Source organism: Candoia aspera, chromosome 2 (genome assembly GCF_035149785.1).
Source record: "Candoia aspera isolate rCanAsp1 chromosome 2, rCanAsp1.hap2, whole genome shotgun sequence".
NCBI classification, from domain to species: Eukaryota; Metazoa; Chordata; class Lepidosauria; order Squamata; family Boidae; genus Candoia; species Candoia aspera.
Window position 1 is genome coordinate 51,566,363 of NC_086154.1, and position 57,912 is coordinate 51,624,274.

At 38.6% G+C, this 57,912-nt stretch overlaps 2 protein-coding genes across 3 annotated transcripts; both read left to right on the forward strand.

Annotated features, from left to right (window-relative positions):
- The first annotated feature begins 6,888 nt into the window (after positions 1–6,888).
- On the forward strand, positions 6,889–47,421 carry PTPDC1 (protein tyrosine phosphatase domain containing 1). 2 transcript variants are annotated; one of them, XM_063291809.1, is made up of 10 exons: positions 6,889–6,988; positions 30,747–30,830; positions 36,066–36,237; positions 37,053–37,133; positions 37,323–37,441; positions 38,173–38,310; positions 39,137–40,302; positions 41,372–41,557; positions 44,292–44,402; positions 46,410–47,421. In XM_063291809.1, the coding sequence occupies exons 2-10, from the start codon at positions 30,755–30,757 to the stop codon at positions 46,524–46,526; spliced, it is 2,166 nt and encodes a 721-aa protein (XP_063147879.1). In that variant the 5' UTR covers positions 6,889–6,988; positions 30,747–30,754; the 3' UTR covers positions 46,527–47,421. The 2 variants fall into 2 exon arrangements, with proteins under 2 accessions (XP_063147879.1, XP_063147878.1); XM_063291808.1 differs by lacking the exons at positions 6,889–6,988; positions 30,747–30,830 and adding an exon at positions 35,482–35,695.
- A 3,117-nt stretch (positions 47,422–50,538) lies between these two features.
- On the forward strand, positions 50,539–55,413 carry LOC134489238 (tripartite motif-containing protein 54-like). The gene is made up of 4 exons (XM_063291810.1): positions 50,539–50,777; positions 51,374–51,532; positions 52,262–52,432; positions 54,652–55,413. Exons 1-4 carry the CDS (start codon positions 50,604–50,606, stop codon positions 55,282–55,284), a joined length of 1,137 nt encoding a protein of 378 aa, XP_063147880.1. The 5' UTR covers positions 50,539–50,603; the 3' UTR covers positions 55,285–55,413.
- The last annotated feature ends 2,499 nt before the right edge of the window (positions 55,414–57,912 follow it).

Here is a 57,912-nt window from a genome sequence, read left to right on the forward strand (position 1 = left end):
TAATTCATTGTATATTTTAATTGTGGTTCATTCATTCCTGGTTTATTAGAACCATAACCTTATCTGAGTAAGTAATTGTAGTCTATTCACTAATCTCTTACCAATCAGGATGGATGGATGGATATATATATATATATATATATATATACACACACACAGACACACACAAACATACACACACAGTAGATATATATATAGTCCCAAACCAAATTATGGCTTAGCATGATTTGTAAATGCTATTATCATGGAGGACTAGACAATAATTTGGGGATTCTCAGTGCAGATTTATAGAATGGGGTCCTATTTATATATGAACCTCAGTTCCATTCCTTATATAGAGCACAATCTCATGAGTAATGCAAGAACAATTTTTATTTTGTCAGCTTACATTATTTTATCTTTTACATTTTAAGTAGTACACAGTGGAACTTTTCTATCAAAACCCTTTGATAGAACATTGACTATTTTCGTTGTTGTTCATTATTGTTCAGTCTTATGGACATTTTTATAAAACTTACCAATTATTTCGGAACTTTTTGATTGGCTCTAATAATGCATTTATCTTGCCAATATATTGATACTTCAAAAAAAAATTCTAATAGACAAATGTAGCTACAAATATTTGATAAAATGCTAAGCCACCGTTTATGAGGTAACAGTAGCTGAAATCACACACTGCATGAATTGTGAAGCCAGCTAAAATAGTTGGGTGGCTTAAACTGTCCAGGTCACAATAGAAAAGAATATATGTAGCTCAGGGTTGGACTGTGGAGTCCTTGCTGCTCTCTGAGCTTGGTTGTTTGCTTACATACGTTTCATTACCCAACTAGGCAACATCATCAGTACGAGTACGGAGTTTGCTCCCTGTCTCTATACAGTAGCTTGTCCTGCCGGTGTTGGTGGGGGTGTGGTTTTTCTCCTTGGTGGTTCCTTGATTAGGGTATTGATTTCTGCTTGATTGTTTGCCTAGTGTTAATCCCTGCTTATCTGGGTGTTGGCTGCTGGAGGGGATATGTTCTGGAGTTTTTGTTTCCTTCTTAGCTTTTTGTCTGTTTTGAATGGTGTGTAAATGTGGTTTATCTCTATGTGTCTACTGATGGCTGAAATCAGTTTTTGATGAAGGCTAGGGTGCTGAAACTTCTTTTAACCTGTTCAGTTACTAACGATGTCTAAAAAAAATCTACAGCGCTTCACTGGAATTTAGTTGCAGTGAAAAACAAGTATGAATAGGCTTGCAGCTTTTTAACCTTTTAATTTCTTTTTACAGAAATTCATTTCACAAAGATTTTAGTTTTCAGAAATCTCTGCCTGGTTTCTATTATAGTCTGATATGACTGCATGGTGTGTATCAAGTAGATTCTTATCACCTGTATTTTGTACCTGTAAATCCTACCTACAAGATTTATTCTCACTGTCCCTTGGATCAATGATTCTGCTTATAATGTTAATTTGACATCCAGAATAGAAAAACTCTGGGATTTGAAGTTCTTGTATTTTATAATGAAAAAAGATAACCAGGTATAGGTTAATTATACATTCTCTCTGTTTTAGGTAACAGCTTGGGTTCTGAATGTTGCCTGTCCTGTTCTAAATGTTATGTAAAATTATTTATGTATCACCAAGCGCACTCTTGCCAAAGTTTTTCCTCTTTACAAACAGGCTGCAATTTGGGTTACCCTCTAGGCCCTGGTAAAATGTACCCTTCCTCATCACCCATGCTTGGGTCCTATTAGAATACTATATAATATTTAGTTAGGATATATCCTGGGCCAAGAATTGCTAGAATTCAGAAACATTTGCAAGCAATACAATAAAGAAAACACTGTTCTGTTCTTATCTCTTCTGCAGACTGGCATTGCACTGGAACAATGGAGCAATTCAGAAATCTTACAACATTTTCTGTTGAACTCAGAAATCCAGAAAGGCTAGTATAACCATGCACCCACTCTATTTTGTAGAAATAGTGAAATCTTGGTGCAAACTCAAAGCAGTCGATGGCAGACTTGCAAAGCAAGCAACAGGTCTCAGTAAACTATAAAGCACAGTCAATAAAAGTCCAGTAGAAGTCTTGGTGGCTCAGCTCCCATTGGTGTTCTTTGGAAGCACTCCTTCCTCCTCCTCTGGTCCTGGTCTTGCAACTAGCAGGTGGGAAACAGGCAAACTTTGCAGAGTCCAAGGGGGATTGAGCTTACGAGGAGAGGAGGCGCACAGGAGAAACAACAGGAGAAAGGCTGAAACCAGATGCCAGGATCAGAAGGCTGTCCTTGCAGGGTCTCCTCTCTTTCTAAACACTTTTCTGGAGAGACAGCAACCAGCCAACCACTTACGAGGGACATACTTCAAGTTAGCCAAAAGGACTTCCAAGCTGAGTGAAAGAGAGCTTGCAACTGATTAGTTCACACACTTTCTCAAACATCAAACACCACACCACACAAACAGGGCACACACAAGCCTTTCCCATGACATCCACCAGTTTAATTCATGCTTTACCTGTTGTTTCCCTATATATTCTAATAATAAAAGAAAAGGAAAAAAGAGGATCCCGGTTCAGTCAAAACACACACCCTTTCTTCCAATTCCCATCAAGCACATCCTACCAGGGCGCATACACACTTCAGTTCCTTACTTGCAACTAGGAAATCAGACAAACAGCCCTGATCAGCAAAGGGGAGATTATACAAACCTGCACACACACACACACAAGTGTATCCCAGTTGGAGTAAAAAAACATCATGAAAACCAAACCAGGGGAGACAGAAACACACATAGATAGAAAGAGCTTCTCAGGTATACAAACACAACCTTTCACAGGAAATCAATTTTCTTCCCCCTTTCCCTTTCCAAAGGTGGCAAACATTCAAGATGGCATGTACATGTCATACAATAAAGATTACATGGTAAACAACAAACTACAAACCCAACTTTCTTCTTGAATGTACTCAGCTTACAAAACATATACAAAACTTACACAACTACAGGAAGTGAAAATAACTGGACACGTGGCATGATCAAGTCCCATGTCCAACCATTCACAGTAAATAACAAAGAGTTGCATAGCCAAAAAGTTGGAAGACTTGCAGCCTGGCCAGAGCTATGGATTTCCAAAAATTTGAAGCATTCCCTTACTATGGAGAAATTCAGTTCTGTAAAGGGACAAATTCACATAGCTGTTTTTTTTTTCCAGACTTTCTCTCTTCAGCCCAAGACAGATGTTCATGTTATACACACATACATGGGCACACACAAACACACAACCTGCACCATTTCTCTCAACAAATATACAATACAAATGTACACAGACTAATACTTACAAACAGAAAACATTTTGATTACAGATACTTACATAAAGAAACCTCTCAGCAATGCAAATATTTGGCATGATCATGTTGTAAGTGTTGTTTTAAAAGTTTATCATAGAGGAAAGTACCCAAGCTTGGCCAAGTTACATTACTGCTTGAATCCACATATTTTGTCCATTCCAGACATAGCTGCCATGCATGGCTTTTTCATACCCACTTGGGTAGGCAATTGCCCCAGGTCCCAAGCCAACAAAAGCTTCCCCAAAGGAGAAGTCGATGGGGTCTTTGAATTAGAATTCCCCATCTTACTACTGCCCTAAGAATGACATGTGTGTCCACCAGGTTTGGGGTGCACCTGACCTCCTGGAGACTCCCTAATGAAGTACTAGTCCTCTGCGTGCTTCTCTCTTTTCTGGGCTGGACCCTCTAGCAATTTGGAACAGTAAATTTTGCCCAGTTATGGTTCACTCACACCACCTTTTGCAACCCTGTTGAGGCATGCAGATCAACTGGTCCCACTGGCTATCCAGGCTTCTCTGGTCATAACCCAAAAGAGCTGGCAGAGGCCTAGAGCTGTCTTGAACCAGCAGACACACAGCCTTGGTCAACAGGTGGTTTTATCAACAAAGGGTATCATTCACACACACACACATTCACCAGGCACACAAAAGACAACATTATGGGTACTTACCAACTATGAAGTGAATTAATTCATGCAACCATTTGGCATAAGACCAAAATTCCCTTTACTACCTCCCAGGTCAAGTCACCAGAAAGACACCTTCCTTCAGGCAAATGGCCCGATGCCAGCAGGGTGTGACTATCCCAAGACTCGGCCCATCAGGTGAGCTCAGGGCTCCTGGCTAGCTTGCCAAAGTTGTTAGAATTTTTTATTTCCTTACAAAGTTCATTTTTGAGCCGGGGCCAAAGAAACAGGCAGTTGCATGAAATTAAGTTCTTTATTCTTCACCCAAGAGCAAAAGCAATGACAGCAAGCTGTTAGGTGGGCAACTGTGCAAGACCCCCTGCTTACAACACATTATACACATTCTATTCAACTCCTCCTTTAGCATACCACCCCTTACTCAGTTACCCATACTCTACCTTAACATCATTCCATATTAGGAACTTCCTTCCATCCTTGCTAGGGCCCCTAGACTGTTATTAAACAATACCTTTCCTCTGGAGAAGCTATCTTTGGAATGTACACCTTATCTTTCTATGGGCATAGCTATCTATCAAGGTCCGTTAGAAAGGAAGAGTAAGAAAGCCAACAAAACTCTTCAAGGAAATAAAACATGGTTTCAGAGCCATAATAAAAGTGCAAATGTTTCTAATATATTAATACTAAATATAAAATATATTTGTATATGTTCAATATATGTAAAATCTTCTATCAATACTGTGAACAGGAATAAGGCCTACTGGAATGGCAAAGGGGGAAAAATGCTTCTCCTGGTTTGGTCTACCGAAAGTATTAAATGCTTTTCTGTGTGGTTTAAAATAGTGATTTTAATATAAGGCATTCCTTGTTAAATATTTTAACCTCAAATTTTAGTCAAGTATTTTCCAAGACCACTTAAAACTGTCCAAAAGTTTGATCTTGAGCTTACATACTCAGAAGACAAGGGACAAGAGAAAATTAAAAGTGCCATAAAGAAGCAGTGAACTGAACATAGTTTTAAGGGGCCTTTCCTTTGCTGTCATTTTTATTTGGATAGAAAGAATACATCCGACCTCTGCTAGATTCTTGCTTCTCTGGCCATGGTGAGAAGAGATTGTTTTTGCCTCATTCCTGTAGTCTGTCAACAAGTGAGCTTATTTTCTTGTGCAAGACGAGTGCAGCTTGCTAACATTCCCACAACAGCCACTTTGGTGCAGTGGTTAAGACATCAGGCTAGAAAGCAAGAGGCTGTGAGTTCTACTCCCACTTTAGGCTTGCAGCTAGCCAGCCTTGAGCCAGTCGCTCTCTCTGAGCCCTATGAAGCTTATGAAATCTTGCCAAGAAAACTGCAGGGACTTGGCCAGGAGTCAACGCTGACCAAGACATTAAAAAAAAAAAAATCCTATCACAGCTTTGCTCAAGCTGGTGCTCCCCAGATGGGTTGGCTGCTGGGGATCAGGCAATAAAGCCAAAGCGGGCGGGGGAGGTTAAATATTTAGATTTTAGGTCCTCGACCAGGGAATTTTTCACTGCAAAGCTTGAATAGAGGAGAGCGTTCGGTCCATACCCAAAGCGGAAAGGCTAAGAGCCGTCTTTGCGTACCAAGATACAGTACAAGCCGTTCGCGGAGACAGACTTGCTAGAGCAAACTGTTTCTCACAGTTCTTAACAAGATGCTTCCGGGAAGCTCAAATGAGGCTGAAGGATAGCCGTTCTTACTTGTTCCCAATTGTCACAAGTAAATATACCTCATCCATTGAGGTTACTGTGATTTAATCAGTGTGAATAGGTTACCATCTCTTCCATGTGAATCTCTCTAACCCACTTTCTCCAGCTTGGCAGCTTGAAGATGTGTGGATTTCAACTCCCATGCTGCATGCTGGCTTGGGAATTCTGGGAGTTAAGTTCTTCAAGTTGCCAAGGTTGAGAAACACTGCTCTAACCCCTAACCCCTTACTTTGAAAACTATCTAAGTCCTTCCCCTCTGCTGAGTTGAATTGCTATCAACCCCTCCTTAAGTTGGCAGAAAACTCTCTGACATGGAATTGGATTTCCCAATGTCTGATCCCCATCTTGCTTCTATTACCTGTCTGAAGTCACTACAGTAGACCCCTGACTTCCCTTCATAGCAATGGGTCTCAAAGCCTAATGGGTTTTATACCTACAAGTAATGTTGGAATAAGCATGACTTAAATTTGTCTCCTCCATGGGCTGGGAATGAGATGTGGAGATACAATAGAACAAAGAAATGTTGCTAAGGTATGTTTTTGTCATGCTGGAGAGGATCAACAAGTAAATTAGCAGTGCATGGAACTGTATTTTCTGGTAACAATCATATCTAGCAATCTACCCACAACAGCCACTTTGGTGCAGTGGTTAAGACATCAGGCTAGAAAGCAAGAGGCTGTGAGTTCTACTCCCACTTTAGGCTTGCAGCTAGCCAGCCTTGAGCCAGTCGCTCTCTCTGAGCCCTATGAAGCTTATGAAATCTTGCCAAGAAAACTGCAGGGACTTGGCCAGGAGTCAACGCTGACCAAGACATTAAAAAAAAAAAAATCCTATCACAGCTTTGCTCAAGCTGGTGCTCCCCAGATGGGTTGGCTGCTGGGGATCAGGCAATAAAGCCAAAGCGGGCGGGGGAGGTTAAATATTTAGATTTTAGGTCCTCGACCAGGGAATTTTTCACTGCAAAGCTTGAATAGAGGAGAGCGTTCGGTCCATACCCAAAGCGGAAAGGCTAAGAGCCGTCTTTGCGTACCAAGATACAGTACAAGCCGTTCGCGGAGCATCTCGGCGAAGGCTTTCGAACTCCCGCCTCATCAGCCCGGGTAGCAAAGCCGGCCTCCCGCGCCACGCAGGCGCGGTGGCAGCGCCTCCCTTCCCCGGCCGCCGGTGCTCTTCCCTCGCCGCGCCCGCCTGTCCCCCCCCCCCACCCCGTGGGCCTTCTCCAATGCCGGCCGGGCCCGGCGCCGGGAGGAGGTGCAGGAGCGCCAGATGGGGCTCTCCGGACGCCGGCCCTGATCAGGTGGGTTCGCTGTCGACGCGGTGCGTTCGGGGGTCGCATGTCGATCTTCCTCGGCGGCGCAGCTTCGTCGCGGCTGCGTCTTCTCCTTCTGCCGCTTGCAGCTCCTTGCGGTTCCAGGCTCGGTTTCCACGCGCGGCTCAGCCCCTCCGTGCTGTGGCTTGCCAGGGCCCTGTGGCCTTTCTCCTCCTCCCGCCCCCAATATTCCCATGGCAGGCCCTACCTCCATGACTCTCGAACCAGTCCTCCTCCTTTTCCTCCTCCTTGCAAACGAAGGTAGTCTGTGTTGAGATCTGGGTGCTCGTTTTCTTAGCAATATGCAGGCTTGAGCATCCTATATCGTCTTCGGCGGAGAGGTTTGCGGGTTCTTGCGGGAAGAAGCTCCAAATAGGAGCAAGCAGGTGTGAGGGAGTGGAAGACTCCGGGAAGCTTCCTAGACTGTTTTACATTCGTATTTTGGCTAACAGTAATCCAAATGAACCGTAACTGTTTTCAGTTTCTAAATAAATATTTTTAGCAAAGATGCCTCTGAATGCTTGATAGCTCATAGCTTTATTTGTACTAGTGTCAGAAGTCTGTGTCCAGAGGGCTACAAGAGTGTGTTCTACTCTGTTCAAAACATTCTTTACTAAAGCATCCAGTGGTTTAGCATGTTTTTACAAACAATTTGCTTTTGGCTGATGCCAGCCAGTAATATTTTATTTACTCTAGCAGTGACAGCATAACTTTGGTATTGATTCTTAGGACATTAAGTATGCTAAAGTCCCTTTATTGATTTTTATGTGAGACAATTAAGCATGCATTTTATATTCCCATTACCATACATTTTATATTCCCATTAACCATGCATTTTATATTCCTATTTTATATTCCCATTAAGTTAGAAATAATGGTGCTGTATAAATTGCATGTCATTTCTTGAGTTTAGTGGTGAAGGCAACTGGCTAGAAACCAGGAGACTGTGAGTTCTAGTCCCGCCTTAGGCATGAAAGCTGGCTGGGTGACCTTGGGCCAGTCACTCACTCTCAGCCCAACTCACCTCACAGGGTTGCTGTTGTGGGGAAAATAGGAGAAGGAAGAAGGATTAGGTATGTTTGCCACCTTGAGTTATTTATAAAAATAATAAAGGTGGGATAGAAAATCAATCAATCAGTCAACCTTTTAAGAATCTAAGACGCCCAGGCTGAGCGGAATGATCACTGAGCTTTTTCCCACATTTTTTTGAGTGCATCCTGTGTCAGTGTAACATTTGGTTTCTCCATTGAATTTAGTGGCTCAGTAAATTTGAATATGTGGGAAAACTCACAGTAATAAAACTATTCCTGGGATTTTTGCTGCCTCAAATGAAAACGATCGATCCATCAACTTTTTTTCAATAGTAAATTTTACTTTGGATAACCTACCTTCTTATGTGGGACCAAGACAAATGCCCCTGTTGCACCTTCTTAAAAAAGCCCTGAATGCAAATGTCACCATTAGTCCAGTTCATTTTCCAATAGCATAAACCCATTGGTGGAATTAAGCAGTATTAAAATATTGTACATCTTTTAATACTCATGACTTGAGATAGGAGTGTATTTCTTCAGTGATCTAGTTTTTCATTACTGCATAATCCCATCATTACTTTGCACTTAAGTAAACCATGTATTTCATACATAAATATTTTCGTATGTGTGGTTTGATGAATTTTGAATATGGAATTACTTATTTATATTACCAACTTTTTGAGTTTATTAAAATTACTGTTTTTGGTTCAAATTACGGTTTTTTTAAAAAAAATATATGTACGTATTTATATTTTAGATTTGTAAAAACTGCTCTTAGAGTCTTCATTTTTAAAGTTGTTGTGCATGTATTACCATTTTCTTTATTAACTAAACAAACAGCAAAGGTGATAGATTAGATAGCATGCTGATGATAGAAAGGTAACTATTTTTTTCTGTTGTGTTGGTGCCTTGATGCTTAGTTTATTAGAATGAACAGCTTGTTTCTAGCAGCCTTGCATTGCTGCTTGTAAAATTGGGTGCCAGGCCTGTGGGCATTAATCTCAGGATAGTATGTTCAATTAAACCAAGTACTTACAATTGCTTTTGAAGCAATATTTTCTCTTATTTTTCTCATCAACAGTAAGTCTCCTGAGGTAATCATAGGTGTTAGGTAACAAGGGAATATATAAATGAGTGAGGCAATATTTAAATGTTCTGGCTTTACTATTATCTTTAAAGAACGCATAACTTAATTGAGAACTGCATTATAAGCAAAATGTTCAGAATTGCAGCTTATTTCTGTATGTAGTCGACTGTCCCATTTTAACATCTAGCCTATGTTACTTAAAAGTTACTACTGTTTTGTTCAAAAGGAAGAGGGGCCGACCAAGGGCAAGATGGATAGATGATATTCTAGAGGTGATGGACTCGTCCCTGGGGGAGCTGGGGGTGTTGACGACCGACAGGAAGCTCTGGCGTGGGCTGGTCCATGAAGTCACAAAGAGTCGGAAGCGACTAAATGAATAAACAACAACAACAACTGTTTTGTTCTCTTACAGTTGATTCAGAACACTTTGATTATTCAGTGTTATACATGAGCATCTTTCTTTTCAGTTTATGAGTTGCCATGAGCTTCAGAGTTACTCACATTAAAAATAATGTCCAACATGATTAAAACAGTCAATTTAGCATGATTAAAAGTAGCAGAAAAATATAATGTGCAAAAGTGAAAAATAACAGTGCAAGGCTTAATTTCCAAAGTTCTAAAACAGATATACCTATAAAGAACATAGTAAGAGGGGGGGAAAGGGCTAATAGAATTTTTTAAAAAATCCTTGTCTGGTATCAGAATTCAACATAGCAGGAGCCAGTCAAAACTTTCTGTGAATGACATTACACTTTTTGCTGAGGGTACCGTGCCCACTTTGAACAGTCATTTGCCAAATTGCAGTGTGTAGTAGCACTGCAGAAATTATGGTCTCACGAAGGCTTTATAGTTTAAAAGTAACACTTTCAATTGAGGGCTGAAACAAATCAGGAATAAGTGAAGATAGCACAGTAACAACACCATATTCTTGTGCATTTTCAATTTATGCCAGGTCTGTTCAGTGCTTCTGATTCAAAGGCAGAACGGTGCTTCAGAATACACAAAGGCATGCATGTAGCTCCAGTCTGCCCCTGCTTAAACCAAGTGCATTGTTTTCTGATATTGCCCTGCTGTGGATGATCATGTGATCCTGAGAAATGATGCAGCTGCTTTAAGGAATTGCAGACAGGTAGTATGTTTGCACACCTGTCTGCTCTGAACTTTATTGCATTTGGGTCTGAAGTTATACCCAGCCCTAGTTATTTATTTTATTTATTTATTTTCTATCCCGCCTTTATTGTTTTTATAAATCACTCAAGGCCGCGAACATACTTAATACTCCTTCCTCCTCCTGTTTTCCCCACAACAACAACCCTTGAGGTGCGTTGGGCTGAGAGGGAGTGACTGGCTCAAAGTCACCCAGCTGGCTTTCATGCCTAAGGTGGGACTAGGACTCACAGCCTCTGGTTTCTAGCCTGGTGCCTCAGTTAACAACCACTCATTCAGTGACCAGTCAAAGTTACAATGGCACTGAACGGGTGGTACTTGGGACTGGTCCTTGAAGTTCTGGCCATCGCAGCACCCCTGCGGTCATGTGATCACTACCTGGTCACTGGGCAGTTGGCTTGCACTTATGACGGTTGCAGCATCTCATGGTCATATGATCGCCATTTGTGAACTTCTCTGCCAGCTTCCCACAAGCAAAGTCAATGGGGAAGCTGGCAGGCAAGGCACAAATTCCACTGGTATGCTTCCTGCACCTGGCAGCAGCCACCCGAAGCCCCGCCACCCTCAAGCTGCACTGCACTGGCCACCCACACAACCCCACTCACCCTCTTCCTCCCGGCAGCAGCCACTGACCTGCTTCCTGGCCTGCTTGTGAACTATCTGGGACTTGCAACTTCCTGATGGCTTCCCCGCTGAGTTTGGTTGTTGGAAGGAAAGTTGTGAGGAGGTCCTTGCTTAACAACCCATGAACCTCACTTAACAACAGCAATGGGAACTGCAGGATTGTTGTTGCTAAGCGATGTGGTCATGCGATGTCGTGCTTTACGGCTGTATCGCTTAGCAATGGAAATTCCAGTCCCAATTACCAGTTAACTGAGGACTACCTGTATTGTCACAATGTTCTGTACTAACAGAAGAATCTAGATTGTCTTCATGATGTTGCTGCTCCACATCAGTAAAATGGGATGTTTTCTGACACACTGCATGGTTTATGGCTTATGTTTGCTATGTGAAATAAATTAGTGGGTATTTTTCCCCACAAAAGGTATCTGTGCTAGAGTACACATTAATAGTATTGCCTATGATGTTTTAAAAACATTGCTATTCATTAATCAGAAAAAGATGTAATGTTTAGATATTGAAATAGTAATTAAAGCCCATTCATTACCATACATCATAATTGTCTGCTTTTGCCTTGTGTGAACGGTATGCTCTCTCTTGTGGTCCCTTTAATTGCTGAGATATGAGCTGTCTTTTGCTGCAGATCAAGCACCGATGATCTGAGATATTGATACAAGCTTAGGCTACTTGAGAATGTATAGAAAACTGAAATGAAATTGAATGAATAGAAAATGAAAAGCCATTTTAAGCAAGGATAAGACTATACTCCCTCCTTTTCCAATTCGTACTTACATAGAGTGTCTGTGAATAGAACTCTACTGGCTATTACATTAGTATTGTCTTTATGCAAAAATACCTGTTGAAGAGGTAAAAAAGAATCCCTCAATTCACGCTCAGTTCCTGAAAAATATAGAGGCACATCCATGCAGTTTCCTTGGCAACAATATGGAAGTGGTTTGCCATTACTGTACTATTACCACTACCTTCTAACTTCTTGTTAAGTATTCTGCTCTGGTATTTCTGTATGATCTCCCACTGAGTACTACCTAGGTCTGCTTTAGCCTAATCTCATACTTGTGGGCTTCTTAGATGCATTTATGCACCGTGTGAAATGGAATGCTGGCTAGATGCGACTAAGATCCGTGGGGCTATTCTCATGTTCTCAGAGTCAGCTAGATGCTGTCACCAGATCTGGTTCTGGAGTGAAGAACAAAGTTTGAAACTGCAAGTAATAGTAGCAGAGAAAATAACTATAAAATCCAATAAAGACATAAACAGTTAATATAGAGCAAGGATAGGAAACCTTTTGGTGGCCACATTTAACATTTTTTGGCAGGTTGAGAGCCACAGTGAGCAAGGTAATGAAGAGTGGATAGAGATGCGTCATGTATGTGATTGGAGCCAAGATTTTGTGTGGTGTTTTTTTTTTACTTTTGCTTTTTTATGTATTTTTAGGGAAAGTATGGATTATTATTTTTTTGGTCGTTTTAAATGAGCTCACTACAATGAGACAAAAGTTTACCTTGGTTAGAAATTCAGTGTCTGTCTAGTAGTCAGAGATAAATCCTTAGTTGATATATATTTTAGGCTTAATTATATTGCAGGTTTAGGCCTCAGGCATAGCTGCCTCTAGAAACTTAATATTTGCATAAATAGAATAGATACCTCTCTCTAATATTCTGTGAATTTAGATTACTATATTCTAATGAAATTAGACCATAATGAATACAGTGACCTACATATTGTCAGTAATGTAGTCATTAGATCAAGTAAATTTGTGGCTAAAATTTTCATTTCAGCATTGTAGACTGCTCCACATGCTATTTACTGTTTTTTTTTGAGTTCTGATACACTATCCAAAATTATTTATCTTACTTTATCAGATTTTGGCAGCTGCATTTATTTTAGCCTTTTATTGTCTTAAATTGGTATATTTACTTTAATTTAGCTATATTTTGCCAGTCTCTAAGGATAAGAGCATTAAGAAAAGCACATGAGGAAACAAACAAATTACTGGAGGAGTATGGATATGCTATACTATTTCACAATTCACAGGTATACGTAAATATCAGGAGTGGGCTATCTCATGCCCCCCCAGATGTATGGGGCTATTGCTTCCATGCTTCCTTATCAGTCTGCAGTTGATAGGAGTCGTTAAAGATTTTGAGGACATTTGCTCTTTATCCCTAAATAATAAAATTTCAGAAAGAATATTAATAATGCAAAGTAAATGATTTCTACCCTTCATATATAAAGTTAATTCCAAACTAAATTTGATGCACTTAATTCCCACTGAAATTAATAGTCATAACACATAACTCATTGATTTCAGTAGTACCTGAATTCAACCAACCTAACCTGCAGTTAAACGCACTTACTTTGGAATAAAGTCTATTGAACTGAATAGAAACTCTGGATTGTACTATAAATCTGGATCTAGTTAAGCATTCATAAAAGTATGCTTATTATATATTAATTTATTATTAATATCAACTTATTAAAATTGACAATTTTAAATCAATTGGATTTCAAAATAGTAAGAACTATTGCACTATGATTTCTTTCTTTAAAACTGATGTTAATATAAAAAGCTTTGGTTGGTATCTTTCATTCATTAACTATATTTTCGTGTTATCCCATAACTTGACATTTTCTAGATAATTTACAGTAAACAAAATAAATGCAAAATAAACAGTAATACAGTGAAAATGAGAAGAAACAACAGCAGAAAATAAAACGGAAAGCAACTCAAATCTAGATAAATATTAGTATTCCATTTAGTACAGTACTTACTATGCAGTACAACAAGAGAAACTAAGCTGTTAATGACTCTTCCAAGATTACCTTCTACAAATCCAATTAAGCACAGCAAAAACTGCAGTACTCCTTTTGTAACCTTATGATGCAAGCAGGTAATTCACCATGGTTTAGTTCTTGCGATTAAGCAGAACTGAGGGTAATGGAAGAGTCCACTATTACAAGTTCTTTCTACTGGGTTACAGGTAAGTGAGGCAATGTGAAATTATTGTGCATTGCTTGTTAAATTTATTTGAACTAAGGTTAATTCTGCTGTAATACTGGATTTATGGAAAGTGTGGGTATAAAAGAATTACAGCCAATTTGTGGGAAAATAGGCAAGTTATAAAACAAAAATGCAGGTATAGTTATTTAATCCATATAATTTTAAAACTTTATATTTCATATAATTTTAGGAGCTAGAAATTCTAATAAAATTGAAAGAAGTGAAAAATACTGTTTTTATTTTGGAAGCAGTTGCTATGTTCAATTTTCTATTCTTCCATTATGGTTTTCAGTGTTCATTTTTAGCTGAAAACTTGTTCAGGTTACTGTAAAATGCCTGAACATTGTTATTCCAGGCCCTGTCATGATGGCATTCTGGCAATTGATTATTTATTGCTAATTAATTTAATGTAGGCACAATACTTTTGCTTTTAAATGTAAGGTGGTTCCAAATGCTGAATAATATAAGCGTTTGACATATTGTAAGCAATGATGATTGTGTAAACATTAAATGTAACGATTAAGTAAAAACTGTGATTAAAACAGATGGTGAATGCTTTGACTAAGAAAAGGGGATTTTCTTGGATGTCGGAATTCTTTTTCGCTTATCTGTTAGCTTAAAATAATTGGCCTGGGTTCATCTTGCACCTTAGGAGAAAGGTTGTGCCAAGTCTGGAATTTTTGTCTTTACAAAGTTATGTAATTCATATATGTAACATTCACAGTGTAAATCTGAGGGCTTTAATGTATATATGTAATGATTGCCCTAGCCCAAATACTCAGACTCACAAGAGGCTGCTAAATGAGATCTGATTTATTAGAGAACTAAAGACAAGTACAAAGAAAGCTGAGAATGAGCAAAAGCGCGCCAAATACAAACTTAAACCCTTGGTGCAAACGTATCCCGCCTCCCTCGTAGCAGCCCCGCCCGGCACAGGTGCTAGCAATCGTCAGAGTTGCTAGCCTGGGAAAGTAACCTTGAGCTCAGTAGATAAGACAAATACATTCCAAAGCAAAGCGAAAAGATAACGGTTCCCATCCTCCCCACAGAGATGAAACACGCATCCAATTAATGACATGCGAAACGTTACGATGTATCAAAGACATTGAAACGGCGAACATGACATACCGCCTCCCTAAAAATACATCTAAGGACCTGGCTTAGTGGGATAAGCAGAGTGAAAACGGGCTACCAGGACAGGGGAAGCCACATCTGGTGCAGCCACCCACTCTGGATGAGGGAAATGTTTCCAACGAACTAAATATTGTAAAGTATTGCGAAGGCGTCTAGAATCCAAAATTTCTTTAACTTCAAAGTGTTGCTGACCATCAATCATGATGGGGGTTGGAGGTGGAGGTTGGCGATGCCAGCGGTCAGAAGGAATAGTCGGTTTGAGCAAACTGCAATGAAAAACAGGGTGTAAGCGTTTGAGGTTATGAGGCAAGTCAAGTTTAAAAGTCACAGGGTTAATTTGAGCTATAATCGGGAAAGGACCAACAAATTTAGGCGCAAGTTTCTTTGAAGGTTGTGAGGACTTGAGAAACTTAGTGGAAAGGTAAACCGAGTCCCCGACTTGGAATGGAGGGTGGGGGGCCCGCTTTCGATCAGCATACAGTTTATAATCCGCTTGTGCATCAGCTAATGCCTGTTGAATCATTGGCCAGGAGTCAGCCAGTTGTGTTGTCCAATCATCTGGAGTAGTTGATCCTGCCGGAGGTTGTGGTAGATCAGGGATAGGTACAAAGTCTTTACCCTGGGCTACCCGAAACGGGGTTTGGCCAGTGCTTTGGTGCACTGCATTGTTGTAAGCCACTTCAGCAAACGGTAGGAGGTCTACCCAATTGTCCTGCTGATAATTTACAAAAGCTCGAAGGTACTGCTCCAAAGTAGAGTTAAGAGCCTCAGTGGCCCCGTCCGTTTGCGGATGCCAAGCCGTGGAGAGGGCTTGCTTCGTGCCTAACAGCTTGAGGAACGCCCGCCAAAATTGGGAGGTAAATTGTGTGCTCCTGTCCGAAATTAAGCGGGAGGGGCATCCGTGTAGCCTGTACATGTGTACCAGGAACAGGCGGGCCAATTGCCGTGCTGACGGAATGGACACGCAAGGGATGAAGTGAGCTTGTTTAGAGAAATAATCTTTGACCACCCAAATGACTGTTTTGCGCTGGCTGGGTGGCAGTTCTACAATGAAGTCCATGGAGATTTCCTCCCAAGGGGAAGAAGGGGTAGCCACCGGCTGTAGAAGCCCCTGGGGCTTGCCCACCTTGCGTTTAGACATTGCACACACAGTGCAGGAGGCAATGTAGTCCTTGACATCTTTACGCAATGTGGGCCACCAAAACTGCCTCCGAACCAGGTGCAAGGTTTTTACAAACCCAAAGTGACCGGCGAGCTTGTCATCGTGTGAACGTAGTAACACATCTTTTCTGAGGCTTTCAGGAACATAGAGGCGGTCAGATTTCCAAGCGAAGCCTCTGTCAAAAGTAACACTGTCTTTATTCGCTAGCAACCAAGTATCCGTTTTCAGTTCTTTCAGAAACTTTTGTTGCAACTGGGAGGGAATTGACAAAGTGCTTGGCTGGGCAGCGTCCGTGGTGGGCGGCTGCTGCGCGCGCGTTTGGCTTCGCTTCACAGCCTGCATGCCCAATTGGGGCGCCGTCCATAGGGTGCTAACCACTTCTGGCGCTGTCCCAGCGTCCTGAGGTTGCCTTGACAACGCATCAGCCAAGAAGTTCTTTTTCCCCGGAATAAATTTCAATTGAAAATTGAATCGATTGAAAAATTGAGCCCAACGGACCTGTTTGGGGCTCAGTTTTCGAGGGGCACTAAGCGCCTCCAGGTTTTTATGATCAGTCCATACTTCAAAGGGATGATTTGCCCCCTCTAACAGATGCCGCCAAGCTTCCAACGCGGCTTTTACTGCAAACGCCTCCTTTTCCCAGACATGCCAACGTCTCTCAGTTTCGGAGAATTTGCGGGATAAGTAGGCACAGGGCTTGAGGCATCCTGTCCCGTCTTGTTGCATCAACAATGCCCCAATGGAATAATCGGAGGCATCTGCCTGTACTACAAAAGGCTTTGAGGGATCAGGATGCTGTAAAATGGGCTCTTTGACAAAAGCTGCTTTCAGCCGCTCAAACGCCGTTTGACAAGCAGGCGTCCAGCGCAACAGCGCCCCGGGATTCTTGACTCTCCGAGTATCTCCCACCCCTTTTGTTCGAAGCAGTTCAGTTAGTGGCAAGGCAATCTCGGCGAACCCCCTTATGAATAATCTGTAGTAGTTGCTGAACCCCAGGAAACTTTGCAGTTGCCTGCGGGTGCGGGGACTCTCCCAGTCCACGATAGCCTGCACCTTGGCAGGGTCCATTTCTATGCCTTTATCTGAAATTCTATACCCCAAGTAGTCAATACGGGTCTGATGAAAGGCACATTTAGACAGTTTGGCATACAATTCAGCTGATCTGAGTTTACACAATACTTTCCTTACCAGAGCCACATGCTCTTCCATGGTTTCCGTATAAATCAATACATCATCCAAATACACCAATACCCCTTTAAACAGATGTTCATGCAGTACCTCATTGATTAATTGCATAAATATCCCAGGGGCCCCAGCCAAACCGAATGGTAACACCTTATACTGGAAAGCTCCCAACGGGCAATTGAATGCAGTTTTCCACTCATCCCCCTCCTTGATTCGTACACGATAGTAGGCTTCTCTTAAATCAAGCTTAGAGAAGATCTTTCCTTTGGCCAGATGTGACAACATGTCCTTGATCAATGGCAAGGGATATTTGTTGGAAATTGAGACGGCGTTTAATCCGCGGAAATCGGTACAAAGTCTCAATGTCCCATCCTTTTTTGGGCAAAAAAGCACCGGCGCCCCCACCGGTGAATTCGCCGGCTCAATGAATCCGCGCGCCAGATTTTTGTCCACAAAGTCTCTCAACAGAGTCAGTTCCTTTTGTGTCATGGAATAAATCTTTGGCTTGGGCAATTGGGTGTTGGGCAGCAGTTCTATGGCACAGTCCGTCTTTCGATGGGGGGGCAACTGGTCGGCTTCCTTTTCACCAAATACATCAGCAAACATCCTGTACTCGGCCGGCAAGCCTTCCAGAAGAGGGACCGGGTAAGGCGGAGTCGCAGCTGCCGCCACCCCCACCATCTCCTCTGGGGCACCCTTCCCCTCGGTCGCTTGATAGAACCCATCCCTAAACGTGATAGTTCGGTAAACCCAATTTATTTGGGGGTTTTGCTGCACCAACCAGGGTACCCCCAACACCACCAAGGGCCCCCCCACAGGAGCCACGACAAAAGACAACCCTTCCTGGTGGCTGCCCAGTTGCAAGGCTACGCGCCCTGTAAAATGGGTGACCGGTTTACCCCCTGCCATGGACCCATCCAATTGAGTAAAAGCGATGGGTCGTTGTAAAGGGAAAATGGGCAGCTCCAAAGCCGCTACCACGTCGGGGTGCATAAGACACCGGGAACACCCCGAATCAATCATGGCCCATACTTCTACAGTCTTGGATTGGGAGCCCAATTTCAATTTCACCGTGAGAATGCGGTAACTGCCACTCACCGACGGAGGCTCGCGCCCTTCCTCTACCACCTGCCCAGCGGCGCCCTTTAGAGCAGGTGGCTGGCGTTTCCCGCCGGCTGCATGATTTCGGTCTCCCCTTCAATGTCGTAGAACATCACATCGTCTCCCTCGGCTTCAGCCACCGCGGCTTTCTGCTTCTTCGGCAATGCAGGGGACTTCGCCGACGGTTTGCCGGGCCGTTCCTCCCCCTTTGCCTTCGGGCATGCTGCCACTCGATGCCCCTCCTTACCACATCTCAAACACAAGCCTTTTGCGTACCGCTTCTCCCGCTCCTTGTCCCAGGGTCGTTGTCCCGGTTTCCCCCCGGTGCTCACTGGGCGGCTGGGTTTCACCTCCCGCCCCGACTTGGCGGTCTTCCGCTGGGCAAAGATCTCCTGGGCATGTTCAGCCCTCCCCGCCAGCAGGATCCATTCGTACAGCGTATATGGGTCGTCTCTCCCCAGGGACCAGCGCAGCACCTCTGTATTCAAGCCATCCTTGAAGAGCTCGATAATGGTTGCTTGGGACCAGTCATCCACCTTCCCAGCTAGCGCTTTAAACTCCAAAGCATAATCTGCGACCGATCTGAACCCCTGCTTGAGTTCCTTCAGAGCTCGCTTTGCTCTCTCTTTTGCTAAGGGGTCCTCGAAGTGTTGTTTCAACGCCCAGAGGAACTCATCGAAACTTTCCAGTTCAGGCGCTTCCGACTGGCACATCTGGACATACCAGTCTGCCGCCCTCCCCTTCAGTTTGGTGGCAATGGTGATGATTCTCGCCTTCTCCGATTGGAAAAACGCCCCCCATTCTTCCATGTAAGTTTTTGCATTCGTCAGGAAGAACGAGAGTTTGGTCGGGTCCCCATCAAACTTGACAGGGAAGTCTCGCATGCCGCCTCCCGCCGGGCTGCGCCCCACCACTGGTGCTGCTGCGGCTGGTGCTTCCCTGGCTCGGGGCGGCACGGGGCCCCGGGGCGATCGCCCTGGCGATGCTGCGATTTCCATCTGGACCGACTGGTCCCCTTCGCGCCTCCGCACCACCCGTCGCCGTTCCGGGGACTGCCCCTGGGAAGAAGGGGTTGAATGCCTCGGGCTTGATTCCTCCCGGACCTCTCGCAACGAGGTCACATCCAAGCTCAGCTTTTTCAGTATAGCCTCCAACGAATCCATTTTGGACTCCAGTACTCGGATTCGATCCGGAGTGGGTGAGCCCTCCGTTGGCTGCACCTGCACCACGTTGGGGGATAGTGGGTATCTCTGCCTCCAGGATGGGCCCCCCGCTACGGTGGCACCTCCTTGGGTCTCATCCCAGGTGAGCAGCTCGCCCGGTGAATTCACGGTGGTCTCCGGGGCCGTTTTCAGCCCCCCGGCTTCACTCTCCGACGCGGAGCTCGCCTCTTCCCGGATGGCTGACAGCTCCCCACCTTGGGACGGTCGGCCGGACTGCCTCACGGTCGAGTCCGGTTCCCCTTCTTCCATCATCATGATGTCGGGTTCGGTCATCGCGGGCTCTCTCCCTCACAGGGTTAGACACTTGTCTTTCCTGGACAGGGGCCAGCGGGGTTAGGATCTTAGATTCTCAGCTTTATGTAATGATTGCCCTAGCCCAAATACTCAGACTCACAAGAGGCTGCTAAATGAGATCTGATTTATTAGAGAACTAAAGACAAGTACAAAGAAAGCTGAGAATGAGCAAAAGCGCGCCAAATACAAACTTAAACCCTTGGTGCAAACGTATCCCGCCTCCCTCGTAGCAGCCCCGCCCGGCACAGGTGCTAGCAATCGTCAGAGTTGCTAGCCTGGGAAAGTAACCTTGAGCTCAGTAGATAAGACAAATACATTCCAAAGCAAAGCGAAAAGATAACGGTTCCCATCCTCCCCACAGAGATGAAACACGCATCCAATTAATGACATGCGAAACGTTACGATGTATCAAAGACATTGAAACGGCGAACATGACAATATAATACTGGATGCAGTGGTCTTCTCTGCTACCTCTCTGCATCAGAATTTCTGCTCGGAATACAGCTGGCTGTCTCAGTCTTGAAGCAATGGCTGTTACCAAGCACTTTACAAGTTCAATCCCACTTATACCTTAATTTAGAGATCTTTGGTCCAGTGTTGAGTAGTGATGATTCCAAATTAACTTAAAGAGCTAACTGGATGCTGCTACTTCTCTCGATGTGTGATTACCTGTTCTTTCTGTTGATCACAACTTAGGGATGTATGAGATTAATGCACTTGGAAGTACTGTGTATTATGTTTGGCTATTATGTTTTTCAACTGATTATTTTTGACAGTTGAATGCTCTATATCCTAAAAAGGCCAGTCCTCAGAATCCTTCCAGCAGCATAAAGTCTTCTGCCGAAAAGGAAAAAAATGTTTTATTTATTTGAATTATTTTATTAGATTTAGGTGCTACCCAATTCCAAAGCAGCTGAGTGGCTCACAATGTAAAACAAGCAACAGTATTAAAAATGCACAAATAAAAAAATATACAATACAATATAAACTCTTGCATTGTCTTCCTTATTTCAGTAACTGTATACCTATGAACTCCAGTAGTTCCACTGATTTTCTTTGGGGAGTTGAGGTTGCCTGTATTTTCATTCCTTGATGGGCCTCAGATAAGATTGTGGAATAATTTTGGGTACATTATTGATTCAGTAAATATGCCATACTCAGTACTATAATGTATATTACTATTGATGCAATATAGCTTTACATTTTAAAAGCCTTATTCAGTTTAAAGCTGTATTAAACCTGTATTAAATTACTCAGTTTAAATCTGCTTTTTTCCAGGTGACTTCTTCCCCAATCTCCCCACAAAATCAAGTTGGGAACAACACTGTGGGCATTCCTAAGTACAGAGATATTATTCCTGTTATAAATTCAACATAGGTGGCAGCTAATTCAGTTTGATACCTGGTTTTAACTTTATTTCAGTAGCAGAAAGCACAAGTATTTACCTAAAGGTTAGGATTGAAAGCTTTTGAATTTTACCATGGGATGAAAAGATGTGTTCACAGTTGAACTAGCAAAACCAAAGGATTTCTGAATGGCTAATCTTTCCTCCATAACCTGACTGTCCTTAATTATCCCCTGTAACTGTTGACCACACACATGACAACCCCATTGATATTCACTGTCTTTGATCTGCTCCTGCGGTTATTACTTATATTCAGTATGTAACAGAATCATGTTCCTTTTCTCTCTTCATTCCTTTAAAATTCAGGTCTTGACATTAGGTGGCATGCAGAATTTTAAAAGGCAAAAAACCTATCACAGAACTACTTCTGTAATTCCTTCGCAGTTTTAAAATTATCCACAGTCTTCATTGGGTGTGTGCGTGCATTGAGAGAGGGAGAGATTCAAAACCAACATACTGTTTAAAAATATATTGTTACTGTTAAAAAAATCAAAATAAATGTATTTTCCTACACTTACGTCCTGTTTTGAATTTTAAGACTGTATGTAAGTAGTTTTTTTAATTTGAGCCACATGTGAATTTTCAGTATTGAAGCTATAAGGCATGTGGTATTATATAAGCTTGACACCATAAGAAAACGTAATCCTCTTTAATATAGAACTACCATATAAACCATTAATAATGACCTGTTAATTCCCAAATCCTTTTTTTTTTTTTTTTGCTTGTATTATTTTGGATTTTTATCATACATCCACACACACTGATTTTTGTTACAATTTCTTATGCTAACAACATAATATTAAGGAAGGTCCAGCCTTGCATTCATCTGCAGTAAGACTGGGTCTCTTGGTGATATTTTTGTTCTGGGAATCTGGACTAAACCAGTCTGGAAAGAAGCATTTGTATGGGGTCTTTCCACATGGCCCATGGCAGGCTCAGTATCAGGTGTAAGCATCAATGGGTATCTGCCAAGGGCCACATATTATAGTGAGGCAGCAGTGGTGACCCTCAGAATCTTTTGTAGCTTGTTCTTGTTTGTTTGTTTGCATGTTCACCTGTCCTCATTGAGCATGCAAACAATAATAGGAGTGAAAAGATGCAGCACGTCCTTCATTTGCTTAGGTAGTTATATTCTTGCACCCTAGGGCAGGAGTGCAGAGAATGTGACCTATATATGGTATATGGTCCACCAGCATCTTTTATGCAATTCCCAGAGTTCCCATCGCTGCATTGGTGAAACCAAACATAGGGCTTTTTAAAAACATTCATCCTCTCTCCCAGTTGAACAGCTGATCAGTGGACTAAGTTTTTAGACTAAGTTCTGTTTAATTAGGATGTGTAAGCCTATTTCAATGGATGCATAATTCTGATTGATAGTGGAACAAGATTGTTATCTTGATTAAATTGCTTATGACTGGAGCAAAGCTAAGCAGCTATTGAACAATTCTGAGTTCTGTTTTACATTTGTAATTAACTTTTTAAAAAGGAGTAGAACTGATGTTTCTTAAATAGATGAGGATAAAGAAGGAAATATGATTAACAAAGAACTGGGATTAAGATTATTGATTACTGTCTTAGGCTCTTGTAAGAATTTATTTTTTCTGCAAAATACAATTCTCCTAAATACTATTTATTTAGTTCTCCTAAATACTATTTGAGAACTGTACATTTACTTTAACAAGCCATGTCAAATCTGTTAATGATTGTCTGGGCCATAAAATCTAAGCCCAATGTTTGGATTTATTCACTACTTTCATTTTGTAAAAGAGTAGTGAAAGAAATATAGTGCCAGATACTAAGATGAAAGTTTTAAAAAAAACTGTTAAAGTGGTGCAAATAACCTTAACAGCATAGATTTTCTTTGAGGAAGAAAGAAAGCAGTTATTGCAAACAAATTCTACCACTGAATATTAGTCAGTCTTACTGAAGATAGTAACATTATAATAAAATATCTTCTGAATAGTACAGTAGGTAGATAGCAGGCTATAATTTTCTAATGCAAATCTTTTTCTACGGTAGTATTATGCTTCTACATCTAATACTTTACAGGAGAAGAAGGAGTCTGTAGAATAGGTATAAGAAGAAATTATATATAATCTTCATGAAGTAACATATTAATATTCCTGTGCTTTCTTTTTATAACATTATGTTTATTATTTATTAATATTTATATATGGTGAAATCCTTGTTTTAATGGACCCTTGGAGGTGTCCATTACTTCCAAATGCCCATTAAAAGTACATCACTGCAGAGAATTACATCATATGTATAAGAACATCATAAATCACTACTAAAATTAACTTAAATTTATCTGCATGAACTACTTTGGCTTCATGGGACTTATCCATTATTTTGGTGAGATGTTCGGACAGAAATCTGCTCCAGAACATCAAAGCCTCTTAAATGTTAGCCTGTCAAATCAAGGTTTTGCTGTACTGCCTTCTCATAAATATGCAGTCAAGGCAATATACAACAGAAATGCAAAATATATGTAAAACAATAACCATTAAAAGATACTAAAACTGTAAAACACTATTGAAACAGTGCAGAGAATATTCTGCTTCAGTATAAAAGTCTGAATTTATATGTACTGTAATTCCTTTCTGAAATGCTGACAGTGGCGGTTAGTCTTAGCTCTGAAGGAGTATTTTGCGTTGGGAAGTGATACGAGAGAAGGATGTTTCCTTCATGTCTGAGAGGTAGGCTTCTGTGAATGGGAATGCCTTAAAAACAGATCTCTCCTGCTGGTCTTAATGATCACATTTAACACAAGGTAGGTGATCACTCAGATAGGCAGACCTCAAACCAGGGCTTCCCAAACTCTTTCCTTCATCACCCAAAACCGCTTAACAGAAAGTCCTTTTTGCCCAATGTAGGTAAAACACTTTAAGTCAATTTAAATGGTTCATGTATCGTTATCCAAAGAAAAAACACTTTTACCCAGTTTTGCGTAACTTACCCAGGTTTGGGAAGCACTTCCTTAAACTATTTAAAGCTTTGAAAGTTGAGACCAGCATTTGACAAAAAAATGTGGATCTTTCAGTATGGGAATAATGCAGATACAATTCCATGCATCCTGGAGCAGCTTTTCAGCATTTTTAAAAGCAGCTGAAGCTTTTGCACATATAGATAGTCCAGTGTAGAGTATGGTGTAGCTAGTCTTGTTCTTTAAATGTGGTGTACATTTAGATAATAAAGGCAAAGATAATTTTCTAGATCAGAGTGACTCAGGAACTGTCATAGTTGGTACAGCGTAGCTAAGCAAAATATTATCCTCCTTACTGCTGCTACTTGACCATTCAGCTCTAAACTTGATCTTTCAGCTTGAAGCCTGATCTTTTAGGTGGTCATGACTCCTTCTAGAACATGTCAGACCCCTTCCTATAAGCCAAGCCTTCTGCTGACTAACAGAACCTCTGACTTTCTGGATTCAGGGTTGGCATGTTCACTTTTATCCACCATGTTAATGTCTCCAAACATGGTTAAAGATTCTGTTTCTTGAAATTAGGTGAAGGAACCAGTGTTGCTGAACTTAATCTGCATATTAGAGGCATTGCTTTCCAAAATGGATTATCTTACTGAGCACTTCCATGCATTCTTTAAGTAACAAAATAGAATTATGGGCTAGCAGCACTGGAGCTGAACAGTTGTTGCAACTCCTTGCATTTATGACCTTTGCAGGTCCGTAAAGCAAAGGAAAGCTGAGGTAAGATCATAAGCACAGGTACAGTTTCACTTAGGACTGCTTTGCTTAATGACCAAGTTGCTGGTCCCAATTAGGTCGCTAAACAAGGAGCACCTGTACCAAGGTGGAGCATACGCAGTGCCATTGAACTGTAGCAGCCCTTCAGTACCAAATACTGTCTTGCTATATTTTGGTGTAAATGCTGTTGTGGTAAAGGCGGGCTGAACAATGCCAGTGCAAGTTATTTTGCCAGTGTCACCTCTCAGCTGTGGCTGATATTTTAATATGGTAACAATCATGGCCTACAATTCTTGCCTTGATTCATTACTTACTATGTGGCTTCTGCCACCACCCAAAACTTTGCTTTTCCAGATAACAGCTGGCTTTGAAGCTTCATATCTTTGATCTCAAAAGAGACGTAGTGTTTCTTCTTTTATTATTATTTATTTATTATTCAAATTTAATTACCGCCCATCTCCCCCAAAAGAGGGACTCTGGGCGGTTTACAATAAAATCAAACTCCGATCATAAACGTTAAAATCTCATAAAACCAGACCCATTACAATTATTATAAAATGCAATAAATAAATATAACATCCAAGAGGGTATAAAATTCCAAGCTAGTGGGAGGGCCTCTAGGGTGTGAGCCACCCCCAAGAATTCTCAGACTTACTGGTCATCAGGATGTTCAGATAGCATGCATATTAAATATCAGTTGTATATGACGGATTCTAGTAATTTTGTGAGGATGAAATGTATATAGATAATCACTACTGAATGTTTTTTTCTAGTACAAAAGCAGAGGGTGGATATTATAGAAATCAAACAATTCACCAATATAAAGTTCATCTGTAGATTTTTTAAAATCAGAACTCTATAGATACCCGGAAGCAAGTAAATATATTTTTAAAAACCTGACTGCTGGTATGAAAGGTAATAGGTATTTGAAGTGTTGGCTGAGAAATCAGTTCTAATTTGTGGAATATATATATATATTATATATATTCCATTTATATAATTATAAATGTACATTCTGTCTTTCCACATAAAATGTGTAAGGCTACTGTTATTAAAAATACACAGTAAAGTAACTCATGATCACATTAGAGAGCAAACATAAAATATTTTATTAAAAGTTAGGTTGGCAATCAAAAATACATATTGAAATAAGTTGGTGTATTGAATATTACATGAATAGTCAAGTTTCAATCCCACTGCTTATCCTGGCTTGGCTTCCTTTGAATTAATCCATAAGCAATTTACTGATGTTTTGTAATACTTTACACTGTATAAACTGAATGTCATGCATTCAATCAACTGGAGACCTCATCAGTACTAGAACCTTGCAAGAGTTTAAGAGAGAAAATCTCCCTCTGGAATTTGGACTAAATACTTTTTTAAAAAAAAATAGGAAAAGGACTATCATGAAATACTGTTACCTACCTCAGCTTAATTTATATGCATGTGTTCATAACAGCCTCAAGCTCTTTTGTCTTAAATAAATACAATACTTTTATTAAGAACTGTATCTGTATGAATTGGTAGCATCCATTCCAGTTAAAAGCCAACATAACAATGAAGAATACTATTAAAGTGCCAACTTTACAAGGAGCTCATGGTGCTCTAGATAGAAAAAGATAACAGAAAAATCTCCTTTCCTCAAATGATAAAACTTGTACTAATCTGGAGAATGAAACTGTATCACTGTAAATTCAAGACAGACAAAAGAAAGTTCTTCACTCAACACATAATTCATTTATGGAATTTGCCAAATAAAATGTGATGGAGTTAAAATGGGATTAGATACATGTAGAAGAAATGAGACTTATTGCTAGCTATTATTCATGACAGCAATAAAACTATCACTTAGGAGGTTAAAAATAAGTCGGTGATATCTATATAGTGAGAGGACTTTTCGGTATGTAGACTTGTTTTGAAACAAAATATTTTTAATTAAAAGACAAACAGATTGACCGCCCTTTAAGGTTTCAAAACTTAAATAATGTTATAGGCAATTGTGCCCTTCATTATTTTAGATAGAGCTTCCAGGTTCATATGGAATGCCAAAAACAGAAAAATTTTACAGCTAACTTTGTGTTTGAGAAGATGCAGCAGATATACTAAAATCTTGAATTTCTTTACTATATTCTGTAAACAGCTCTCACTTTTGCCTCCAAGGGAGAAATGGGTCTGAAGGAAACAGGTCAATTCTGTGAATATAACAGTTAAATAAGGCTTGAGCTGTATTTTTAGACTAAGATGCAGATGTGGTTCTTGAATGGTATGCTGAAAGTACAATTAATATGGTGGTTCTTTGTGTATTTAATATTTTTCATTCTCTGTCACATTAAAAACTGCAATATGGCAGCCACTTCTGGTGAGACTATAGGTGTTGCATCTAAATCTGGGAGCAGGTAAAGAATTTAGCACAGTTACATCTATTACTGAAAGTAGTTGAGACATAATAATATAAATCTCAGTTGTTTTCCTCCCCCCGCCGAAATTTGCTTGCCCCAGCAAGACATATGAAAAATACTATCCTTCCTTCCTTGTACACCAACACTATTCACTATACTTCTCCATGCCTTTCTATCCTTGTACACCAGTGTTACTTCCACTATATCTATATACTGCTTCATATATTGCCTTTTGTTCTTTAAAACGCTCACCTCTCTGAGAATGTCTTCAACTCCATTCAACCGATTTCCTCTGATTCATTCACTTTTCCTTCATGTATTTGTTTTACAATTCAAATCTTATTTTATAATGACCAAACCACATCAACATACATCTTTAATACTAATCATTCACTTTTGTATTCACTTCCTTTTTAAATATATATATATTACAAATATAACTTTTATAATTCACTTAAATATAACTTTTGTATTCACTTCCTTTATATATATATATATATATATATATATATATATATATATATATATAAAGAATTTTGATTATTTATTTATTTATCTAATTTATCACTGCCCATCTCCTCCCGTCGGAGGCCTCTGGGCGGTTTACAACAAGTGATTAAAACCATCAGAATAATACAAAAAATAAAATACTATAAAAATACTATAAATAAAAATAAATAAATAATAGTAGTAATTATTATAATAGTATAATAAACTAATTATAATAGTAAAATCTAATATAAACTAAACTTAAAGAGGAAAAAAAGTAAAAGGTGCAAGGAAAAAGAAAGAAGAAAGAAAAGTAAAACTATAATAAAGGTAAAGAAAATATATAAAGAAGCAACTTCCAGCCTTCATCACAACAAATATAAAGAAATTTAGTGACTTTTCACCCCCTCTAAGGTTACAAACAATTATCTCTTCATTCCATATCCCATCTCTTATCTATAGACATATCCATAAAACATATTTTCAGTCCTGGTGTCAGCAGAAAGTCCATAAAGGTTTGTCAGAAGTAACAACATATCTTACGGTTATTGATCAGCCTTGATCAAATAAACCACCTTTATATTCCTTCCTTTTACTAAGTCATTCTCTTGGCCTGTCAGTTGTAAATCCACTTTTGATACCATCTCTAACTTGTCAAATGAAATTTGTTCTACACCTGTCATTTGTTCAATAACATATTCTGGACATAGTCTGTCCATGGAAGCAGACATCATTACTGACATTGTTGATACTATGACTACTAATTTCTGACTCCATTCTTCAAAAGTCTCCTTTAGTATTTTCATTGTTATAATGTTTTGCATCATTTTGTAGGCTTGTATTTTTCTCTTCTACTTAAAATCTATAGTCCCCTCTAGTGTCCAGTTCTTAAAATCATGCAATTATTTATCTTTGTTATATCATGCAAACACCAAACCAAGATTTACTGTATTTCCCACGAGAAGCTGTTTATTCTTTATAATTAGTTCCAAAAGTTTATTGTAAATGTTTCAATATTCCAAATTTATCTGGACCCATAGTCCATTTCTTCAGCAAAGGATCGTTACCTTGTCGTGATGCTGGAGCTTGAGCACCTCAATTGATGCCATGAGCTAAACTGTGAAGGGCCACCCAAGACGGGAAGGTCATGACAGAGAGGTCAGACTAAATGCGATCCCTGGGGAAGGTAATGGCAACCTTTGGTTGTTGGAAGTTGGCAGGAAGTTGCGAAGAGGTGCTCGCTTAACGACCCATGATAATGTCATGCTTTACAACCACATCGCTTAGCGATGGAAATTCTGGTCCCAAATGCCATCATAACTTGAGGACTACCTGTAGTTAATAAGCAATTTCCAAAAGCAATTAGCAAATAAGGTTAGCAAACTTAGTGCCCTTTAAAAGGCACTGCCCACGGTTGTAAGCAGGATGGCTATTCCCGTTGTCTCCCAGCACTCAAAGCCATGAGAGACTGCTGTCCTGCAGACTCCTTGCAAGGAGCAGCTGTCCAGAGTACATGCGGTTGATCTCCTCTCCTCTCCTTGTTCGGAGAGATTCCAAAGAGCTGGTCTACTCATCGGCTCCTTGTTCTTCGCAGCAGTTGTCAGCTCCGCTTTTGCAGAGACAGTCTGCCGTTCCTCCCCCGGAAGCCCCACATTTGTATTCACTTCCCCATTCATTGAGCATCCATTCATTCTTGACCCATTCTCTTCTTGTTTTAACACACATATTTCTTTAGTACTCCGTTCATATCTTCTAGCAGAATAATTGTGTCCTCTGAATTACGTTTATCAAAGCATTGCAGTTTATGCCAAAACTCATCTTTGGTTCTTCCATTATCACCATTTGCTGGACTATAAATGTAACTATCACTAACCTTAATATTTTCAAACATTAATTCTACCACTTTCATTCATAATTAAATCTATACCTTCATTTCCTGGCATATGTTCGTCAACACCACTCCACAAGATGAGATTTCCTTCATTTGGATTCTTTCTCTTTCTCTGTATTCTACAGACATACAACTTATAGATAGATAGATACAGATAATAGATATATACATACACACACACACATAAGTATATACGTGTGTGTGTGTGTGTGTGTGTGTGTGTGCGCATTTCATTTCATTTGTTAATTCTTGCTTTTTACCATTTATTCCTCTTACATCCCATTGGTCAGTCAAGGCTTTCACATTGTTTAGTAAAATAGGTAATGTAACATTTTGTGAACTAAGCTGTAAAGAAAAGATATATCAGTGGTTGATTAAAATGTAAGAAAGTAGTAGTAATGTTTATTCAGTCAGATTAAAATGTTTACAAACTGCTTAAATATATTTGGCTGAAGATCCAGATCAGTTGAACCTGACCTATGTAAATTGGTGCGTGTGTGTGTGTGTACACACACACACTGTAGAGGGAATAGGGAATGGCCTTAGAGGACGGGAGAAAGAGCTGCTACCAAGGCAGTGCTCAGGTAAGTGAGGCTTGAGCCTGGCCAAGAAAATAACTTCAAAAAACATTTCAGACAAGCCGCTTCCTAGATAAAATGTGGGAGGGGAAAGCACATTCACATTTGCAAGATTCTGTTACTGTAGCTGTTAGTAGTAGTCCTGAGTATATGGCATTGGTTACTTAGTCTGGTCTACCTTGTAGGGCTCTCACACACACACATGTACACACAAGCATATACATATGCTTATTGTTAAAACTCTGTTCCAACAGGTACTGCAATGGCTGCTGGAGTCTTACTGCAAAATGAGGCACCTTATTGTTCTCTGATAACCAGCAGCACAACCATGAATACAGGTAATTACTTTTTTAGTACATGAAGTTTGGCAGATAGGACCAGTTGTGGATAATAACACGGATGGGGTACTGGATTCACCTAAACTCTGAATGCAGAACTGAAGCAGGCTGTTTCAAGTTGATTCTATAGTTCCATTAGTTGAAACAGAATCCAGGTAAAGTGATCAGAACCAAATCAAAAACACGAATAGATTTTATGAATAATTTGTCACTACTGAGCCCAGGCTCTGTGCAAAAATTGCTACACCCTTTCACCTTTTGTTCAAGGATTCAGGAGAGAAAGGTGATGGAATCAAACAATAGGTCTGTAGTGGAAGCATTATTTCTAGACCATATAACTGCTTATGTAACACAACTCCAGTGCTAATCTATCTTGAAATATGGAAGGATTTGTCTTGCAAGAAAGGCATGTTAGCTGTCATTATACTGGAACTGTGAAACTTTAAAGCAGGTTGAGAAATTGTATGTAGGATAGGATGGATGATTCCAGGGAAGAGAAAACGAGAAAGGGAGGAAGCGCCATCCTTTTTTATTCTCATAATTCAGTTTTCCTATGTAGGAAGGAATGGCAGATCATAATTCCCATTCTTCCTTTTCCTGGAGAAAAATATTTCATGCATGATGAAGTAGAAAGCCAGGGCTTACTGTTTCATCATACGTAGGCTGCCAGTGTTCACGCAGAATGATTCCAGGAGTACTGGCTCTCTGCTTTGTCCCGCATGAATGAAACAGTTTGCATAGGACAGAGCAGGGAGTCAGGTCTCGCTATTTTGTCCTACATGGAATTGGTTCAACTGCCTCATGCCTTCCTTCATTGGGTAAAACATAGGACAGCTGAAGGAGCACAACTCTTATAGATGGTCTAACCTTGACAGTGGGAATGCAGCGCCCTTACTCAGTTTGAACATTTTTGTCCATATTGATACCATATGAAGCAGACTTGCACAACTTATAGAGGAAAAAGGGCCACATTGATAAATTAAAAATAATTGCAGGCCACAAAGGAATAGCTCGCATGGCAATCAGCTGTTTGGCAAATATCTCATGTGCGTATCTTACTCATGCTGATATTACTTTCTGATTGCACTATGTTCTGTCCAACTTACTTCCTCGGGATAACTGTTTCCTGAGTATTAAAAAGTTACTACAGTATTTGAGTGGTATGTGAGAAAGAATTTTCACTTATTGCAAAAGCAAATGTTTATCTTAATTGGATACTTAAGAACCATTTTATTGTGGAAGTAGATCTTTAACAAAAAAATTAAACAATGTGATATCTCAGTTTCCTCCAATAATATCTTAGCGATTTAGCTTAAGTTATTCCTTAGGTTAATTGCTTCATATACTTTCAAACTTGACATTAGGTTGGAAAATGGGCAACTGCACCAGAAGTTATGATGAAATAATAATTCTATGTAATAATAGGATAATACTGACAGCAGAGGAGAACAGATATTCACTGTTACAATTTGTAATTCTGATGCATCATTTTGGCAGAAGGTTTTAAGATCAATGAAGTTTTTTAAAAATAATATAATCTCTGTGTTCATACAGATTTCCAGTGACAACTAAAAAAATAATTTGGAGGACTAAGGATAAGCTCTGTGCTAGTGTGTCCTCTTGTCTCAAGCTTAGTTTAACAAAACAATCATGATTTTGAAATTCATTTAAACCACAATTTGTTTGTTTGCTAATCCAAATAGCAATTTGAGGCTTAATTAAATCAAACATTCATGCAAAGAAAGAACATAATGCATGAACACATTCTGTAGACATCCAGGTAGATTCCATCTGAATGCAACTTGCCTCATAAAGGCTAATACTTTATTCTGCTTGTTTAGGTTTATTGTTTCATATCCTTTGCAGAAACTGACCAGTAATTGCCATCTCATGAAAATTATTACCTGACTCCCACATGGCAGTGTTGTGGAATGTTATTGTTTGCATGAATAAAAACACCCTTTAATTTTGGCTATGGATTAAATTGATAGGTTTGATGCTCAATATGAATATGAATATCATATTTTCACTAGCTAAAAGTCATACTGTGTTCATTACAAATACTAAATGAAACAAAACCATTGGCAAGACATCAAGTGAATACAGTGGGAGTGAAGATGGTGAATTTTTAAGTGATATTAATAGCAAAGATATATGGCATTATAAAAACTGCCAAATTAGCATGGTATTGTCATAAACTCTAAAGTGCTACAAGATTTATGATATTGTACCTAGGAAATATTAGCTGATGCTGTTTGGTCCTTATCTCAATATTCTTAATAATTTGCATTCATACAAAAGTAATAAGTTTTGTAGCTTTTGGTATGAACTGGTTATTCATAGAGGATTATGCTCTTCTTGGCAGTTAGCTGTAGTACAGTATCTTCATTTTAAATCACACAAACATTAATACTTGATCCAAGACATTTGATATCTGTTGTACAGACTGTAAATGGTGCCTGTCATGTTGAAGTGGCAATCTGATTCTAGGCTAGTCTTATTTTTTAGAGGAAAAGAGAAAAATTAAGTAAGTGTTGTGTTAGAGTGTGATCTTGGATTTGTCTATTTATGTTGCTCTTTAAGCTTTATTGTCCCTGGTATTTTTGTTTTCTGTACACACTCAGTAAATTGTCTTCTTATACAGTTTGGAACCTCTTCATATCAGAGTCCCTCTACATTAGGACCAGACCAAAATCATCTTGTGTCTGCCCAGAGCCTTATATTGTATTTTATAGTTTTTCTATAGGAGGTCCTTTTAAGTTGCAGTCTGCAGTTAGAACAACTTTACAGTATATTTTTATTTCTTTTGCCACTGAATATTTTACACATGCCTGCTGAAACCCAAAAAGGGATTTTTACATTTTCTTTTTACTTTTTTAAGAAATAAAGTTTGATTCTATTTATACCTTGGGAGTTTCATCTGTCTCCTAATTTCCTTTGCCATATGCTTCAGTGCATAAGGCCAGGAGGTAGTGCTATTGAATTTATTTCCCTTTTTTCATTTCATTTTATTTTTTTCATTCACGTACATAGAGGCATAGAGGCTGTGTGAGTCCTATGTGGCTTACACAGCAGGATTGTGGGGAGGATGACAGGTAAAAGCACCCACCCAGAAGATAGATAGTGGCAGTGAGAATTACCAGACCACTTCACTAAGGAGGCAGAAGTAGGGTGTGTAGACTCCAAGGGCTTCTGCAAAGGGAGCTCTGAGATGTTAACTTTATGGGTTCAGCCCAATTCTGCCACTACAATTGTGAATACTGCTATGATTCTAATATAGCATTTCCATAATGCCCATTCAACACAGGTATTTGTGAGTTAACTTCACAAAGATTCTGAACCTTTAAAATCCTTTTCTATAAAGATTAATCAGAACTTTCCAACCCTTAATACTCTGTACCTAAATGCATTATATCTGCTTACTAAGTAGGCCCATTGCATTTGCTGGTTGGGGCAAATCTAATGCCTGATAGTCCAAAAGTCTTTCTTACCTGGTTTGTCATTTAAAAAATGTTGAAATGTTGTATATGGATGACCTTATAAAGATTGGGTTTCAGAGTATCCATTCTAATTCATAAGGACTTCCTCCACATTGATGTAGTGACAGGACCACGTTACTTGGGGAATTGTTTAACTTATGGATCACATTTTAGGTAAAGAAACTCAATTACTGGTGGGTAGCGTTACTACATTTCTAGGAATAACTGTGATACGGTTTCACATTTTTAAACTTGGCTAGAATGTAATACTTGGCATTGAGTTATACTTAAGAACATCAGCTTCTTCAAAAGAATGGCAGTAATTTTTAAAGAATACAGATAGAAACTAAAGTGTAATCATAGGACCATTCTTCCATGGAGTGGTAGGGTAGGTCTATTTTAAACAGTGCGTTTAGTTGTATATCTTTTTGCATGGTGGTCTACACAATCTAGAAGACAACAGCTAGAAATTCTTTTTGGTAATCAGTGCTTCCAGATAGCCTTTTCTTGCTGCTGATTAAATGCATGGGAACAATTGACTGGATAGTCTTTCAAACTCTTCTCTATCTTTGTAAACTCTTTCTTTAATGCTAGTGCTAAAAGCAAAATGTACGATAATTGCTTTGCTGACAAAATGAATATGTGATACAGTTTGGGGGGGAGAAAAGATTGTTCCTTTATAAATGTTTCTGCTTTTCATTTTACAATCCTACCTAAGTTGCTTGTTGCCTATATTTACATCTTTATTAACTTGAGATTACTTGAAGGATACAAAGTTCCAAAGGTCTTCAGAAGAATTGGCTATTGCTTGTGATGTTAAAATCAGTACTTCAAACTCCAGGAATCTTTTCTGTTCATAGGAAATAATTTTGGAATTTCTGGTCCATTTCAGAATTACCTGCTTTGAGTGATTCTAATCCTCATCAGTAGTAGAACAATTTGTTCTGCACAAAATCAATGTATATAGAATTTAGTTGCCAAAAGGCAGGCGTAGCTGCCACCAGTGAGTTCATTGTTGGTTTCTATGGAGACAGAGCAGCCTATCCTGAATGGCTGTTAAATCTTACAGAAAGATGCATGTCTCTGTATAAGTTCAGTACTGAGCCAGTGAGCTTTCTCATTCAGCTTCGCTCCTTACAGCGTATCTTAACGGCTTCAAGTAGCGGGTGACCATGCAAGGGTCACCCAGGAGGCGCTTGGCAGTGAATATTTTTAGCAACTTTTTTCAGGGCCGGAGACATTCTTCCTCTGATCCTCTTCTCCGAATACTTCAGAGGCGACGGAGCTCAGTTGTAGAGGTCCTCTCGACTTCTACACACAGGGTTATGGTGGCCATTTCCTCTGTAAGCCCTGAAGAGCTAAATGCTGCTTTCCATGAAAGAAAAAGTAAAGTATTGGCATTTTTATCATTCTACATTAATTCTGATCTTCTTTTATAACTAAGCATTTGAGCTGATCACATCACTTAATTGATAAAATAATACTGTATTATTTTAAAGCATTTTTAGTATATTGTTTTATGAGTTTGTTAATGTGAAAAAGATAACAGCTGTTATTAAATCTTTCTAGATAATGAGATGATCCTTCCTTTATTAAGGAAGTACTACATATACCGACATCAAGAAAGAAAAGTTGTCTTTTCTTAGTTCTTAGCAAATGTTTTCCTGATCTTGTTAATATTTGTCTTTTTATATTTGTTTTTCAGAATTCATTTTTGTTGGAAAGTTTTATTTTGTCTTGCCATTGTATGTTGTAGGAAGGTCTAGACGTCCAACTGCAAAATATACAAAAGTTGGAGAACGCCTTCGTCATGTTATTCCTGGTCATATGCAGTGTTCCATGGCATGTGGTGGCCGTGCTTGCAAATATGAAAATCCAGCTCGGTGGAGTGAACAAGAACAGGCAGTTAAAGGACTATATTCCTCCTGGTAGTATACAGCATTCATTTCTGCTACACTTCTAAAAATGTTACTTTTAAATATCTTATGAAGCAGTTTATAACTCTGTTGAACTAATTTCTGGATAAACATGCTTAGGATCAGACTACACATTCAGTGAAAGAAAAACCATTTGACATAGATTTAGGTGAGAAGCGTTTCAGAAATGCTGGACAGTCTGTACATAGTGTCTGTGTGTCCATGAGCTTTATGCTTGAAACATTTATATGCTAAAAATGTTGGTATGATTCAAACAAAGGCCAGTTGTTTTCATTTAGGCGTAAAACATACCTAATGCATTCTACTGATGTCAACAGAAACTAAATTCAACTTAATCCGACCCATTTTTATAGCTAAAGCATAGTTTTCATTATAGATATCTTGATTACAGACCTAAATGTAACTCAGTTTCAAATGTATTGATAACTTAATTGAACTTAAATGTTAAATTAGAAAGAAACCTGAATATAATGAAAGCATTGTCAAGTTTTTATTGACATTTATGTGTGGAATCATTTTATAAACTTTTTTAAAAGACCACTCTGAAGAAAGAAATGTTTTATATATGGATAAAAAGCTAGATGTGAATGCTGTGTTATCTCTGTTTTTATTATCAACATAGCTTGGCATCCATTAGCATTTTGTTATGCAAGTGTTTGATTAAACAAAGATAAAAGGCATTTAATGGTTTGAAAGCACAGTATGTAAATTGTTATGATTCATTTGCTAAAACAATTACACATGAGAGCTGCCTGAGATGTATTTTAAGTCCTATTTTTTCATGTCTTCCTTCCTCATCTCCTCAGGATAACAGATAACATACTAGCTATGTCTCGACCTTCCACAGATCTTATTGGGAAATATAATATTATTGAACAGTTCCAAAGGTAAAAGAAATTGGTAACAAATTACTAAAGTTCTTATGACACTGAAGCTCATCTCTTTTTCCCTCCCTGCATTGGTTCAGATAGTTTGTAGCAATTTATTCTCAAGTAAGAAAGAACATGGAATGGGGGTGGAAAAGACTGTGAAAGGATGCGTAGTTCAATAATGCATCATCTTTTTCTTTGCCTAAGATGTGACATAAAAACAATAATTAACCTTCAGCGTCCTGGGGAACATGCTAGCTGTGGGAATCCACTGGAACAAGAGAGTGGTTTCACCTACCTTCCTGAAGCCTTCATGGAGGCGGGAAGTAAGTTTGCTCCTGCTGCTGCTGTTCCTGGTTAATTATAAAGTGTGTTGCTTGCAAGCTCTTTCTGCCACCTACTTCTGAGGTTAAAAGCAGCGAGTTGAGGAATGTTTGTTGAAGAAAATAACATACAATAACATACAACTAATGAGAATGTAGAAAAAGAGATGGGAGCTATCATAAATGACCAAAGCATCCATAGAACTGACAGCTGAATATTGAAAGCTGCATCTGCTGATATCTGTAACAGTAATAGCAAATATTCACAAAACATTTCATCCATTCACAAGATAACAGGCATATATTTGCAGGCACTAACTGTGTGTGTGTGTGTTTTACAGATACATACATACCCACTTAATTAGCATCTGCTTTCATAAGAAGAGTTTTCCACACTCTACAAACAACCGTTGCTTGATTATTTTGAAAAGGATATAATTAATTTAGGAATACTGAGTGTGTATTTGTATATATGATCTGTGTGTGCATGTATACGCATACACGTAAACAGAGAGAGACTAATACATTCCCCCTCCATTATAGGTTTTATAAGCCAGTTTCTAAAGGAAACATCCTGCTGAGTTTGGAGTGTAACATTTGAAATGCTATAAAAAAATATAGAATTCAGGAAAAGCTTTCAATTTCTTCTACTACAGATCTTAACAGTGTTGTAGTCAGGATACACTGAGTTTTGTTTGGTCTTCTAATTATAATGTTCTATATATTTTTTCTAGTTTATTTTTATAACTTTGGATGGAAGGATTATGGAGTAGCTTCTCTCACTACTATCCTCGATATGGTCAAAGTGATGACCTTTGCCTTACAGGAAGGGCGAGTAGCTATTCATTGTCATGCAGGACTTGGAAGAACAGGTACAAATACTCAACTACTTGTTTAATCAAAATGTATTTTTCTAAAATTCAGTATTAAACTTTATGCACAAAGTATTAATTGTTGAAAACTATTTGCTTGCTGGCATTTCTTGGATTTTTTCTTGGAAAGTGGCCCACGCTTCTTTTAAACTGCTTTTTATGTTCAAAGAAGAAATAGAGGATTTAGCATGAGAGCTTCTATGAAGATTAAAGAGAAATCCTTGTTTTCAACTTTATTTCAGTGGTCATTATTTCAAAAGAAAACAAAACTCTGCAGTAGAGGTTTAGTTATTTCCAAAAATATTACTCAAAGGAATAAGAATTCATTAATGCCCTTAAATAGAAATGCAAACAATAATGCCTTCTATCTCTATCTGGATACCTACCATTTGGAAATATTTGTTTGAATATTTATTTTGAAGAATTTTTCCCATCTCCACCCCCAAAGCAGAGAGAGCATTTCTAGGAAAGCTTAACGATAGCCTTCTTTGACCTTTATTTCCTCAGCAAGTAAAACTCTCTGCTTCAAAATGCTTTCCCCATCTGTGATCTCTGACTTTGTGTGCAATTTATTCATAAAATCAGCTTGTTTAATGAATAAGTTTCAGTATATAATGTTCAGGTTAATTTTTAAAGTACTTTTAAGTAGTATGTGGAGAAAGAGAGAAGGAAAGAGAAAATATCTAATTCTTACAATTGATGGGAATTTATCTACTGATAGATAACAGTCTACTGGGATATAAAGGGCATCCATGTGTTGTTTTCTGAGATTATCACTGTTTTATTTTAGCCTTTACCTCAACTGTTTTTATGTTTTCCTTTCCAGGTGTCTTGATAGCTTGTTACTTGGTTTTTGCAACAAGAATGACTGCAGACCAAGCAATCCTTTTTGTCAGAGCAAAAAGGCCCAATTCCATTCAGACTAGAGGACAGTTGTTGTGTGTAAGGGAGTTTTCACAGTTCTTAATTCCGCTAAGAAACGTTTTTGCAACCTGTGAGCCCAAAGCACACGCAGTGACCCTTTCCCAGTACTTGATCAGGCAGCGGCATTTGCTTCATGGATATGAAAGCAGACATCTCAAGCATGTGCCAAAACTTATTCATCTTGTTTGCAAATTGCTGTTGGATTTGGTTGAAAACCGGCAGGTGATAGAGGAAGAATTAATAGATACGCCAGACCTGTCAGCTGAAATTGAGGAGACAGTTTCCCAGTTAGCTTCTACGGAGCTTGATAAGGAGTTAACAAGGCAAGACAGTAGTACTTCAGAACCATTCTCTCTCTCAGGATCAAATCCTCTTCATCCCAGGGAACATGAATTTGACCCTCTTTGCAAAAGGAGGAACGCTGATTACTTTCTGCCTCTTAGCCATTCAAAAAGGCGCCTTTGCTATAGTGACTCAGATTTAAGAAAAGCTGCATTTATCGCTGAGCAAGGAGAAACGCTATGGTCAGTGCCTGTGCAAGTGCCACTCTGCAGCAAATCTAACCCTCCAAACAAGGTGGACAATTATCAGCCTCTTCACAATGAGCTAAACCAAGAAGTCTTAATTCGTAATACATTTACTTTCTCAACTCAGGGAAAATCAAATCTAGAAAGAAAAGAAGACGATCCTTTTGTTTGCCATAGACCTGTACATCCAAAAAGAGTACTGCGTAGTAAAACCTTTTCTTCAGGCCTTGTGTATGATCGGAAAGAAAAAAAAGAGGAGGAGGAGGAGGAGGAGGAGGAGGAGGAGGATCTAAAAGCATTGAGCTATAATCCTGTGAAAAAAAATACTTACAGTAAAAGAATGTCATCTGAAGATTCAGGCTCTTCTAAAGCAGAAAACGAGATCTGTGATATCAGAGATCTCTCAGAAACAATCCCCCACATCGTTGTGCAATCAGAACTAAATCTAGAAGCACGGAGATTTTTGGCAGCCAAAGCCCTGGCAGGTCTAAATGAATTTATGGGAGCAGAAGAAGTGAAGTATAAAGTAGAAATGTGGCAGGTAGTTCCATTTTGTAATATTTTTATCTATCAGTGATGTATCCATTAGGTAACACGGGGAGGATGTGCCTGGTTAGGAGCAGTTGAGATCTTCTATTTCCTAAGCCTTGGTGATGAGAAATAAAGAGCCCCCGTGTTGTGTCTTTTCCTTTTGAATAGGAACTAGGGAGTGCAGCCTAAAATTAGAATGGATATGGAAGAGCCAAATAGACTACGCTCTCCCTCCCCAAACTTTTTAATGAATGCAATGCAAATTAAAGGTAAAACTGCACTTTATGATGCCAGCAATTTTCCCTCAGGTGCCAGTGTGGGCACAATGTATTTACATGGGAAAGAGTTGGAAGGAGGTTGTGAACTGCTCTTTCTGTCTCCTGATTATCTCTTGCCAGTGTCTGGGGAGTGGAGAGATTAGCATATACAGCTGTCACTGCAGCATGCACCATTTTGCGGGGAGCATTCTTTGCAAGAATTTGTGGCTTTAATGCCTTTGGCTCTAGGGAGGGACACTAACAGCGTGTATCTTGAATGCCCCCCCCTTGCATTTTTGCTATCTAAATAGACCAAAAAACAGAATCTGACTTTTGTTCCATGCTCACGGATTCTCCAGCAGAAAACAGAAGCCGCCTCTTTCTACAGTCTCATTTTCTTGGCACACGCAGAATGGGAATATATAAGCCACACTTCAGGGGTTGGCTTATGATCATAATCACCTGAAGGAAGAGCAAGCCCCCCGCCACTGTCAGCAGACTAGAGATTGTCTGAAGAGAAGAGCCAGTAATGTGTAGGGGTCTAAAGATTGGAACAAACATGGAGAACTATTATGTGTAGAACAGGTTGCTGTCTTCAGAACACCTTCCCTCAGGTGTATAAATATCTGAATAGTGACAGAGACCGAGCAGGTGGAAGGTCAGTAAACATTACCCAACTATTTTCTTCCCCATGATTACGGTGTTACAAAAGACAAGGCTTCCAGCAGCTGTTTTTGCCAAGAAATAATGCAGTCCTGTCTTAAGATTACTAATGTAAATGCAGTTAATAGAAAATTTATGTAGATGTTTTTCTTTTGTTAGAAAGAACTGAATACTCAAAATGGAGCCTGGGATAAAATATGTACTGAGAGGGATCCTTTTATTCTCAGTAATGTGATGTGGTCCTGGATAGAGCAACTTAAAGAACCTCTTCTAACCAAAAATGATCTTGAGGTATTAGCCAAAAATAATACAGACTTTCAAGAAGCATTCAAACTGCTAGAAAAGGTAAATAACTTGTGTATCTGTTCACATCTCTTTGTCAGCAGCAGCAGCAGCTGCAGGTTCTTACTGCTTTCATGAGAATGATGAAAGCAGTTGTGCCATCCTATCACTTGCTGATCTCTGCAAGCTTGCACATGTGTGCAGTGTTGTGACTCCTGTAGAACAGTGGCAGGTTTGCATCATGATGTTACGATGCTGCTTTTGTCAGCCTGACCCCCTTTGCCTCCCCAGATGAAGCTGCTTGATATTTTACCCTGCTTGTATACAGTATGTGAAAAATGAGTGGTTTATTCATATGTTTGGGCGTACTCATATATTGTATAAGTTTACCATCCTGGTATTCAGGGGGAGAAATGAGTTGCATTGAGTAAAAGTACAATATACACTTGCTTTAAAACCAGAGGAATTGAAATATATCAGTAGTTGAATGTCCTGTTGCAGAATGAATGGGAGGCAATTTATTCTGCTTACTATACTTTTAATAGATCTACAATACAATCTTCTGTCTTACGTAACTGGTATTTGCTTCTAAGTTACTGTACATCTTTCTTGTTATATTAGTGGTAGCCACTAGGTAATTATTTCATTCTTTATCATATATTTCTTCAAAGGTAGTTTTTGCATTTCTTTGCAGGTATTTTTTTTGCAGAAAAATGAAAACAGACCTGTTCTTGATTTTGTATGAATGATGCATGAGCTTTTATATCTATTTCTTTGACTTGATGTTGTCCGTGATCTTCTTTTGCTGATAGCATCCTTTTTTCTCTTTTAATAATATATACTGATAGATTGAGAGCTAGTTTGGTCTAGTGGTTAAGACCTAGCAGTTTACTGAGTGGGAATGGGGAAACCTAAGTTACAGTCCTGGTTTATGCACAGAAGCCAGCAATGTGACCTTGGGCCTGTCCTCCTATGTCAGCTCTAGGAAGAAGGCATGACAAACCACTTACAAAAAGGTTGCCTAGAAAACTTCATAGACTTCTCCATGTAGTTGCCAGGAGTCAAGTCTGATTTGAAGGCAAATCAGAGGGTGGAGGGGCGGCACGGAAGCCATCTGGGTGATCTTGGAGCAGTCATACTTTCTTGTCATTATATATAGATACGAATACAGGTAGCCCTCGTTTAGCAACTAAAGGGACCATCTCACCCCCGCTACATTAACCCGTCCCACCTGATCATGCAGAGAGGGCTTGCTACAGACCCCGTCCATAAGAGAATTCCATCTGGCAGGGTCCAGGAGGTGGGCCTTCTCTGCAGCAGTTCCTGCCCTTTGGAACATCCTTCCCCCAGAGGTGAAACAGGCCTCCTCGCTCCTGGACTTCAGAAAACAGCTGAAGACCTGGTTTTGCTGCCTTACCTGGAGTGGGGAGAGGAAGAGCCATTCTTGGGGCTGGTTGGTTCCCTAGTCCTGCCGGGACCAGTTTTATCCTCTTATGGGTTGAATTAGATCTTCTGTTACTTGGATTTCATTGCATTTTACATTTATTGATTATTGGTATTATTTATGATTTTATTTAATTTTAAATTGTTTTCATTGTGAACCGCCCAGGGTCCCCCGTGTGGGGGAGATGGGCGGTGATAAAAATATGATAAACAAACAAACAAACTGCCTTGTTGGCGACTGTTCGCAGTTATGATGGTGATGAAAAATTAACTTTATGACCAATCCTCGCCTTTATGACCTTCACGGGTCTGTAAATCAAAGGAAAGCTGAAGTAAGCAGTCTTAAGCAGTCGTGGTTTCACTTAGAGATTTAATGACCGAATTGCTGGTCCCACTTGTGGTTGCTAAACAAGGACTATCTGTATGAGACAGGTTAGGAGAACTTACTAGTGCACACCATATTGTATGTCGTTTTCTTCGTACTGTTAGCCAAAATTGTCCAGTAGGTATGGGCTAGAAGAAGGAAGCAATTCCTGTCTTAAGTTATTAGGAGACAATGCTATTGGAGCAATTTTAGGAGAAATGTTACTTTTTGCTTATTGCAGGGTTTTTCTATGGTAAGATATATGTTCAGACTTTGAGTGCCTGTCCACCTCACAAAGATTTCAACAGCAGTCCTTGGAGAAGACTCATGTTAACAGTAATATGTAAGAGGGTGCCTCCTCTTCTTTGCTCCGAAATGGTTGCATTCTTTTCCTTCAGCAATGGAGTTAAAAAGCATCTCTTTAAATGTTCCTTTTAAATGGCTAGATTATAAATGTTATGCAGTGTTCTTTATGTATTTTTTAATCATTTTACTGATTTTAAGTTATGTTAAAAATCATTGGATACTATCTTGAAGACATTTGTGGAAAGGAGTTATATATATTTTTAACAAATATTAAGTAAATACATTTCCTGTTAGTTACATTTCATTATCAGGTACGCTTAAATGAACAGAATTGTAAGATCCAAGCTTATTAACCTTTTGTGAATGGAAGGACTCCTTCCATTCAGGTAGTGAATCAAGATCAGGTGGAGAAGTTGATGATATGATTCCTTCTCTTGAGACCCCCTCCCTTATTTGGGGACTCTCTTTCCACACAGTTTCAAATGTTGCTTGGAGCTATAGAACCTGAGGGAGTAGTTCCTGTCTTCCATCCCTTCATCCATTGATAGTTGTAGAGTACAGCTGGCATCCAAAGGGTCAACTCCAGAGGACTTACGTCTTGCTTAACTTGGTATTGAATTGTATCTTATTTGCCTTCAGTGTTGCTCTCTATAATATCTAATAATCTGATTTGTGCTTCCTCAGGGAAAATATCACACCGTACTGTGTATCTTAAACTGTGTGGTAAGTTTACAGAGAATACCAACAGATGTGGAAGAGCTGCTGCTTAATCGTGCCATTAAAGCATTAACCAAGGCAAGTAGCATATGACTGTGGCCTCTTTTATAAATACATCAACAGCTGTCGATCAACCTACAATACTAATCATAATCCTGATAATATTTTAGATTTTTTAATCCAGCCTTTAAATAACTCAAGGTGGCGAATATACCTAATAATCCTTCCTCCCCCTATTTTCCCCACAATAGCAACCCTGTGAGGTGAGTTGGGCTGAGAGAGAGCGACTGGCCCAAGGTCACCCAGCCGGCTTTCATGCCTCAGGCGGGACTAGAATTCAGTCTCCTGGTTTCTAGCCTGGGGCCTTAACCACCAGATCAAACTGGCTCTCAATAATAATTAATAATTGATATAATTAATAATAATCCTCTGAATAATAAAGTATTCAAACAGATATTTCTTGTCAAGAACTTGAATTGTATCCTCCTTGTACTGAGACCAATTTATAAGTGGATCCTCATCTATTTAAGACTGTAGAATAATGACTATGCAGCTTCATATGGAGTTTGCCTTATAGCTTATTAATTTCAACAATTTATGTAACGCTTTTGATAGTGGAGTTATTGGAACTTTGATCGGTTTAGTCTGAGGACAGGTTTATGATAAGAGGAAAAAGAGGTATGATTTTAGAGTCTTTCATACTGTGGGCCATTGCCTTAATATCTTAAACCTTTTGCAATCGGTGTACAGAGCATGGATGAACATTTCTGGGCTATTGCATTTGCCTCAACAAAACATATCAGAGGCTACAGCTCAACACAATCCTGTATATACCTTCTTTCTAATATTGTGGATTGGCAATAAAGCAGTTTCACTTTTTCCTCATGTTTATGTATCTGTTGCTTTTGGTTCATTCCAATTTGAGAATATATATATATATATATATATCATATCATATATCATATATCAGCAGTAAAATTTGTGTTTGTTTTGCATATTTCCCCCAGACACACATTTTTGTCTGCAGTGCACTTTTGTCTGTGTTACAGTATGTTGCATTTGGTTTGCAAGGCTATTTTGCAAACAATTTCCCTGCAGTTTTGTGATTTTCTATATATTTATTTTAAATATTTCCTTCTGTAATTTTTAGGCAGATTTTATATGCATGGCAAACTGCACTGCAAAATTTGGAGAAGTACAAATATTGAAATATTAAATTTCAGTTTGTGTATTGATTCAGAAATGCAAGCAAAACGTACTTCTTCTCCACCTCTTATTTTATGCATACGCAACTACAGTCTCTCTCATGTGTACACACATTATTATTTGGAGAGGAGAGGGAAAGTGATCTGTTTTCGCTCAGTAAACCTGGGACTGGACTAAAGCGTCATCTTCCTGCCTTCCTCAGCAGTATATATCACCTCTGCCCAGCAGATGGTTGATCTGCTGCATAGAGGGGGAAATGATTAACAGTGGCTGTAAGTTGTTTGTATGGAGTCCAAAGTTGAAAGTGAGCTGAAAGAATTCATATTACCTCACTCTGGCACATCCATGTTGTCTTTCCGCACAGGGAATCTAAAGAAAGAATAGCACTGAAAGGAAATGCATATGGCTCTGTATGCTTCAGTCGGTATTACTGTTTACATTGATAACACGGGCTTCTTCATTATTCTTTTTTCACATGTGACAAGAGTCAGGGCAGGTTTATAAAAAATGTAGGAAGTTGTACCACTTACACATTGCTTCTGCCTAGTTGTAAGAAAAAAATATATAAAGTACAATATACGTCTCATTAACATTTGCTTTGATAATAGCTGAAAGAAAAAGGTAATTTAGCAGAACTTTGAATAATTCAGCAACAATATTTTACATATAGCTCCCATTATTCTGTTTATTAGTCTACATCTTATTGACATTATAAAGTAGTATATTTGAAACATTATAGGTAAAACTATATAAGCTGAGGGTTTTAGTATCAGATAAATATATTTGCCATTGAGTCCTTTCTATTTTATATTATTCTACTGGGATAAAACCTAATGTTTCTTATGTTTTGTAAGGTAACTTTAAGTTTGTTTTCAGCAGATGGATTGTGATTCTGAAAGTGGATCAGATGTTTACAGCATTTTAAAGAATGTTTTCAGACAGATACTGGAACACCAAAGACAATATGCCAGTGAAGAAACTGAAAAGCTTTTATGATGTTTACATTTCTAAGCTACAGTTTTTTGTAGTGCTGAAAAATTACTTTTCTTTTGCATCCCCTGTTTTGCATTAACTAAATTTCTGTTAATGTTGTTCATTAAATACCTGAAGGTTGTTTTCGTATATATGTATATAAATTGTTATTTAATAGCTTGCTGTTTTTGTGATTGTAATATGGCATTTTGGTTTCGAATATTGCATAAAAATGCAATGCAGTTTTTCAATGATAAGTTATTGGTTGGATCGAGGAGAAGAATCCCTTTGTCCCAGGATGGGGTGATCTTCACTGATTCTTCCTTTCCCATGTGTCACCAAGAATCTGTTCAGGAGGGCTAGGGATGCCTCCAGAAGTATGGAGGTGACGGTGTTGGGAGCTGTAGGGGGAATCAGCAAAGATGGCCTTTCCTTCACCACTTTATTCTTCAGCAGGAATGGTTTGAACAGCACAATGTCAGTTTCTGTTCCTATTGGCAGAATAAAAGCTAGATCCAACCTGCTGTTTTCCACATTGGACTGTTGCCATAATTCACTGCCATAATATGCTATGGTTTATTCAGTTAAATATCTGTGTATTAAAACTCTTAAGCATAACTGTTGTTTACATTAGTAGTATTATGTTTTACTTTGTGATTAGTAAACACTGAGTGATATAAATGACTGTAGTACAACTGTATGGCTTTTCCTTGGTACCATAAAAGAACTGATTGCAATGCCAAAATAGATTTGTAGCAAGAAAATATAAACATGACTTCAAGTAAGAAGTTGGACAGCTGCCAGCCCATAAATGGTTATGAGAAAGTTGAAACTTTCTATTTTTTTAAATAAAATACTGTAAATGTTAAAAGTGAGATCTATGTTATAGTAGCTCAAAAATTAAAAAAAAAAACAAAATAAATATTTACAATGAAAACTGTTCCTGGTTGTTGTTAATAAATCAGGGTTTCTTACCTCATTAGGGCAGTAATATTCCAAAAGATTATATAACATAGTTATCTGTTGAGGCAGGAAAAAAAAAGCCACGTTTTAGTTGTCCTCATGGTTACTGACATTCTTGTTTTATCTTTTCATTCTAGTTTTATCTTAACCCAGATAAATATTTAAATTCATTCCAAAAATATCAAGTGTCACTTTGTTACTTATATAGGATCTCAGTACAAAAGGGACTAGAAAGGGATTTTATTTTGACTATGAGATCTAGGTTATGAAAAATAGAAGACCATTTGCTTCCTGGCAAACTCTTGCTTGCCCAGTATTTTGCACAGCACTAATATAAAATATCCTCTCAGAAGCAGGACTGATAGCAGAATCCTTGACAATAAGATATGATGGGAACCTTCTACTGTAGATGTCCCTTCAAGAAGATCCTGGTTTCTGTCATTAATAACTGTTAATACAATTATTGAATTTAGAAATCTGAAAGGGACTCGAAATTATTTTTGCCAACTAGAAGATAGAAGCGCTGTAGGTTTCTAGAAGAACTAGAACATAAGGTTTCATTTTTGTCTGCCTTCCTCACAAGTCTTGCTTCTGTTCTAATAAGAATTGGTCTCTTCCATCCCTTCACCTTAGTAGCTCTGAGAGATAACTCTGCATTTCTGGAAGTGGAATCTGTTCCCATGGCAGGATAAAAGCTAGATCCAACCTGCTGTTTTTCACATTGAACTGTTGCCATAATTCACTGCCAATAATATACTATGGTTTACTATTGGCTATTGTATGTGGGACCAAAAAAACCCATTTTTGATAATCAGTGATGTTACTGGCTCTATCAGACCCATAGTAGCCATATTCACATCTATTGTAGTAGTACTAGATGGAGTACTAAAAGTACTGTGGGCTAGATTTCATCAGATTTTTTATTATTTATTTATTAAACAGATTTATAAGGCCTCCCAACTCACACACAGCGACTCTGGGCAGCTTACAGAATTAAATACATAAGAGCTTTGATGGATCAGACTGATGGTCTACTCAAGCATTCTGTGTGCCAAACGAAGGGCAACTCAATGTCTTCTGGATACTCCCAAACAGGAGAGGAAGGCAACAGCCCTCCTCCACTATTAATCTAGTAACTCTATTTAAGGCATGTCACTCATGGTTGTGTAAAGAGCCATCAAGCCTAGTAGCTATGGATAGCCCAATACTCCATCCTTGCTTGGGATGGGAAAGGTAACACCTCCACCTGGGGATGGTTGGCACCATAGCACCCACTACTGATTGGGATTCCATCTCTTCTTGGGTTTTATATCTATTCATTCTATTTATATTTCTAGATTGTAATTTTAGGTTATTTTTTATTGTAAACCGCCCAGAGTCCCCCATTGGGGGAGATGGGCGGTGATATAAATTAAACAAATGTGTGGAGTCCCCTTCAAAAACCATTCAAAATGGTGGCCATCTCCACATTCCTTTAATCAGTCCTTAATCTCCTCACATTTAGTTTAATGGATACTTGAGTTTCAATTTATGAGACAGGGAGAAAAAACCTCCTTATTTACATTTTTCATTTCAGGCATGATTTTAAATACCTCCGTCTCTTTTGTTCCAAACTACAAAGCCTCAGACGCTGTAGTCCTTCCTTGTAAAACAGGTACACTTATTGCCTAATGAATTTGATTGTTCTTTTCTGTGCTTTTTCCAACTACAATATCTCTTTTCAGAAGGATAGCTGGAAATTATATAATACTCCAAGTACTTACTGTAACTGCTCAGTGAAATCTGTATAAATCTGCAATTAAAGAAAATAGTTTTTCTGATGCAAGTAACATAGTTCCTTTGATGTGCAATTGTCATATAAGGAATCATCTTAGACATCACCTCTAAATGTGGGATAAACAAAACCACTTTAAACAGTGCATATGGTATGCAGATTTGGTAAGGGGAAGGGCACTGAATATAAGCCAGCAACTTTCAGCACTGATCATGCTGGCTGAAATATCTGGCAGCAGCAGGTTCTGCACCTGTTTGAACCTGCACTGAACTGGGCTGAATTCAGGGGTAGTTTTGCTCTTGTATAAGGAAAAGCATCCAGTTTTCCCCACCTGCTTGCAACACCTTAAAACATTCCTGAGGATGATTGCCATATAGTCCTGGAAACTTAGGAGGAGACGAGCCACACTAGTCTATGGTGGCAAAAGATCAGGAGACTGGTAGCATCTTTTCCCACTAACACATTTCATTAAAAGGCATAAGCTTTCCATAGTCCTGGAAAAAAAAAAACTGCTTTCAGATGTTGCAGATAAGTGCTAGTTTTGTGCTGTAAAGCACCTTTTCAAGAAAATCCCAGAAACCTTAAAAAGGCCTTTTAGGAGAGTGAAAATTGGATGTGTAAAAGTGCACAAAACATTCACCTCTGCTGGTGAAAAAAATTATTTTTCCCTATTACAAAACTACCCCTGGACTACTATCCATTTATTCTCTGAAATGAAAAATATATGAGAAATGGCCAAATTATTTCCTTCTGTATTGTACTTCAAGACAGATGCCAGAAATAAGCTACATTGTTTTTGACATATATACTTGACAACCAATACTTGTTTTTATGTAACTCTTAATTTAGGCTCCCACCTAGAGCCTTCCCAGAGAGACAGCTGATTGAGGATGCCATTAACTGCGCTTGACTGAACTGCTTACTATTTGCTCTCTCTAACCGGAAATTACAAATCCTACTGTAAGGCAGAACAGGGTTAAATCCTCCAGAATTAACAATCCTTACAATGGAACAATGGAGTTTAAATTAGTGATGACTAACGTAAGTCCCATTAATTTCAATGGCTCTGTTCACTGATAAAAGTCTGGCTCCAAGTCACTGTCAAACCTTTAGTTATGTAACTGTTATATAATATATTCAATATACAAATTTCATTTATATTTCTGTGATATAAAAATGGATACTTTAAATTCAGAATTCATTAGATCTCACTTCTGCAAAAACTGAGATGTTACCGTTGGCTTATGTTGCCATGGAGTTACTGTGACAAATGAGTCATGGAGTGACATTCTAGAATTTAACTGTAAATCTAACTAGAAAAGAACATTAGAGTTGGTCTTTATCCTTCTGAGTGCAGCAATGTTATGGAGGCTTTGGCACAGGTGCTGTCATGTCCAGTATGCTTAGAATTGTTCACTCCCCCAGTGCTGGTCCTCTCTTGTGCCCATAATTTCTGCAAAAAATGCCTGGAAAGGATTCTCATCCTCCAGAATTGTAGCCATATCAATGGGCAGTTCTCTTGCCCCATGTGCAGAAAAGTAAGTAGCATCTCAGAATGCTATTCCTGTGACTTTTTATTGTTCCAAACAAACTTGTTCTAATGTTACTCAATGAATAAACTTCAAGAATTATGCCTTATCCAACACAGCCCCAATTACCAAGTAATTTATCTGTGGAAAATGAAACCTGAGGCCACAGATCATGGAAATGTCTGGGTTGTTGACTTTAAGAACAGTTAAAATCTAATGTCCTAACTAGTGCAAATGAAAAAAAAAAAATCCCTCATACAAAGCCACCCTTTGATACGGTGAAATTTTAAAAAAAGTATTTTGCATTGCGCTAAAGCCAATTATACAAAACCTGGATACAACAAAATTATGCCCTGTGGAGTGAAAGTGATGAAAGGATTCACCATAATTTTAAGTCAGAGAGCACATCTTTAGGAAAATATCACAAAATGGCTATTTTGTGAGCTCATACGTATTCACACAATGAGTAGTATAGTGTGCATGGCCACAAGCGTTCATTTCACAGAAGACAAATAGGTGAGGTTGAAAAATTTGTTGGCTAAAAGAACTTGAGCATAAGGCAGGATCTAAATGAGAAGTCTGTTTATACAATGGCTTTGTTTCAGGCTATGCGCTTGAGAGGAAGAGGAATCATTGGACTGCCAAGAAATATCCTAGTGGAGAGTGTCCTGGAAAAATTTAAGTATGAGCTTGAAAATCTGCACGCCAAAGAACAAGACCAGTTGTCTCAAATATGTGAAGAGCATGGAGAAAGTATGACTTTGGTATAAAATCAATCATATTTCTGTCTCGTTAGTAACATGATTTATCTACAGTGTTTCTTGGAAATAAAGCTTGTTCATTCTAAAGTCTACAGTCCCTCTCCCTCTTCAAGTATTGTTCAATGTAATGGAAGTTTATAACATGAATTATCTAGGCTGATTCAAAATTCTCAGGGATGAGTAAAGGGTATGTTCAACACATTCCATGAAATGCTTCTATTATGGGATTACTGCATTTCTGCAGCTAATGTCATTACTGATTTCTAAAGAAATGCCTCAACTTACCCAATCTTATTACATCTGTTGGCTACTGCTTGTGATGTTTCCCATGACAAGCAGTACTTTTACTTTATAGCAAGGAAGGATGAGAAACTTGTGGCCCTGCAGATACTGCTGAATTAGGTGCATGTCTCACCACCAGATATACTGGCTGAGGCTACCGGGAGTTGTGTTTCAGATTGACTCTATCCTACTTTAGAAGCTCCAGATTTCTTATAATACCATAACCTAAGATAAGCTCTTCATTCACCCTTGGGGCACCCTGTATAGGCTGTAAGCAGGGAAGAGAGAGAGAAAATTTGAAATCCTCAAGTGGTTATTTGAAGTTTTATAGTTAGGGATGGTAGCCCTAATCTAGCTCAAAAAAAAAGCAGCTTCAGCAGCAAAAGTTACACTGCAGCCTGAGGTTATGCCACCAGATAATAATATAATCTCTCTTGAATTTTCATTGAGGTATGTCTAACTGATGATAAACCAATCTGTGCCATTTGCAAGCTCTTTGGAGACCATGAATCCCATACTGTAGCAAAAATTGCTGAAGTGTATGCAGAGAGGAAAAAGAGTTTCATCAAAGATTTAGACTGGGTATTCCAACATTCTGAAAATGCTGAACGGGCAAGGAAGGTAAAGTCCAAGAAACTTGATTCCTTCATGTTATAACATGACAAATTTTTATTCCAATGCTTTTATTTCATGATATCAAAAATCATGTCATCTTATTAAAGTAAGGCTTAAAACTAACAGGTATTCTAAAAATATAGACTTTATCTTTAAAAAGCAATCCATCCCATAACAGGATGAATGCTATCTGTTTGATCACATTAGTTATACAGACTGAGCTTCACTTTTATCCCTCATTCAGTTCAGAGCTTCTAATGTTTCACTTGAGTCCAATAAAAAGGAGCATTAAGTCAATGAAGTCAATGAACTTGCATTTATTTCAATAGGATGATCCTAAATAAGATGTATGTCTGGAGTCAGTTATAGAATCGATGTCATCATAGTACTGATATTTCACCAAAAGCCACCTAAACTTGGTGTATGTGTGTGTGTGTTCCTGAGAGCAGGAATCTAACCTGAGCAATGAATATGAAGCAGGTTTTTTTAAGTATAACCAGAAGAAAATGCATTTACAGGAAAGAAATCACATGGTTAGGCAAAACCTAGTACCTAGTTAAGTACATCCTACTGGGAGAAGAATCACAGTGTGGGCTGTGAATGTGTGGGCCTGTGTGTCCGCCTGCACTTGGGAAGAAAGGCAGAGAGAAGTGCCTGAGACGAGCAATCTCTTAAGAAGAGACCAGATAGAGTGATAGGCAAACAGGGGACACAGTGTAAATCCTTAACTCTCCATCTATACTCTGCTGCTCCCTTCTGGTCAGTAGGTCATGAGCTGCTGGAGTCCCTGCTGTTGGATTTGGACCTCCAGCAATTAAGATGGAAGGAATGAAAAGAAACTAGAGATTGAAACTGTAATCAGTATGATTCCACTGCCATATTAGTTCTTTAATATATTCAGCTGTATTACTATATTAATGGCTTATGCTGGACCACAAGGATTAGCACCTTTCTGAGCTTTATACCTATATTTTTTACTCTAATAAACCCATTTGTGTCAATGTGAGCACTGAAATAATCCTGGAGAAATTTAATTGCCTCACATTGCCCTAGACTTCAAAATATTCCATGTGGAACTAGCATTGATGAGCATTCAGGGTGCCTAGAAAAAAGTTTCTAAAGCAAAAGACAAAAGCAAAGGCAAAGGCAATGGCAACGACAACCATTTGTCTTGGGATGGTCTGAGGATTCCTGCTCTGGTGGGGGGTTGGACCAGAAGGCCTCTAGGATCCCTTCCAATATTATTTTGTGAGGCGCTGAATAGTTGATTTTTTTCCCCCTTGGGCAATGGGCCAGGACCTTAGGTGAGCTCATTTTCAGGGATTTTATTAGTGTAGTAGTATAAATAGCCTTGGGCATAATGTGTTTAAATTTTGTTTTGGTGATTTTTGTTGCTTTTAAGTGTAGCTAAGGCTCCAAGTGTCACACAGTGAGTTGGCAGCCATATAAATTAAAATGAATAAATAGATAAATAAATAAATGGACAACACTTAAAGTAATTAGAAAGCAATTCAGTGTCTGCTATAAAAGAAAGGGACAAAATACTGTAAGTGTAGAGGACACTGATAAAGTTTTTTGGAGAGTGACTTTTTTTAGAGGAAAGCCCGGATGAGCCAAGTCTCTTTCTAGTTATTGTTTGGAGTTATGGGAGGATTATGAGTGCCTATCCATCTCTACCAGTGGAGACATAATAGTTGAACTTCATTGTTTCTATCTTGGTTTGTATGAGTCAAAAGCTTTTCCTTAAAGGGTGGCAAAGAATATTTCTTACATTTACCTTCTCTTACTATCATGGTCTTTGAATTAGGGTGTAATAACAGTATCACAAAATTTTATCAATATTGGTAACTTCCATGTAGGATTTGTTTTCCTTTTGGTCAACTTTTTATTTTAGAATGACAATCACATTGCCATTCAATTGTGTCACACTCAAGGTGGCTTCCACATAATCAGAATATATGAAACCCTAGTTGAAAGTAGGAATTCCCCTGAAGTGCTGCATTTCATGATGCATAATTTTGTACATAAAACCTCTTGACAATCTATCTATAATATCAGAGCTACAATATCTTTGTAAAATTGCCATCAAAGTTTACCAATAATTGCTTTGCTTACCAATAATTGAGAGCCTGGAACAAGTATTCAGAACTCCCTTTCCAAATATTTAAATTGTTCTAAATAGATTTCTGACTGTTTCTAAGCTCTTATGTGTTACACTTTGACAGGATATTGAGATGAGGATCAATGAACTTGTGTATACCAGTGCTGATGTCAAGGTTATGATTGAAGCTGTAGGAACTAGCCTACTCAAAGGCATCAGATGGAGAATGGCTGAGCTAAAAGGGAAACTATGCAACGACTATTCTACAAAACTAGAAAAGCTGCAGCTAGTAGCAAATGACCTTCAAGTCTCCACACACCTTTATCACCAAATGAAAATCTTTCTGGAACAGCATTCCAATTCAGTGCATTTTCTTCAAGAGGATAAAATATTCAGAAGCAAGTTAGAGAAACTTACAGAAGGAAAAGCTAATCAGCAAGATACAAATGACTGTCATATTTCTATTGGGCAATATTTCAAAGACTTGATCAAAGGCATCAATATTAATAATTATATCTCCACTAATTCTGATGAAACTCTTGAAAGTTCCAGCGAGTTCCCTGAAGCGTTCAAACCAGATTGTCCTGCATTTTCTTTTTCTGGTGGAATTCCTAATGAAAGTTTCTGCCAAGAAGTACTGGATTTTTTTCAGAAATCAAATGAAATGAAGCAAGAACCTATTCAACACATCTCCCACAAAGAGGGAAATAATATACCAAGTGAAATAGACATCTCATCAGAAGCAGAATCCGTATGAAGGAAAGTTATGGTATAGTGTGTTTTAGAAACAAACACTATATTTATATTCCACATACAAATTAATTAAAAGCAGCAAAATGTCATTGTACCAGGAGTTCACTATTAATTTTGAAATAAAATATTTATAAATGCAACCATACAGTATGGCATTTGATATACCACACACCAGGTGGTGTTAATTACCACTTTCCAGATTACAGAATCATTTGAAAGGCTGGAAAAAAGAGATGCAAGATCTGATGATAGCAGAGAATAAAGAGGATTCTCAATCGTTTAAAGAAAGGTCAAGGAACAATTGCCTTTTTACTGTTTCTGTTATTTGGGTTCTCTATTAAATGTGTGGCTGAATTTCCAAGGATCTTAGTTCTCGGCAACTCTGGACTACATCGTTTTATATAATATGGGTGAGGAATCTGCTACCCCAGATTCCTCATATATCCGTGGAAGCAATCAGTTTATTTTGCAATTCTACACAATGTTGAAAGGAATCTAAGGTTCCATTTGGTCGAATCCTGAATATCTTCAGTGCTAGTTAGAAAGTGAAAGAGTCAGTTTCTATCATTTTACACTTTATACCAAATATTTTATTCTCAAAACAGAACAATTAAAACCTTGTTGCCATGTATCACCTTTAGCAGCAATTGTGGAATGTCAGTTGAAAATAATTCCAAATAAAATCAGTTTTCCCTCAATATGTTCTAAAACTTTGCTTATCGCTAGTCAACACTGGCATCCTAGTTCTTAACAGTTTGGAACAAGGAATAATTTGTATTGCTTAAATTACAACAGGTTTCAGTGAAGTAGATTAAGGGGTTAATAAAAAAGAGGTTAATTATTTGCAAGATGCACAGGTTGATGTGAACATTACTCTTATACTGACTGTCCACACAGTCTTTATTACCCATATTTTGATAGTGTTGGAACCACAAAACTGTTTCTACACATGAAATAACCTTTTGGAGAATGCTCTGCATTCTTGTATTTCCTAACACAGTTGGCAATACTCTGGCATGTCAGTACAGCTTATGCTGCCTAGCTGATGGAATGGGGGCTTGCAAGGAAGTCTCTAGATTAGAGATCCTAGCTTGCATAGAACAGCATAAATACATGGCATACTGGACAAAATGTGCCAGTATTGATTTCTGCAAAAAATATTGGGAAAAAGATTAGGTATAATGTCTATAGAGAGGAAAAGATGGTTGCAAAGCATGTAATTAAAGAGAGCAAGGAACGGTAAAGATTAAAAGAGGCAGAGAAAATTCAAAACTATTTTGATGGAAATAAATTGGTGAAGAGAGCTAAGCAAGTCTCTGGCAGAACGAATGAAATTAAAAGTGATGAAATGATTTGGGATGAAACTGAAGTGAGGGAATACTGGGAATATTAGAGATTTGTATGGTAATGATATTGATATGTCAGTGAATGGAACTGAAACAAACACTACAAATACTTGATGATTACTGCTTTACATCTTATCATTTCAACTTGAGAGGCAGCATATATCAGCAACCAGAACATTAGGATAATCTGTAAACTGGGATTTATTTTTAAAAATGGTATTTTCTTTTTCTTTTAAATTATTTTAAATAATGGGCTTCAAGCTATAATACAGACAGAAAAGAATACAGTAGTGGTTATACAGTGAGAAAAGAAACTACTTAGGTTAATGGGAACTAAAATACACTAACAGAAGGAAAAAAGGGGTGGACACTAGTTAAAGAAAGAAAAATGTTTGATATCTTATCCATGTAGTATTGGTATAGAACTAATTTCATCCATAAGCTAATAATTAAACCCAGACCATATGGAAACATATTGTTTTACCTTCTCATTTTTAGAAAATAAAGACTTTAAATAAAGGCTCTGAGAAAGATAACGAATTCTTGTTCTGAATTCATTCCTTGGTATGAGGAGGATAAGTTTCTTTCCATTTATAGTAGGTAAGATTATCAGGTTTGGTGAGCTTCAGGCTTAGCAGAGTCAAAACTCTTCATTAAATGACAATCCATATTTTAGGAATATAGTTGAACATCACATTTACAGTAATTAATTCAACTTCAATAAGCTTTGGTAATGACACTATGTAATTATCAAAAAAGTCCGTATTATTGGCATATAGTGCCACCACATGCTTAATCAGGGCAGGGCAGGGCATTTTGACAGCTGGATCTTTCCTCAAATAAACATACTTAAAATGCACAAACATTTTATTTATTTATTTATTTATCTATCTATCAATCAATCAATCAATCAAATGTGTCACCGCCATCTCCCAAAAGGGACCCTGGGTGGTTTACAATAAAACATATAGATACTGCAATATTAATGAATGGTATGTGCAAGTATATAAACCACCTTCATTTTAAAAGACATCATATGACATGGCACCATTCATGAAATGCGTGCTCTATATTTTATACTGAATCATAAGATGCAATACTTATGTTTATGACACAAGAAATGCAAGTTTCTTAAGTCCTATGTAAAAAACAAAACATGCAATTTAGAGCCATTATTTTTCTTCAGTTCATTTATCTCTAAAATGGGAATCAAAACATTACTTAGAGCCTTAATGACATACTGTAAGAAGTGTAATATACCTTCATTGATAAAGAGTTATAAGAAA

Coding starts and splice junctions, on each gene's coding strand:
- PTPDC1 (XM_063291808.1), top strand. CDS start 35,482: ATGCAAGGGTCACCCAGGAGGCGCTTGGCAGTGAATATTTTTAGCAAC. Junction 36,238..37,052: donor AAAGGACTATATTCCTCCTG/GTAGTATACAGC, acceptor TCATCTCCTCAG/GATAACAGATAACATACTAG. Junction 38,311..39,136: donor TGCAGGACTTGGAAGAACAG/GTACAAATACTC, acceptor TTTCCTTTCCAG/GTGTCTTGATAGCTTGTTAC.
- LOC134489238 (XM_063291810.1), top strand. CDS start 50,604: ATGGAGGCTTTGGCACAGGTGCTGTCATGTCCAGTATGCTTAGAATTG. Junction 50,778..51,373: donor CTTGCCCCATGTGCAGAAAA/GTAAGTAGCATC, acceptor GCTTTGTTTCAG/GCTATGCGCTTGAGAGGAAG. Junction 52,433..54,651: donor ATGCTGAACGGGCAAGGAAG/GTAAAGTCCAAG, acceptor ACACTTTGACAG/GATATTGAGATGAGGATCAA.